This window comes from Denticeps clupeoides, chromosome 5, assembly GCF_900700375.1.
Source record: "Denticeps clupeoides chromosome 5, fDenClu1.1, whole genome shotgun sequence".
NCBI classification, from domain to species: domain Eukaryota; kingdom Metazoa; phylum Chordata; class Actinopteri; order Clupeiformes; family Denticipitidae; genus Denticeps; species Denticeps clupeoides.
Window position 1 is genome coordinate 27,198,294 of NC_041711.1, and position 60,948 is coordinate 27,259,241.

Here is a 60,948-nt window from a genome sequence, read left to right on the forward strand (position 1 = left end):
CACACATGTCGAGCTGTTTCGGTGTGTGTAGCTTTAAATGCTAATGAGGAGGAGAGAGACGGGATGATGAATAGAGCGGCCTATAGAAATGAGTGGGGATTTACGAAAATAACACCATCGACACCATTCACCAACCACAATGTTTGGTGTAAACAGGAAGTTGTGTCTGCATATTTACAGAAAGAAATAAAATTAACCACCTGGTTCTTCCGAGTCTCACCTGACGGATTATTTTTACATTCAATCACCGAGCAACTGCAATGTTTCGCACATTTGGAAGCCATGGCGGTCGATATAGATAAAGTTTTAAGGGAGGGGTGGGAAATTCTCTTGGTGGACAAAGCACGAGAAAGGCGAGGTAACCTTTCCCCTTATGACGACATAAGGGGACACATTCCAGATCTGACCGTCTGACCTGCTGCTCTCTGAGCGGCGAAGCAGAATGGCCAAAGCACTGTTTATAGACATTGCCATTTCTAGCCACTGCAGGACAATAGACAGACTAGAAGAACTAATGATAATGTTAAATAATCTCACAAAGTAAAAAAAAAAACATAATAGGGGAAGTTTATTGAGCTCCAGAGGAGCATGATGGTTCCTCCTTATAATATGTCTTTTGCTTCCATTCTATTAACCATTATTTTAGGTATTCTCTCTCCATTGGCAAAACGTAAATTCCTAACAGCTCTGCCAAGATGAATCCTTGTCCTCTTAAAACAATATGGAGCACACTGACACACACACACACATAAATACACATAATCAGCATATATATATACACACACACACACATATATATATGTATATATATATATGAGGAACAGTAACTTAAATTCTTGATATGATTTGTGTGAACTAACATAACCAATAATAAACCAACTGAACAATGATCAAATGTGCCAACTGGCAAGGTCACATTGGTAGGTTCTGCCCCCCTTCATGTGTAGCTGACCCCGTGGGCTGGGTCGTGCTCCGTATTATTCAGCCTTGTCGGTCACATTTTTATGGTTCAAGCAGGTTAGCCTACAGGATTACTGCAAAAGAAATTGAGGTTTATTTCATGAAGTCGCTCCGCAAAGTCGAATTAAAAAAGGTCTGCGCTTTGATCGAGCTCTGTCTGACTTCTACCTGACCATATGATCCAAAAGCCACGAGTGGAGCTGCTCGGCGAGACAGCCTTTTTATTTTTTATCCACCCATCTGGAGTTTTACCTAAATCCGGAGATTTGGCTGACCCGCGCACATTCGCTCGTCGTTCCTTCTGAACACATTCCCGCCACGGTAATGCGTCCTGGACGCGCTCCAGCGCGCAGTTTACCCGCCACGCCGCTCCCGCGGGACGTTCACCCACCTTTTCCACGGGCCGGGCGGGTATCGGGTGGCGACGGAAATCGAGGCGAAGTGACGAGGAGACGACGAGGAGGAGGAAGGAGCGACCTCGTTTAAAGCCGCACCCGGCGCCCCAGAGGAGGGAACTAATGAGGGGGAATAATGAGCAGGACCGCGGCGGCGGTCTCCAGACAGGCACCTGCGAGTCGTCCGAGGCGCGGAGCCAGTGCGCCGGGGTAACGGGGACGGGAGCGGCGCCGCGGGTGAGTTCCAACTTTGCTCAATAATTCACGCCTCTCGACGTGCCCTTTACCTCCGAGAACTTTCTAACGCGAACCCGGTAAAAAAAAATGTTTTTTTTATTTTTATTTTTTTATTTGGAGCGGGTGGCGCGCCGCGTCGCCGAACACGCGCGTCTGTAGCTGTGCATTATTAATCCCGACGCGCCTTAATTATTCAGCAGCTTGTTGCTTATTGGTGATATGAGATTGTGGCGATAACGGGAACCTCTCGGCGCCCCCGACGTCGCGGGACGGCCGCCCTCCTCCCGCCGACGCCATCGCCTGATGAACTGAAGCACCGTGGAGGTTGCGCGGAGTTGTCTGAGCGCCTCCAGTAGATCGCTGCAGGGAGATCGGAAGATGGCCGTGCCAGTCCCGTCTGCGGCGATACGACTTCTTTTTTTTTTTTCAGAAGTTTCGGTTCTGAATCGATAGGGAAGGCTCGTTTGATAATGCACAACTCAGCACATCCTGCGCCCCAGCACTGAGGCCTGGTCCGGGGCCAAGTGTTCAATTTAATCAGTGCCGGTTTTATGCACATCCCCTGTCTTCCAGTCACCTTTCCCAGGGAATGATTTATCTGCACTTCCCCAATTAAGGCCCGGCTCACACCAGGCACTGGCCGAGGAGGAGGCCATCATCTTCACTGGAGATGTTGTTTTGCTGGGTCATTGTGTGGGGTGGATCATAGAAAAGGTTTTAAATTCCAGGCTGGTGTTGGAAGGCTGAAGGAGCGCCCCAGGACGCGCTCTCAAGTGGGGAGCTCTGTGTAAATAAAGCAGAAAACGATGTGTAAGAGTGGAATTTGTAAGCTTACCACGGTCACCAGAATGTCAAATAGATCTTTACCTAATATAAACAACAAGGTTCTCAAAATTCATTTTATGACAAGAAGATTCTCAAAATATTTCTCCTTCACATGGTGAAATTTTCCTGTTGTTCTAGGATTTGGTTGTAAGAGATGAGCAAGATCTATTTTCAGTCAGTTCGTATGCGCAGGATCGAGTTTATTTAGTATTCTGCTGGCGTCAGCAGTCCACAAGCATCTTGTGTGAACCCTGATGCTGGGCGGTCAAGGTTTTATAGGACTAGATGTGCAGCACACCGTCCTGGGGGAATACGCTTCATTTTGCTGAGGTCTCATTTTCACCCAAAGGATAATTGAGGTTAGAAAGCAAACTTTTTCATTTAAACTGTTGTAGACCGCAGTCTGGACTCGGCCGTGTTAACGTGAGCATTTTAAAGATATCCTAAAAGAATATTGTTGAATTTGAGAGTCCGTAATGGCATCAGAATAAAGAAAATGACTTGATCGTTCTGCGTGGCTGGCGGTTCTGTGCGAATGAATAGTGCGTCGGTGAGCGATGGTGCCGCGTTTGACGCTACGTTAGCTTTCCAGCCAGATCGGAAGGGAAATGGGGGGATTATGTAAATTCAGTAAAATCACTTCTTTGCGATGGCTGCAGCGTGCAGGGAATCAGTCTTGGCTGCACTATATTAGACGGAGGAGAGCGCGAGCAGAGACGCTTGTAAACCCCGTGCTGACCTGTTACCACGTTTGCCGTAAACAGATATGTGGAACATTTAGAGCTCGGTGCTCCGTGCTTTCTTTCCACGTCTGCATTCTCCGCCCCTTGGCAAGCGGGAAGGGAAAAAAACAAAACCGAAACCCTCGTTCTCGGCCTACGGCAGTCGACCGTCAACTCCAAATTCTCCCCACACCTGCTCTGCCTCTTAATACCCGCTCTGAGCCCATCGCGGCATTTCTCCAGCTGTCCTGTCAAGCGGCAATAAAGGGGGCTTACATTTACATTTACAGCATTTATCAGACGCCCTTATCCAGAGCGACTTACAATCAGTAGTTACAGGGACAGTCCCCCCCCTGGAGCAACTTAGGGTTAAGTGTCTTGCTCGGGGACACAATGGTAGTAAGGGGGATTCGAACCCGGGTCTTCTGGTTCATAGGCGAGTGTGTTACACGACGGCGCCCGTTCCATTCCGGCCACCTTAATTGAGGATCTGCGCTGAGCCGCCCTCGTCATTCTCGCCCTTTCTGTCTATGAATAGGGCGTCTGTCGCACTCGGAAAAGAATACCTTGGCTCGCACGTTTTGTGTGCGAGTCGACAGGGGAGGCAAGACATCATTCCCAGCTTTGGTGCCTGCATTCCGAACCGGGACCAAAGGAGAAACACCAACTGTTCCTCTCGCGCTCTCGCCTCTGCCGGTGTTAACGTGCGTGTAAGAGCATATGCAGCCAATCATAGTTTAATAAAGAAATGTCGAACGGGGTGACGGCTCCATAGCACGCGGCCCCCTTTTTCTTTCTGGGGCAGCTATTGTTGCTCGGCCGTGAAGACGGGAAAAGAAGCAACGTTTCCATATTCCTCTGCCAGTGGTGAAAAGTAAAGAGTGCAGCTTATGCTTGGTTAAGTAACGGGAACACAGGCCGCTGCAGGGCTGGCTTTTATCACTCGGGGAGAGCCGCCAGTGATCCACACACTTCACGGAGGAGGCTGAGGAGATGCGATGAGGGTTTTACTCCGATTTGCTGCACTGAATGCACTGAGCTTGGTGGAATTAACACAATTACACTTAGATAGCAACGCGCTCAGAGGGGGTGTTGCGTCAGGTTGGCTCCGATATTGGTTTGTGTTTGGCATTGTGTGCTTTGTTAGATAAGATATTGGCCAAATTGGCTGATATTCGGATGGAAGGACCTTGGTGTTATGCAAAAGGTTTAGTGGACCATCATTTTGGTCAATCAGGCACTGCGCCATCTATTAGTTCCGGAGACTGAATGAACGAATGAATGCATGAATAAATAAATGAACTAATCAAACAAATGAACAAGAACAAACGGTAACATCAACAGGATGGAATTACAGTGATAATTACATTTGTTGTGCTCATGAGCGAGCTGCGCGGATGAGTATTATTTGGCTTAGTAGTGTTGCGTGGAGAAGGGCGGTGCTGTGTGGTGTCTGAAATCTGATCCTCCTCTGTCCCGCCGAGGCTGTAAGCCGTGCCACATTTTGACAAGCGCCAGTGGCGATCTTGTGCACCTGCCAGTCTCGGTCTCCGCAAAGCCACCATAGACGGATCATCACATAGCTTCATGTTACAGAGAAAGTAAATATTGTGTTAAAATGTCACGGCCGGTGCCAGAGACGGATGCCAGCGGTGGATCATGGGTCAGCGACTGGTTGCGGTATAAGGCCTTTTTGCGTGAATAGAGGAGGATGAGAGAATCAGGACTTGGTCCCTGCTGAGCCGCAGTCGGGATCAGGGGATCAGGACTGCAAAAGACGTCTGACATGAGATAGATACGGTCTTATATACCTGCTGCTGTGTAAGTCATGGGGTTATTACTGTTGTCTTTCTGCTTTGAAGTGCATTGTGTTCTTATCTCTCATCTAAAATGATTAACGTAGTGACTGTTGCCTGAATGAGGGATTCTAGGAAATCCTTGTTACCTTAAATGAAATTCAGAGATGCACAGTGAAGAACCGAAACCGATAATTGTTTGACACAACGGGACCGAATGTGTTCAGTTTGGTATACTTTAGTTTTCACAGTCTGCTTGACCCGACCGACGTGGACGTCATTGTTGTCCTGTATCTGCCGTGGGTCTCAGTTTTCAGGCTGCTGTGCAGTGAGGTCGGTGGTTGCATGCCAGCTCGCTGTGATGTTCCTACCCTATGTCCAGCTGCCCTGTCTGCCTTGAGGTTAAGCCCTCGTGGTTTGAATGTGTTAACAGCACCTGTCCTCCCAAATCACTGACCCTTGAACAATTCGGGGCTGCAGATGACTGGCCGCGAGGTGTGCTCATTACTAAACAGCAAGCCTGTGGTTTTTACGAAATCAGTCGGCAGCCCCCGTGATCTTCTCTTAATTAGATTTTTAGGGCATGTTGAGGTGGTGTAGAGTCGTGTCCATAATTACAGTGGTCCGGACCATCCACTGCGATGACCTGAACTTACAAATCATGCATACAAAGGGATGTGCAGATTTCCATAATGAAGTACGGATGCATGTTGCCTTTAACATCATTAAAAGCACGAATGTGAATGACACCGGGATTCAGTTGAGAAGACTGTTCAGTCCAAGTTGAATGATCCAGAAACGCTCAGTTAAGCTGATGTTCTCTCCAAAAACTGTACATCCATCCATGCTGTTGTACAGAATGCCGCGTTCTCACAAAAGGCTTCAGTTTATCCCAGGGCAAAAGAGACATGTTAAATCTTCCATGGTCACATTTTTTTTTTCTATCTGCAATTTAGGTCATCTGTCTGCATGTTGGTTAGCATGCGTTGATGCTTTTTCAGATGAGAAAAAGACATAGCCGTGCGATAGATTTGGATATTTGGACGTTCTTTTTTATTGTAATGCGCTTTGTGCCTGAATTCAGTGTTTACACTAAAGTTCGCAAAACGAAAATTAATTTCTTTGGAAATAAATTCACAGTAAATTTAGTAATAAATAAATTTAGTGGGAATGTTTAGTGGGAACCTGTTCATAAAACTGTCATGAAGGTGTAATGTGGTGCGCTGTAATATTCATAAAACATGAGCTGTGTTCGCTCTCATGAGAGTGACGTTCATCAGTGCCTGAATTCTTAATCACCTCATAAATCTTGCACATATACTTGTCTCTCTGACCTGACCACACTAGCAGATGACACCGAGCAATATCTTAATGATGATGATTCAGGTAGCTCGTCTGTTGAAGAGCTTATTTAAAGTCCTAGGACTGTAACCATGCACACACACTCATGAATAATGTTGTAATGTTTATGAAATTTTTATTCTTTCATAGGCCCTTTAGAGGAACCAACCAGATTTTGAAGAAGACTAAGCTCAAGTCAAACCCATCTCTAAGATATCTGGTTATGAAAACCTGCATCATCACAGTGAATTGGTAGGCATTCAGTTTCTTCATGTATTATACACGCCTTATGCAAAGCAGCAATTAACAACGGCTAATGCTGATTTGTGCTCTGTTTTGTTCTGCCCTGCAGGCTGGAGGTAAGATGTTCACCGAGCGTGTTGCTCAGCTGGGGGCGTGGGGTGTTCTGCTCCTGTGGGCCACATGTGTGTCAGCTGCAAATCCCCCCTGGCCCTGCCCGAAGGTGTGCGAGTGCCGTCAGGCGACCCTGCAAGTGAATTGCTCTGGAAAATATCTGACTGCCGTGCCAGAGGGCTTCTCCCGTGACTCCAAGTGCCTGGATTTATCCCATAATCGCCTGAAGACACTGAGCCGGAGGCAGTTTTATGGTCTGACAAAGCTGGTGGAACTGGACTTGAGTGATAATAGCGTCTCCATGATTGAAGTGGAGGCCTTCCAGGGACTGCAGAATCTACGCATTCTGAAAATAAAGCGCAACCGTTTAAAGATCATACCAGTGGGAGTCTTTGCTGGACTGTCCAACCTACGGTATCTTGACATGAGTGAGAATGAGATCCTGGTCTTCCTAGACTACGCATTCCGTGAGATGGTCAACCTTCTACAGCTGAATGCTGGAGAAAATGACTTAGTGTTCATCTCTCAGCGTGCTTTTGTGGGACTTCAGAATCTTCAAGAACTTAACATGGACCGCAGCAACTTGACCTCCATACCGACCGAAGCTTTGTCTCAGCTGCAGAGTCTCACAAGGCTATGTCTGCAGCGCCTCAGCATCAGCATGCTGCCCAACAATGCTTTCAGGCGTCTTCAGCATCTGCGCAGCCTAAAGATCATGCACTGGCCTTCTCTCCAAACCCTTAGTAGCAACACTCTCACTGGCCTCAACCTGACCAGTCTTGTCATAACCAACTGCAACCTCACAACCATTCCATATGCAACTTTACGCCACCTGGCCTATTTGAGGTATCTGGACCTCTCCTTCAACCCTATTACATCCATTCAAGGGAACATGCTCAGTGATCTTCTACGTCTACAGGAGCTTCACTTGTCAGGCGGCAACCTGCTCAGAATTGAGCCCGGAGCCTTCCGAGGGCTTGTGCACTTTCGTCTGCTAAATGTGTCCTCAAATCAGCTCACCAGCCTGGAGGAGAGTGCCTTTCACTCGGTAGGAAACCTGCAGATCCTGCGGCTTGATGGCAACCCGTTGGCCTGTGACTGCCGGCTGCTGTGGGTCATGCGCAGACGTGTGCGCCTGAACTTTGACAGCCATCAGCCAACCTGCTCCACTCCACTCATAGTGAGAAAGAGAAAGTTTCAGGACTTCACAGAGGCGGAGCTGCCCGGCATCTTCATGTGTAGGCAGGCGCGTATCTTGGACCGCAAGTCTCAAGACGCGCAGATACAGGAGGGTGCAACCATACTGTTTGACTGCAAAGCCGATGGCTACCCCTCGCCCTACGTAACGTGGCTGTCCACCCAGCAAACGCTCCTCACCTCCAGTGGGAGAATTCGCGTGCTGGTCAATGGGTCTCTGGAGGTGCGGTACGCACAGGTACAAGACAGCGGCACCTACATGTGCTTGGCAACCAATGCTGCCGGCAACGACAGCATTTTTGTGAAACTGCAAGTCCAGGGCATTCCCCGCAATCGCACAATGTCCTCTGGTGAAGTGTGGAGCGAGACGCCATACTCTCCATCGGACAACTCTTCGACACAAGGGACAAACCCGTACCCATTCGATGCCAAGACACTTGTCATCGCTACCACCATGGGCTTCCTCTCCTTCCTCAGTTCTGTGGCCATTTGCTTTGTGTTCATGTTTGTCTGGAGTCAGAGTCAAGGCCAGATCAAACACACGGCCACCATTGACTTTGTCCCTCGTAGCTCTGTGGGCGGCGGTGGTGTTGGGGGAGACACAGGAAGGTTTACGATGAAGCTCATTTAAAAGGAGAGAAGTAGCAAAAATCTTTTTCAGACTTTGCAAGCAGAACAGCTCTTTATCTATAACTGGATAAGCTTGAACTCTGTGTCGTTCTGTAAATAGCAGCAACATATTTTATCTAAAGTAATTCTAAGGTATTTTGTCATTTGTCTTTAAAAATATTTCACAAATTTCATACTGTTAGTTACAATATGCTGTTACTGCCAAATATGGTTTAAGTTGAAGAGAGTAAAAAAAATCCTCTCATTAACTTTCATTAAATTACAAACAAAACCATTACCATTCTTTTGCATAAGAAAATAAGGTCCTATAACACTAACCTAAAATTATTATGTATTCTGGTATATAGATCAGTATATATTTTTATGAGGAAGTTATTTTTATTATTTATTGCATTTATTTAATCCATGGTTAACAAGATGCTGTTACTAAAGCATAAAGAGGAGCTGTCTGTCTGTCTGTGGTGCTGATTTTGGGAAGGTTTTTAGTCCTATTGCGTGGTTGGTGACAATCCCAGCAAGCCCTGGACAGCCGCCAGTTCCTGGTAGGCAAACATCAATTTCATGAATCATGAATAGAATACATCATAAAGTAATAATGTTGAATATTGAATTAATTTTGACAGTCCTCATTGCTCTGAACATCAACATCATTCATAATGTCAAGATTACAAAATGTCCTAAATATTATTTGATAAATATTTAATGCCATTCATTAACAGATTTTAAATCAGAGGGCTTTACCAGCAGCAGTTTCTTCTGGTCTTTTACTGTCTATCCTGATACTGTTTATTCACATAGATGATCCAGTTAGGTTTTTAATTAATCAAGTGAGATGTTCTAACTGCACACAATCTTTGAGATGTTGACAAGTGAGGTTCATATGTAATTTAGGTGTCAATGCATTGGGCAGTGTTTAATTATATGTGTAAATTTTAATGTTTAGACATATAATACTAACCATTGAGAAGTTAAAGTCTCAGTTAAAGTAGTTCCATTGTGTAATTAAAGAAAATAAGGAAAAGAACAGAATTTGTAAATATTTTTTGCAACTCTCTTTGTAAAAATGTCATTTTTAAATGATTAAAACTATTTGCCTGTTGTTACACTGACTACTGTATATATTATATACTGTGTTACTGTGTAAACTGAATTCTGTATATCTTTAGAAATGCTGTGTAGTCATTTTAGCTGTAAAGACTCATCATATTTGTATGTCTATTGTGAAGAAAATTTGCAAGAAGGTTAAACAGACCTACAGAACTTAGATCAAAATCTGTAGAATAGTTGTACTGGAATATTTAAATACTGTGTATATACATTATAAAACATATTTAGTGTGGCCGGTGCTTTTAGTTTGACTAAACTAATGTAATAGAGAAAAACATTGAAATTGCTGTCCCCTTTGTAAAATATTTGAATCGGTGTAGTCTCTGTGCCCACAGTCATTTTCCTGTCCAGACAGTTCTAAAGCTCACACAGCTTTAGGTGGATTCTGTGGAGAGTGAATCCTCCACTAATGTTGCCCAGAATAACCCAGAAAAAAAAGATGATAATCACGTGTATGACCAGAGATTTAAACCCTTTTGGATTACCTCTGCCAGTCACAATCTGTTATATAGGTCTGTCTGGCGCCTGTTATGATTACACCATAGAAGGACAGCCATGTAGCATTTTTCCTTGTCTAAACATTAAAAAACCCAATTTGTTTACTTAGATTTAAAACGTTAAAAGGAAAATCGAATTGAGCAAAATGGATTTATATTCATATAACATTTTTCTTAATAATTTGAAGGACACCGATTTTATGAACATATGTGTGCAGTGAAAGGAAGTATCCATACAATACTACATTAAGTTACATGAACATTCAATAATTTCTGACTGCCTTTTGTGATTACAAAACAGATGTGTCTTTTTTTTCAGGCTGCCTCAAGATGGAGACAAATTCCAACATTTACTGGGAGATGACGGTCTCATGGTTATTATTTGAAAAATAAAACACAATAAATGTAGTGTTTTTTCAACTATGTACAGAAATTTTCAGACAATTTTGCTTAGTGGACCTTCAGTCTTTCTATTCAAACACAGTAGCAGTATTGAGCAACACAATGATAGAAACTTTGAAACTGTCAATTGCGGCAAATTGCAAACTGAACATATTACCCTCAGAATGTCACAGAGGAGGTGCTTTGTGAATCTGCTGCTGAGAAGAATTTGTTTGTAAGTAACATTAGGCTTAAATCCTATTTTGAGCAGCACACAAGACATCTGAGCAAGATACTTAAAGTTGCAACTATATTGATAGCAAGGCACTCTTATAGAAGAAAGTGGAAAGTGAGTTAATTTGCTTTCTGTGACCAGCTAACTAGAGTACACGTATCCCCTTCTACAGCCAGCTCAGCGGTCAACATCTGGAGAGGCTGTGCCTATTAGTGGATGTGCCTAGTGCCTCAAAAAATGGTTTGTGAATAAAATCTGCACGCATTCAAACTTAAGATGCCCTGATTAACTGTACACATTATAATACACAGGGAGCCATGGCTTTAAGCAGTTCGAGGTTAAAGTTGTTTCTGCGATCTGGAGCAACCCCCACTTGGTTGCCAACCCAGCAGAGACGGCTCTTTAGTGTGCGGTCGCTAATTAGATAAAATAGCTTCGGGTGGGCTGAGTTGCTTTTAGTAGACAAATCCCATTAAGAATATGCCTAACAAAAATTGAAAATAGAGCAATACAAAGCCAGAGGAGACTTACCCTGCAGTCAAGCAATAACGGTGCTGGCTTTGTAACATTAGGTTATTAGTAGCCTTTAGATGGATAAATGTGAAACGTGATTTTTACCACATATTGTGTGGGTAGAACTTTTAGCATTTTCACAGGATTGATCTGTAATGACACAGCTTGAAAATGAGATGTAATTTTGGTTGGTGAAAAGCATGAAAATCATGTCATCTGTCAGTGACTGGCAAACAGCAGATAGATAGATAGATAGATAGATAGATAGATAGATAGATAGATAGATAGATAGATAGATAGATAGATAGATAGATAGATAGATAGATAGATAGATAGATAGATAGATAGATAGATAGATAGATAGATAGATAGATAGATAGATAGATAGATAGATAGATAGATAGATAAGGAACATGTTGTACCCCATCGTGAGAAACTTTACTGAGCTGTCCATGGTACTGAAACATTATCAGTACAATGTTAGGTTGTCTTCATGTTGCGATCATTTCTGCTACACAAGGACGGCCACAATGTACTCGGTTTTCTTACATGTGTCATAATATAAGAAAGCGTTTACAAGTTATTCTAAGTATGAATGAACGAATGGCTTCCTGTGAGCAGGACTGGAGCGTCAGAGAAGGGCAGTGCGAGGTATAATAAGGGCTGTGAGGTAGGATGGTGCCATCTCGTGTTTGGCTTTGTAGGTCAGCTTCAGCATTTTGAATCTGATGTGGGCAGCTACTGGACGTCAGTGGAGTGAGGGTAGCAGTGGGGTGGTGTGAGAGAGTTTGGGAAGGTGCTGCTGCATTCTGTATTAGGCCGTATGGCACTCAGAGGTAGACCTGTTTTAGTTTCCTTCTTTCTGTCATGTGTGCAAATGTTGCGAATGAAATACTAAAGGCGAGTTCCAGAACGGTCCTCTCACATGCAGAATATCACAAATACAATTACACATCTTTCTGAGCACATAAAATACCATCTGTAATGACCACTGTGAAGTAACTGTTTCTGTGCAGTGCAGCACAGTCGTGATCTTGACCTCATTCTCACTGTACACAACAGGCTAAAAGCTGTGAGGAAATCCCAGGGTCCATCGCAGGGACCATGGGGGGATTAGGCAGACGCCAGACAAGTGTGGGCACAGGTCAAAAGAACATTATGCTTCGTATTTGCTGGCCCTCGGTTGGCCGTAAGAACATGAAGATGTTTTCATATCAGCTGGCATGATAAACCTTCAGCCAAGACCAGGACCCGAGTAAAAAATGTTGTCAGGATTTCAACCCATGATGGATTTCTGTCTGTCACAGTAGATTAGTTCATCCATTCCCGCCAGCATTTACCACCCGGCATGTTCCTGTTATGTAGCACATAGGTTGAATTATTGGATGAGCAGCTGAATTGAACAAAGGTAAAATACTCTGTTTATTTAAAGGACACACTGTGCATTCTACTGTCCAGGTTTTGCACAGTACTGCTGTTACGCTGTAATGTATTTATTTTCTAGATTTGATTTAAAAAAAAAATCCCTTTCGGTCCACTGTAATGTGTTTATGTTGCATTCCAGGCTTTTTGAGGTGGAGCCTCGTCGTTACCCCGACTTCGTGGCGGGTACTGTAGGAGACTCGGGGGTTATTCCACAACAGCCGCGTTCTGTATAAGGAAGCCGCGCGTCCTTCCGACGGATCCACGTCGCCTGTCCACAGACGCGCCAGGCTACATCCTGACAGCAGCTGCACAAGATGAATCGGATCTTACTGGTGGCCGTTTTCGCGTTGGCTTCTGCTGAAAAGGCGCCGCGGCTCAAATTTGTTGTCCAAGGTGGGTTTTTATTACGTCGCGGGGGTACATGTGGTGTGTCGAACTGGAAGAAGCGACCGGCGTGTAACGTCCATATGCGGTTAACGGAACGAACGAACGAACGAAATAATGAATGAATGAATGAATGAAAGGTTCGCATGAACTCGAGGTGATGTAACATGTAAGCTACAGGTCTGTGATCAGGGGACATGGGGGAATATCCTTTAATGCCAGGTTACTGCGTTGCCGCAGATAAATTTGTCATTATATGGTGTATTAAATATATACGCCAGAGCATTACTCTAAAGAAAAATGAGGGACACTTACAGGAATAAATGGGATGATTGAGATAAAAAAATGCGGTTAGAAAGGAATACACAAAAAGAGGTGTGTGTGTTTGTGTGTGTGTGTGTGTGTAAGCTGAAGACGCGCAGATTCTGTTTAGTTCGTGGGTTTTTAACAGACGCCGGACGCTGCGTGGAACGGTGTTCATGAAAATGCGCACAGCCCTGCGCCGTTCGAGTTGCGATGCAGTCGTGCAGTTCCGGTCCTGGCCGAGTGGCGGCGCTGCGTTACCGGAGGCGTGCGAGAGCGCAGACGCGACCTCGGCCGGTCCCTCACACGCACACGAAGCAGGCAGGCAACGGAAAGAGGCTGGAAAATTCCACTGGTCCAGTTCACGATTATGCATTCGGAGCACGCCTCGGTCGCGCGCGTTGCATATTTTCATACGAGCGGCGGATAATAAAAAGAAGTGAGATCATCATTATAAACGCGCTATGAATCAAAACAGCGGCCGGTCGGAAATCCCCCAGAGAATTTACGCAGCTTCACCCTTAACGGAGAACAGCCTGGCCTCTTATTCTCATTTCAATAAGACGAATAAAATTAGCAATAATAAAAAAAAAAGAAACGATGAGTTTTGTCCTGTAGGTTAACATTTTTTTAACAAGCACAACTAATGTGTAATAGCTAATATTGCTGTGTGTGTGTGTTATTGGGTTAAAATGTGTTTTAAGAGGACAGCTTTGCTTCCTGTTGGACTTTTTGTAAACACTGCTGGTGTTTATACCTCTGGGTTTACGAAAGTGCATGCAGACCATCTTCGGTAAGGGGGATGTGGACCGTTACATGACTTTTTGTGTCCCTGAATCAGCTAACACAATCTGCACAAAAGCAATAGCCACGAATGAAATATTTGTATGATTATTTTTTACAGTAGGCTGACGGCAGAATCAATTTTGGAAGAGATATATCAAGAGGGTGGTAGTACCTGGCTATTAATCAGACAATCACAAAGTCAAAGGTTCAAACCCCACTGTTTTTTTTACTACCATTGTGTCCCTGAGCAAGACAGGGGGACTGTCCTTGTAACTACTGATTATAACACAATCTGGATCAGGAGTGTCTGATAAATGCTGTAAATGTAACAATCATATCAAATTAGTCCATAAACACCAAAAATATTAGGTTAATATGTTTGAATTCTCTGTTTCGTAGAACCCCCAAGGTTTCATTTTGCGAAACCTGAAAACTACATGACGCTCTACCACCAGAAAGGAACAGATGTCCTATATGTCGGTGGGCAGGCAGTTATCTATGCACTGGCGTTTACAGACAAAGGCGTCAAAGACATCAAGGTAAATCTGAACCGTGGTCCAGTTCAGACCAGCTTTTTATGACCTTAACTTTCCTCTCATTTACTGACAAGATGGATGAAAACATGGTGTTCTTTATCTGCTCATTGTTCATCCTCAGCCTTCCAGGCCTAATCAATAGCTTCTGCTTAAGTGAACTGGTGAGGTTTACTGCTTAAATTACCTGTCGTTACAGATGCATGATATAGCCCGTATTTTAGAGCTACAAAGTCAACATGCAGCTGAAACTTAGTTAAGACACAAATTTACAAATGATCAGTTATGGGGCTTCTTTGTCAGAACAACAATATGCCATTCCTGTCATCTAGAGCTGTGTTTCTTTCCCTGCACTCCCATCTGGACAGACCTTCTCTGAACGTATGTGCTTTATTGCTGCTCTTTGTGATGGATCCACAGATCCTTGTGTGTTTTGTACAGCCGGCCCAGGCTCCAGCCTGCTGTCTCCCTGATCGATGAGGATGAAGATGCAGCAGTGAATGATTGCTCAGTTTATGTGTTCTACTAAAGTCCTTCATTTTGACTGCAGATTGCGGTAGCTCTGGATCAGAATACTAAAGACGCGTGTGTGACCAGATTTTCCTGGGCTAAGGTATGATATGTTGAATTATGTAGCAAGAGATAATTAATTCATGTGAACTCCAATTGGAATGTTTAGGTTATTTCAACACCTGAACAAGTCCTTTAATTTCATTAATGTTCATTGTAACTTCATTCACATAATGAAAATTCTAGTTTGTGCAAAATCCAGAATTGTGCATATTAAAATGATTTAAAGATGCAGTTAATTATTTTAATTTTTGTCCAAACTACAAAAGGCCGTTTAATGAGCATATTATTTTAAAATGGGTACAGATTTATTACATTTGTGTGAAAGTGAAGTGATTGTCATTGTAAGACACTGCAGCACAGCTCATGGTGCCACAACAAATTGTGTCCTCTGCTTTTAACCATAACCCTTGGTGAGCAGTGGGCAGCCATGACAGGCAACCTGCAAACTTCCGATTACGGGTCCACTTGCTTACCTGCTAGGTCACAACTGCCCCAGTGTGATGCTCTTATGTATGATCTGTAAAATGGAATGATTGTGGACACTAATATTAGTTCTTCTTCTGCTACAGCCGATGTGTGACAATTTTATCACGGTCATTGAAAAGGTCAATGACACATTTGTGGTTTGTGGGACGAATGCAGGGACTCCAAAATGCTGGCTCTTGGTAAGCTCACTTTTTTATGGTCTTCCTGGTCTTGCCAGTCCTTTCTTTAAGCACAATGCTCCGAACACATCCTCAGTAAGATGTGGGAAGGATCAAAATTTGTTTTAATGGACCTCAGTCCATTTCATCTGTTCCAGCTTTCAGCAAATGTTAATGATTTGTGCATTTGGAATTATACTAATTTGGGCTTTCCTCTTGTGTGTGACTTGATTTCACCAGAACAATACTGTGGTCAGTGATGTGCCTAATGGGCGAATGACCTCAGCCTCAGACATCTCACCACCCTTTCCCTCCCAGCGGTCAATCAGCCTCTCAGCAGGTAGAGAAATGGCTCATCACACATACCCTGCAGACACTGTCCTGGTTATGTTACTAAAGTCAAAGCTAAATTGTAAATAGGAATATGAATTAAAGGAGCAACTCACATAAACGAGTTCAAGTAAATAACCGTTCAGTTCATGCCTGGAATACATAGATAATGTTCAGTTTGAATTCAAATATGACCTATATCAGGCTTAAATTTGGGGGGGTTTGTCTTTTGGTGTAGATTTCTCGCTATGAATACATGTTTACTCTTTTTCACCATGAATCATGGCTTCTTCATGAATAATTCAGTACAGTCAGAACCTGGAAATTTGGAGAGCAGGGCCCAAAGCAGAGCTCTCTGTTGCCGGAGACAGATGACTGTTTGGGCATGTTTGGCCTTCAGTTCCAGTCCTCTGATGATGATAGTATAAGACAGCTCTTTCAATTTCCTTGAACACACAAAAAAAGCCAAAAAGCATGATTCACTTCTAACTTTGTGGAAGCCATAATAATTAATTCAAGCAGATGGTGTATGAAGCATCATAATGACTAATCACGACACTTCTGACATGAACTACTGTTCTGACACTACTATGTAATACTGCTAAGCGCAAGACCTTGAGCTCTCTGTGTTCTCCCTTTTAGAAGGCAAAATGTCAATTTATCACACAGCCTTTCAACTCTGTCTTCATTCATTACACACAGGCTTACATCACAGCCATAAAATCAAAGGGACGTGCCTTCATTTTGTGGGGAAAAATCTTTTGTGGGGTAAAAGAGAGATATGGTTCAAATGATGAATGACAAAGATTATACATCTGTTATTTTCATGAAATAAAATGTACTGAAAAGGTTGTCTTGTTAAAATCATCAGATGGCAACCTGTACTCTGCTTTGTCGGCCGTGGGAGGACAGCAAGGCTCAATTCGCCGCACCTACGGATCCAGCAAGCTTCTACGAACAGAGAGCAAATGGCTGCTGAGTAAGTAGGGTAGGAATTGGATTGAACAGCTGAAAAGATGAAGACCACACTGATGAAAGTGGGAGCTCACTATTAGATTAGGGATAGATGGAGGGGGATGGATACAATGATATAAGACAATAAATTGCATTTTGTGAAAAAAAGTATCCTTTTGATACAGATCCTCAGTTTGCTGGAGCAGCAGTCATTCCTGCAGCACAGAAATACAAGGAGGAGATCTACTTCTTCTTCAGTGAAATCAATAAGACGACCAGTGTGGATGAGCAGCCCTACAGGGCCCGCATTGGGCGGATCTGCATGGTATGAATGATCATGTTTACATTCTGTTATGCATAAGGGTAGGAACGGTAGCAAATCCCATTTAATATTGCTGTTTTCCCCTGTAATGGGTTATGTACTGAATTTAATGGAGATTGAAATATTTGTGCTTAGGATGACATAATAAATGGGAACTAAATCCAAAACAACATAGAACTCATTAAATGGTAAAACTTAATAAACAGTATTTTATGTCTGATATATGGCCCAGACATATATGACCCATCTTTAGAACCAGCCCTAAAGTTTCTGCAAGGATGGTTCTCTTTGTTACAACCACGATAAATTTATAAATTAATTTACAATTTTATTTTTTATAAAACAATCAAGAAAAAAACAATACTGATGTTAATGTTAGTTCCCTCCATTTGTTATGATGCAGTAACACTGAACCTGTATTGACACTGTCATCAAAGGAACTTTCACAATATAATGCTGTAACTTTTTGTGATTGTGAAATTAAATTTCTTAAAAGTGTCACTAAATTAAGTCTTGATCAAAATGTTGTCGATGTGCAGCTTAATATACAGAATCAATATAGTCTTATATTCTCATTAACATGTGTTTCCCAGAGTGATGAGGGGGGTTTGAGGAATCTTCTGGCTGATTCGTGGAGCACTTTTCTGAAGGCTCGGGTGATGTGTGGGAGTGGCAACACACCACAGCAGTACAACAACATCAAGCAAGCTTCTGTACTGACTGCAATGGAGAAGAGGACTGGCATTATCTACGGTCTCTTCTCCAATGCGTGGTGCGCAAACTTCAGAAGATAGTTGCCATGTGACTCAACCATTGAATCTCAGGTGTGATCTAGTTATCTATTGAATATTATTGACTTTGTGTTTCCTTCTCACCAGGGACACAACTGTAGTGTGTGCTTACTCCATTGAGGACATTGATCAGGCCTTTTCAACATCTAGACTGAAAGGCTACAGCATCCCGTTGTCTGTGCACCGCCCTGGAACAGTAAAGATTATGTTACATTCAGTTACATTAATATTAATTGTGCTCATAAGTAAACATGCTTTTATTATTATTATTATTATTCACAATTACAGCAGAATAAAGAAACAAATATTTGCATAATAATTTTGAACTGTGCAAATGCATTCTTCCTCTAGAGCTCTGCATTGTCATCCGAATTAACAACTTGTTTCATTCTTTATGTACCAGTGCAGGAATTCAACAACATCCCAGCATGCAGACACCCTTAAAATAATTAAAGATCACCCAGAGATTGAGGATGTGATACGGCCAATTGGTGAGGAACCTTTAGGCTTGCCCACTGAGGACCACTTCACCCACATTGTGGCAGATGCTGTGCTGGCTGTAAATGAGGAGCATTACAGTGTTCTGTACATTGGAACAGGTATGAAGGGAACTGTCAGGAACTGTTGCAATGCCTTCTCTTATCTGGATGCTAATCATGTTTTCCATGTGTCTCAGAGCAGGGAAAAGTCCTGAAGGTTCTGCACACCAATGAAGAAGCATTTATTATATCTCAGTTTTCACTCTTCCATAACGAGGGCCCAGTATTAAGCATGGTTATCGATTCTCAGAAGGTAAAACAATAATCTGTTGTGTACCAAGTACCAAACTGGCCAAGCGGAAAAAAAAAAAAATACTGATAGAATACTGATTTTGTGAAGTATTTTGATTATTCGATCATCCTTGAAGCCAATAAACTGAAGCTGCTTTTACACTATGGATTCTGTAAGCTGTATAACACAGTTATTGTTTAACCAGTAAGCTACTTATCATGTCAGGGACACTTGTACGTGGGCACTGCAATGGAAGTACAGCGATTGCCTCTAGCAGACTGCAGTCGCTATGGAGACAGCTGCCCTGACTGCATCCTGTCAAGAGACCCTTACTGTGGATGGGACAGCACTAGGAGGAAGTGCGTTGCTGTTCCAGTAGGATACAACATCACCACTGGGTATTACATCAGTGATATTTAAATATTGCTTTAACCAGCTCCAGTAAACCATGGAGCCTGACTGTTTCATTGTCAATTTGCTTGAAAAGCAGTGCCCTTCTCCAGAGCCTGGATCGATCTAACGCTTCAATCTGTGGTGATGTGACAGGTGAGTATGGCACCGGGGAGAGAAGAGCAGCACAATACACAAAACGCATTCATTATGTGTCACTTTACCACAAACTATTGAGTAATAAAGCTGTCATTATTCAGCGTATGACTTAACAGATATTAACAGATGATGTTGGATCTCTTTAGCCATGAAGGTCCACAGCACCGTGCCAAAAAATGTGGTCATCAACTCCAACGGGCCCGTCTTCCTTCCATGCCCTGTCAGATCCTACCATGCCACCTACCGATGGGAGAAGGACCACAGCGGACAAAAGCACTATCCCTGCAGCATCTCTGGGTCATCCTGTGTTCTGGCCCCTACGCCTGACCTCCCCTTAAAAGAGGGTGTTTTTCGTTGTATGACCCTGGAAAATGGCCTTAAGCGGGAAGTTGTGTCTTATCGTTTAGTGTTCAACAGCGCCATTCTTCCCACCTCCTCTTCTTTTCTGGGCCCCTCTCTTCTTTTTGCTGCAGCTACCCGCTGGATCCTGTAGTCCTTGTTATGCTTGTCAATGTTTGTGAAAATGTCAGCTATTTAAGGGTAGATTCACAGAGCATAGCACAGTGGCTCTGGGCAATATGATGGTGGAAATTTGGTCAGTTCCTGTGTATCCTGAGAAGCCTTTTTGTCCTAACACTCATGGTTATGTCTTGTCTTACATGTACACATAAGAGGCATTCATGTATATTTGTATCTAAACCAAGTTGCTTTGTGAACCTACCCTCACCTTTGCAGCCAGGGGAACAAACACTCTTCTCTTTCATTTTGAAACACAGAACTGAAATGAAAAGCCTTAACATATATGGGACATATCCCTAAGCACAATTCATAGTCAAACGGAAACTGCAGAATCTGAAATGGCGTTGTGCATGGCATGGAGCTCTATGTTTGATGTATGGAAACATAATACAGGGCCTAGAGAAAATGTAGGCGGTTAACCCATATATGTCCGTTTGCTTAAGAATCTTGTTTGCAATCATAATATTGTGAACATAATTTTCGTGCGCTTCAACATTTACTGTAAACCGTTAACATGACATTAGTTCAAGGCCAGATAAGCTTGAATAGATGAAACGTGCAGTTTGGATTTTGTAGTTGCTGTGAAAAAAATGCTTGTGGTTATATATTAATACTTAATTCTTACATAATACTATTGCTTTGCAAATGCCTACTTCCACCATTGCTGCCTATATAAATGTAAACTGACATTTTATATCGTAGTCATAAAAAGACAAACTTTGCGTTTATCTCTTACCAAATGACAGAAGGTTTGTAGTAAAAAGAATGGTTCTTTCAGATATCTGAACAGATGGTGTTACACGGGCCAGGCCTTGCCAGACTAGCCAAGAGTTAAAACAGAGCATCAGATCGAGCCACTGCCTGGAGAGACAGGCCACAAGTGTGCTAATAATTTGTGATGTAAAAGTGGAGCAAGTCTGCTCTTTTTTCTGTGTCTCTCATAGCAACTGACCCAGTGATATATTTATCTTCCTGTTAGTTACCCCAACAGAATCATTTCACACTGCATTCAAAGTTTTCTGATGAACGTAATGGACACTTTACTGCTTTTTTGTCACTTTATCAAATACCAAATCACAGTTTAAAGTGGCGGCCTTCAGAATCTCTTATCAGTGTCTGTGAAAAATAGCATCTTTGGAATCAGATGAAGAGTGAGTGAGACGGGTAGTTCTGCAGTGGGCAGTATTAATGGTAAAAAGGTGTAGATTGTAGGGCCACTGAACACTGACTGAACCTCTTGTGAACAGGTCTGTGGATCTGCTTATTGCATTGCACTAAATCAGACAAGCGATCGTGTTTGTTTCATCATTTTGTCTGGCAACTTACTGTAATTGTTGACTGTGTTTGTCTGCGTTAGAGTGCCAAATCTATCTCTATTATCTACTTTTTTGCTTTTGCGATTGAATTTTCATTGCAAACAGGACAGTATTTGGGAATTTAAATACCATAAGCAGTTGTTTTTTTTTTTTTTAGAATTATTTAACATTGGCCATAAATTTCCAAATATAGATGCCAATTTGTGTTGTCTCCTATCAGAGTTTGTGGTTAAATCTATTAAACAACAGAAATCCATTTGTAGACCTTTCAGACAAGGGCAGCAAAAACAGACTAACCGAACTAACACCATGCTTTTCTTTTTCCCTGTTCCCTGTCTTACCATTTATAACAACAGTGGGCTGCACTACAGTTTGACCGGAGCAAACGCGTTTCCATGGAATTCATTCCAAATGTACTGGTTGGTGAATATTTGAAATGTGAACATGTATTCAGAAGCGTCCTGTAAACCACGTTACTGAACAATTAAAGACAATTCCCCGTTTTCGCGCCCTCGTCCGTTTCTGGTAACGCGGCAGCTGTTGCAGGTGGCGCGACGACGTCATGGCTGCGCGCCGCGGGCGCATTCTGGAAGCAGGACGTGTCGCTTCGTTCACGCTCGGCACGCAAAGGGAAGTCGACGTACGCCGACGCGGAGCCGGCGTGCGAAAAAAAAAAACAAAAAAACAACCTAGTCGTTTAACATAGACAATGGAAGTCTTAACTGTTTGCATTAAAAATAAGAGCTGCCATTACAGCGCAACTAGTTTGCAGTTTTGACCCGCATCAACACAACCCACATTCCTGAAGCGTCCTCAGCGGAACGCAGGTGACGTCACAGCATTACCGGTCAGTACCGATGCCAGTCAGTACCGCCACACGAACGCAACGCGTTTTTTTTTTTTTTTTTTTTTTACTTTTTTATATGCACATTTAAAATGTATGTTCATGGCAGACCGAGGAATCTGGCGTATGCTTATTCGACATCCAGAATTTAATATTTAATACAAGTGAGAAACAAAAGTCTGTGTGAACGACAGAAAAAGAGAAGGAGGAGGCAGAAGTCAGCTGAATCTCTGCCCCATCGTTCCTGGTTAATGGCTGACTGAGATTTCTATCCCGAGCTGGGTTGGCCGAAGCCCCCACCCGCCCCCCTCCGCCCGAAAAGACACGAAACTCGCAGGAATTTGCGTGCCAGTGGCTGTGTGACGTTACACTGTGGCACGACTCTCCGTGAAAAGCACACTTTCTTCAGCAAAGTGATCCAGTCACTGGTAAGTGCCCAGGAGCTCTGGGAGATTCTCGATGGTCACAGCTATTGATTATTTTGAACGAAATGGAAAAAAAAAAAAAAGCGAGGCTGCTAATAGAATTCTTTGTATACTGTAGTTCATTACAAACAGATGTATGGCAAATATGGAGCACATTAGTATTTTTTTTTTTACAGTTTTACTAATTACTCATTGTAACCTAAATGATATTTCTTTAATTATATGTACAGTTTTGATGAACTTACATTGAGGCTGTGGCACGCTATTTTCTGTTAAGTTGTCTATTATTATAAGAACATAGCTGTGAAAGATTAAAAACGTTTTTTCTTCTCTGTTTCAATCAAAATTAAACTAACTTTGAAATCTCACACCAACAGGTGCCATGCAAAGTTGTATAGACAGGGGCCTGGTAGGGGCGCTGTAGAGCACATTTCTTTCTCACACACGTTTCATACACAAAATTTAGCCTTTACTTCAAGCAAAACAATTGTGTTGTGTTAATTAATTAACACAACATTATATTGTTTGATCAAGTAGAAATTTGCTGTCTATTTAGTGTAATATTGCCATTAATATGCCATAACTGTCAAATCACCAGGCATTTAATAACAATTTATCCAGAGCAACTTACAATCAGTAGTTACAGAGACAGTCTCCCTTGAGCAACTTAGGGTTAGGTGTCTTGCTCAGGGACACAATGGTAGTAAGTGGGATTCGAACCCGGATCTTCTGGTTCATAGGCGAGTGTGTTACTCACTAGGCTACTACCACCCAGTGACTTACATTTACAGCATTTATCAGACGCCCTTATCCAGAGCAACTTACAAGTAGTAGTTACAGGGACAGTCCCCCTGGAGACACACAGGGTTAAGTATTTTGCTCAGGGACCCAGTGGTACTAAGTGGGGTTTGAACCTGTGAGATTTCTGGTCTTCTAGTTTATGGGCAAGTGTGTTGTACACTAGGCTTCTACCACCAAAAATGTATTTTATATCACTTTTGGATCACGTTAACTTCAAAGTAATTAAGCATCTTGTACATTTAAAATGTACAAACTGAGTTTGAACGGCTGCAATAATTACTTGGTGCTGTGTTTGGAACTAGAATTGTAGAAACATTTAGACAGTATTAGTATTACGCAAGGCAGGATATACACGATAGGTTGTTTTATTTGTGAAGAACTGGTTTTGACTGGTGCTGGATTTCTTTACCAGACTCATGGTTTTGAAAATAACAAATAATTTATACGGGAAAGCACTTTATGCAGAAGTATTACATAGGCGCCAGTTTGCTACGTTATTCTGATCGACAATTTGTTCCACAAATTGCAGAACTGACATGGAAAAGAACAGTTGTGAAATTGAGAAACTGAATGTATCTTGTGGAAGGTTTGCTAGAGTCATCATGGAACAAAAAGCTTGGAGGGTGCTGTAGTGTGGCTTCAGCAGGAAAATGGCATCAGCAGGCACCACTTCCCTGTAATCCGCAAATTCAGCAGCTTTTTAAAAAGTTTTTTTTAGCATCACATATTTCTGAGGTTTCTTCACAAAAGTTAACTGAGGACTATGTTGAACAGGATAATAATTGTTATCTTTCTTCATGTACATTTTAGAATGTGAATTAAAATTATTTTGGGGCACCCCTGTCAGGCACTGCTTCATATTCACTTCAGAGAAATCAGTTCCAGTCTGAAAATGTGGTGATTCAGATTAGTTTGTTCAGACCACGCTACTCTGATTGACGTTGCTTATCTTTTTTTTTTTTTTTTATCTTTCCTCAGATACTCATGGGGGAGCTGAAATGGCCTCGGGCTGTTTTTATCAGCCTTTTATTTTGTGCGTATCACTCTCTGACCTTTGCAAAGACTGAGACGAATTATTCTTGCGTTGTAAGTACTGACCAACGCAGAGCCGATTGCAGTGGGCGACACCTCGATCATGTCCCCAAAGCTGAGCTTCCATCATTTGTCGAAGAGGTTGACCTCTCCCACAACATTCTGCAGGCGATCAGCAGCGGGGATTTCTCTCATCTGCCCAGGTTACGCGTGCTCCAGCTCCAGTACAACAGCATCACTCTTATTGAGGATGACGCTTTTAGCTCCAACCCTCTCCTTGAGAACCTGAACATCTTCAACAACTCTTTGGATGCCGTTCCTAACAAGGCACTGAGTAACCTCACCGGGCTTCGGAACTTGGACATGTCGAATAATTTTTACAGTGAAATTACTCTAGATGATGTCTTCTCTACGTTCACTAGGCTTCAGTACCTGTCTTTGGGTGGTCCTTTTGTCAAGCGCCTGCAGAGAAAGGATGTCCTGGCCTTGAGAAACCTCTCCTTAGAGAGATTTTCCTTTAAAAGTGGTCCTAGTCTGCAAGTTTATGAGCCTGGTTGTTTAAGCATAATTCAGACCAAGAACATGTGGTTTGATGTAGCTATAGACAATATACCCCATGTATTGCCAAACATACTGCAAGATCTTGCAAAGAAGACATTAAATGTTCTCCGTTTCCGCAACATTTTTGAGTTCACTTACTACACAAAGGATGATGACATTTGTCAAGGTTTACAAAACATTAATGCACAAAAGCTGGTTTTCTATCGTGGCAAATTCAATGAAAAGTTCATGAGAATGGTGCTTATAAATTTACAGGTCAGTCCAATTAAGGCACTAGAACTCCTGTTCATTGATTTTGCTCGCTCTCCCAGCTTTGTGGACAGTGGCGCAGGCTCCAGTGTGACCAATCTTGCTCTGGACAGCTTGGTTCTTTCGTAAGTGTTCCTTTGCAACTTATTTTTTACTCAAGACTATGTCAGTCATGTCCAGGATTGTACTCTTCTTTTTCATTTGCATTTTTGTTTCTTTCTTCACAGGGATATCAGTAATCCAGACATTTTACGGTTTGACTGGCGTTTCACATGGTTCAGCAAGATCCGTTCTCTGTTCATTTTGAATGTGAACTTTAATTTTGTTCCCTGTGATGCTTGGTCAGAAATGGGAAGCGTGGAAGTTCTGGATATCTCCAAAAACCAGTTAAAAGACCAAAACATCTACAATAAGAGATGTGACACTAAAGGAACCATGCCTGCCTTGCATACCTTCAACATTAGCTCCAATCAGTTGACCAGTCTCAGTAACATGGCAGACCTTGTTGGAGGATTTAAGCACATTCAGATTCTAGACATCAGCAACAACCAACTGAACACAGAAAACAGTATCAGCTGCACATGGAATCAGAACATCTCTACACTTATTGCTCACCACAACAGCCTGGACGTCACTTGCTTCAAGTGTCTCCCCACCACAGTCCATTCATTAGACCTTTCTTACTGCAACCTGGACCAGCTGGACATGAATTACTTCCAAAAAGCCATCAGCCTGAGGCAACTTTTCCTCAATGATAACAAAATCAAGTTCATCCCCTCCGGCTGGGAGAACCCCAACTTGCAGTCTTTGACTTTAGACGGGAACTCCTTTGGCCTAATGAGCTTGGGCTCTTTCAAGGACATGCCAAGCCTGTCCAAACTAAAGGCAGGCAACAACCCATACCACTGCAGCTGTGACCTCTACACGTTCATTCAGGAGACTACAACTAAAGGGAAAGTTAACATCACTGACTGGCCGGGGAACTATAAGTGTTACCATCCGGAGGAGCTGCTAAATACGATGGTGTCTGAATTCTTTCCTGGTCACGTCACTTGTGACATTAGGCTTGTCATTCTTATCTCAGTTGTGTCCACAGCAGGACTGGTGTTTGGAATGCTGCTTATGTGCTATTTATTTGACATCCCCTGGTACACCAAAGCAACGTATCAGATTTTGAGAGCCAAGTATAGGGCGCACAAGGAAGGGGCCGGACTGTCACGGGACTATGCTTACCATGCCTTCATATCCTACAGCCACTCTGATGCTGAATGGGTAAAGGAACAGTTGCTGCCTTGCTTGGAAAACTGCAAGCCACCTTATCAGCTCTGTATTCACGAGAGGGATTTTATGCCAGGGAAGTGGATAATTGACAACATCATTGACAACATTGAGAACAGCCGGAAGGTACAGCAGCCGTGCAACACAGATCAAGTGTGACTATATTCACTTATTGCTTGCTAATTATATGCATTGTCTTTGTTTTCAGGTCATCTTTGTGCTCTCCAAACACTTCGTAAACAGTGAGTGGTGCAACTATGAATTATATTTTGCTCAGCAGCGAGCTATCGGCAAGACTTTCACTGATGTCATTCTTGTACTGAAAGAGCCAATCAGTCCAGAGTCCTTACCTAGCAAGTATTGCAAACTGAAGAAAATGCTGAGCACAAAGACCTACTTGCAGTGGCCTCAACAAATCAAGCAACAAACATTCTTCTGGGCTCAGCTTAAAAGTGTTCTTGGCAAACCCACTCATAAACAGGACAGGCCTTGCAATAGTCCAGGAGAAGCACAGGAGCATGAAAGGCCATCAGATGTAGTGGCTATGGAAGTGAGTACTTCAGTAACAAGTGAATAGGCAGTAGCCAAATACATGATGGCACCAAGCTTTGTGTAAATGAAATGCATCTCACCTTTAAACATGGAGTGGTTTTGTAGGTATGATGCCAAGGAGAGCCTGCCACTTTAGTTTGATCATAAACTATGTGATCCACCTAGTCCCTAATGCCCTCTGTCATCAATGGAATTGGAAACAATGGTGCCCTCTGCCCTGAAAGTCTAAGACAGTCATCAGAGAGCTTACATGTGTTGAAAGGCCACAAGCTCAATAGCAAAAGAAGGATCTCATGTCTCAGTTGGAATAAGAGCTGAGATGTTAGAGTGATCTGCACACATGAAGATGGCTAGAGTTTCAAAATCCCTTTCATATCTAAAAATAAAAAACATTAATCTGCATTAATTTGTTATATTTTGGCCACGGGCTGACCTGCCTGTTTACAACAATATACACTGCTCAGAAAATAAAGGCTTCCTAGATCTGAATGAATGAAATATGTATTAAATACTTAAATACTTTCTTCTTAACATAGTTGAATGTGCTGTCAAAAATCACAGAAAATAAATTAGATTTCTGTTGTTAATTATCAACCCATAGAGGTCTGGATTTGGAGTCACACTCAAAATTAAAGTGGAATTAAAAGTTCCAACGTTGATGTAATGTCCTTAAGTGTCAAAATGAGGTTCAGTAGTGTGTGTTGCCTCCATGTGCCTGTATGACTTCTCTACAACGCCTGGGCATGCTCCTGATGAGGTGGCGGATGGTCTCCTAAAGGGATCTCTTCCCAATGCTGGACTAAAGCATCTGCCAACTCCTGGACAGTCTGTGGCGCAACACAGCGTTGGTAAATGGAGTGATTGAGCCCCAGATGTGGTCAATTGCATTTAGGTCTGCAGATCGGGCGGGCCAGTCCATAGCATCAATGCCTGTGCCTTGCAGGAACTGCTGACACACTCCAGCCATAGGTCTAGCATTGTCTTGCATTAGGACACATCTCTCATTGATATGCCATCCTGGAGGAGCTGCACTACCTGAGCCACTTGTGTGGGTTGTAAACTCCGTCTCATGCTACCACTAGAGTGAAAGCACTGCTGGCATTCAGAAGTGCCCAAAACATCAGCCCAAAAGCTTTGGAACTGAGAAGTGGTCTGTGGTCACCACCTGCAGAACCACGGCCTTATTGGGGATGTCTTGCTAATTGCCTACAATTTCCACCTGTTGTCTTAATCCATTTGCACAATAGCAAAGGGAAACTGATTGTCAGTCAGTGTTTCTTCCTAAGTGGACAATTTGACTTCACAGAAGTGTGATTGACTTGGGGATACATTTGTGTTGTTTAAGTGTTCCGTTCATTTTTTTGAGCAGTCTACTAAATTATAAAATTATAAAGTCATTTGCAGAATGTATTAAAATGTGTACAACATGTGCCATAAAGGGACTCGAGCATATGCCTTTAAGTCTGTCTACATTGTGAAAGAATACAATGTAATATCCCTTATCATTTATTTACCTGTTGACTTACAATAGTCTGTTAAAAAAAAGTCTTCATGCTTTGTAACAATGTGATTGTTCAGTAGGTAAATATTTAAAAACAGATAAGTTTTTACATTGCTTTCAGTGGAAAATGTTGGAATGAAGTTTTAAGACTAGATAAAGACGAGTCTCCACCTGCACCTGCCAGTTCTGCAAGTCGTAATGCTGATATTAAGATCAACATTTAAGGATGAAGGTTCAGCGTTTTGAATTTTGATAGTGTGATATGTAGCAATGGTGCCAGTATTCTGTACTGATGGAATGAAACTACTCAGGAAGCTGAACTATAATCAGAAGGTTGCCGGTTCAAATCCCAAACTGCCAAGGTGCCACTGAGCAAAGCACCGTCCCCACACACTGCTCCCCGGGCACCTGTCATGGCTGCCCGCTCCTCACTATGGGTGATGTTTAAAAGGACACATTTCATTGTGTCACAGTGTGCTGTGCTACAGTGTTTCACAATGACAATCACTTCACTTTCACTTTTTTAATTTCCCTACATTTTGTAGAATTCTTTTTATAATTCATAAATGATCCGTGTATCAATCTCTATTATTTTTTATTTTATTTTTCTTTAGGTTCTCGTGTTAATGCAGTGATGTACAAAATGTTTTGTTTTCTCTATTTGTCAGTTTTACTTTGTTTTTGTATCCAATAGTTTCTATTAGTAAAATAGATTTTAACTGTTCTTTTACTTAAGTACCAATTATTTTTTAATATTTAGTTTTACTCCATTTTGCTCATGTTCATTCAAAGTAGATTTGTAAAATGTGAAAAGACCAAAATAGTTGCATATATACAGGAATGTATTGTCATACTTGGTACTGATTTTAATCGCTGCTTGGGTGTTTATTGGAAGCATGAGTTTGCTGACTGTATAACAAGCAAAATTCTGATGGGATATTAGCCTTTTTAATATCTTACACCATGGAACTTTCTGCTTAAACGAATTCCACAAATAATTTGATTCATTGCCTCATTCAGTTGTATAGCTGTAGTCAACAGGAAAAATAGCATACAAAACACAATATATACTGGTCAGCAGGAAACCCAGTAAAGCAGCTGGTGGATTTGTGCAGTTGCCAGCAGGATGTATCTTTGTTGTATATGCATCGCTTGAAAAGGGTTGAACCAAATGGACCAATGCTCAGAAAAACACGTCGAAAAACACGTGTAACAACTTCCTGTTGTCCAGCTTCGCCATTTGTAGGTGCCCAACCAACATACTGCCAATTAAATCCCATCCATTGGGGTGTCAGTGTAACAAGACCAAGTTATTCACCTAACGTTTCTTTTTTTTTTTCAGGTTCTACTTGAGGTCTTTCTGTGTGTGAATGTACATATTGTTCATTCTCAATATTTCCACTAATTTCAACATTTATTGATACGTGTAAAAAGTCATGCAAATATATTTCAATAAACTGCAGAATTTGTATTTATTTGCTGAAATTGAAAAACATTCTAATAATAAATTCACCAAAAAATATACATTGGTCTCTGCTCTGATGATGTTTCCTTCTTTGTCCTCATCCCTATCATTTGTCTAAGACCATTTAGCATTATATTCCATTAAATGTTTTTAATTAAAAGTATTTGTTATGTGATAAATACTACAATAAAGTCCACAGACCAGGCTGAACATGGTTTAGCTTACTGCTCGCCATTCGTGTGTCGGACCGAATCAGTTTGCAACACCAGGTGCCTGAGCTCGACGTGAGCTTGTCTCGTGCAGTAATTAGAGATGGCAGGTTAAGTTTCTGATACAAGTAAAAGCAGGGTGCTGGGTCACTGGAGTCGAACACTGAAATGGAGACGACCGCTGCAGCCCCTGCAGGGGACACTTTCATTTTGCTGGATGCTGCTGAGAAAAGATAAAGGCACATCAACACGAATGGCAGGGATCTTCAATGCATGGCCTTCAAGGTCAGGTACTGCTGATTTCCCAGAATTCATCGAGCTGCCAATCAGGCAGCTGTAACAAATCAGAAACAGTAACTAACTGGGAGAAGTAAAAACAATGTCCAAATAATAATTATGCCTTATGAAAACCTAGGTCCAGTTATGTATGTATGTTAATTAGACTACCTGAGACATTTTTTCGATTGAAGACTTATTGCTCAACCTAAATCTATAACTGAACTTGACTTTGGACGTTAGCTTTCATGACCGAGGCCAACATCGTCATTCTGCGGCGGCGACAGGTGATAATGACTTCGCGCGTAACCCGGCTGTGGCGGGTGATGAGGACGGTGCGCGTAACCCGACGGCGCGCATAACCAGATTGGGTCAGGTGATGAGGATGGTGCGCGTAACCCGACGGTGCGCGTAACCCGGCTGTGGCAGGTGATGAGGACGGCGCGCGTAACCGGCGGAGGCAGGTGATGAGGACGGTGCGCGTAACCCGACGGCGCGCGTTACCCGATTGTGGCAGGTGATGATGACGCGTAAACCGGCTGTGGCAGGTGATGAGGACGGCGCGCGTAACCCGGCTGCGGCATGAACGGCGCGCGTAACCCGGCTGTGGCAGGTGATGAGAACGGCGCGCGTAACCGGCGGCGGCAGGTGATGATGACGGCGCGCGTAACCGGCTGTGGCAGGTGATGAGGACTGTGCGCGTAACCGGCGGAGGCAGGTGATGATGACGGCGCGCGTAACCGGCGGCGGCAGGTGATGATGACGGCGCGCGTAACCGGCTGTGGCAGGTGATGAGGACTGTGCGCGTAACCGGCGGAGGCAGGTGATGATGACGGCGCGCGTAACCGGCGGCGGCCGGTGATGTGGACTGTGCGCGTAACCGGCTGTGGCAGGTGATGAGTACTGTGCGCGTAACCGGCTGTGGCAGGTGATGAGTACTGTGCGCGTAACCGGCTGTGGCAGGTGATGAGGCCGGTGCGCGTAACCGACGGCGGCGGCGGCTGATGATGACGGCGCGCAGCTGTTCTTAACGGGGAGGAGGCGGCGCTTCGTTTTGATTGATTCCTGCAGGAGAAAAGCGTCTCATCCAGAGAAACGCATAATCGTCCTGAGGTTTCTTAACGCGCCGAGGTGAGTAGCGGGTCTTTATCTGCATATTGTGTCAGTGGCACAATATGAGTCTATGCTAATGTGTTGTAATCAGCTTAACTGGTGTGTTTACCAAGACTGATCTTGGATGGGTCGCCAACATTTTATTTAACGTTTAATATGACTCCCCTCTTCCTTATTAAATAGTAAATAAAATGTTGGTGACACATCTGCTTAACCAGCAGCTTCTTTGGAAAGTGTGGGTTTGGTTAAGAGAATTAAATGAGTGTCTGTTAGGTAATGTATTTTTAACTTGCCCCACCTGAACAAAAGACCACTTGGATAATTAATGAAGATCTGTCTGTCCATCGTAGATGAAAATGAACAGGGTGAATTGTTGCACCAGATATAGCCTCGGGTCATTAGATCCCCTAGAATGACTGGCTAAAGGACACAGGTCCATGTCGAAGTGCAGACCAGGTTTGAGGCAGGAGCTTGACTTCTACAGCCGCCAAGTAAGGCGTAAACTTATTTTGCTGTGTTCTGCCAAGGTTTGCTTGCATCCAAATGGCATCCAAGTTGGAGAGTGCAATGGAAGGACTTATCAAGGTGTTCCACACTTACTCTTCAAAGGAGGGGGACAAATACAAGCTGAGCAAAGTGGAGATGAAGAGTCTGTTACAGGAAGAGCTCAGTGACTTCTTAGCAGTAAGTCTTGTTCAAAATGGCTTCAAGGCATTTCAGACGTCTTTCAGAGAAGACGTCCTCTTAAAACATGTCTTTTTTTTTTTTTTTTTTTTTTTCAGGCCAGTAAAGACCCAATGGTTGTGGAAAAGATCATGCATGACCTGGATGAGAATCACGATGGAGAAGTTGACTTTCAAGAATTTGTTGTTTTGGTAGCGGCCCTTACTGTGGCTTGCAATGAGTTCTTTGTAGAGAGCATGAAGAACTGAGTCACTTCACAATCTGTAGCACTTTTTACTTAATTTCTTTTTCTCAAATAAAAACATTTGACAGTGGAGTCACCAAAGTGTTGTCTCACCCTCTATAACCAGCTAAAGTCGATGAACTAATTTTATTTGATTGGTTTCACAATTTAACGAATAAGCCTTCGCGTCTAATATTAAATGTGACCTCTGGGTTGATGGCACGACCTCAGTCCCTTGCTTAGTAAGAAGGCATATTTATCATATCAAAACTCTTCCTATAATTGCTCCAATTGACAAAGTAAAAATTCAGCTGGTTTTCACATACAGTAAAACCATAACGTCCCCAAGAATTCTGCAGATCCAGAAATCATAAGTTTGACTAGAAAGCTTCATGCAGTGGATTCAAAGACCCGTTGAAATGACAACGATATTAAATGAAACTTCTGTCTTTGGATGATCGTATTTGTATATTTCTAGTTCAGTCTTATTAATATTATTGAAGCTTCACTGCTACAAGCACAAGGTTCCGAGGGGAGAATGCAGGATCAAACAGGGGCACCAGCTGGCTTTTCAGACCTGTTTACAACAAAGTAGAGAGATTACTTTTAGCATTTGTGATTTTATATACATATGTTTGACTGCGATTAGTAGAACGTGTCACCTTTCTCCTGCAAGAAAATAATTCTGTCCAGAAGAACCAACGTCTCAACCACGGGTGCTAACAGCAGTGACAGGCTGTAGAATGCAACCACGCGCCCTTGCTGCTTTAGCATGTCCTCCACCGCTCGGTCATCCAAGGGTAGGTCAGCAGGTAATCCCAGGCGAGACAGTCCCAAACGGGCATACCTGCAATGGCAGGGTCAGCTTTTACCACAGATGAAGTCATTGAAGTCATTGTTTTGATTTATCTTTACTGAGACCATTGATTTGACCTGCTTACTGTATGAATCTTCAATTGAGTTTTAATCTGAAAGTGCTAACCAGTCATGCATTTAAAATGACATACAGCCTATAAATAGAACTACTGCAAACAGATACATTATTGTAATCATCTTTTATATTAAGCAGAAGTGTAATTACGTTATCTGTAATTTATTAGAGAAAAATCTAAATGAAGACACATCTTTTTCATTGAAAAGTTGGGTAACTCACTCTGAGAATGGCAGAGAGTGGGCTTTTTTGATTGTCTGCACACCGGCCCTACGCAAGTCCGGCCGTTCTGCTCGAATGATGGTCTCCAGGACCGCTCGGTAGCAGTGTGTCTTCACCTGCTCATTCTCCTCCCGCAGCCTCTCCAGGTAGTTCTCCATGGCGTGACATGCTCCTTCGCGTGCCTTGTAGGACAGCTCGTGTCCAGGTAAACCACCCACCCAGTCACTCATTGGGTAACCAAACTGACAATGGCGAGTCTCTTCAGTGTTACTTTGACAGGGAGAAGCAATAATCCCGGGAGGATTGGGGCTTTCTTTCGTGGTGATTTTCATATAGCAGCAAGCTACAGAAGTGATCCCCTGAACATAGGGACAGCTGACAAAATGGCGCAGGAGTGTGGCACTGAGATCTCCACAAGCATGAAGGCCAGTAAGAATAAAACCTTGTTCCAAGTGCCCTCTTTTCTCAGAACACAAATCTGAGCCTGTGTTACAACAGTGGTATGGTCTTTTCTCACATTTGCAGAGACACTGGGACAAAACTGCCACATTTGATTGTAAATCTATTGCTGCTTCAGCACTCTGAGGAGGCTGACTGGCTGTAGAAAGAGGATCTGTGCAATTAGCCTTCTTGTGTTGTAAGAGGCCGTGCTCCGATTTGGCAGAACTGGAAGGGTTACACTCAGATGGGCACAATGACAGGTCTTCACAAGTCAACCGCTGACCTGGGGTTGACATGGATATCCACTGTCTCTTTTTACAAGTTCCTCCTGAGCTTGTAAGCCTCTCACTTTCACTCACTCTCTTGTTCAACTGTTCAAAGAAGGCTTCCCATGAGGCCTTAGGATTGACCCAGCCAACCACATGACAAGGTGGCAGACCAGAGGGTGCAGACGTAGAAGCCTGAAAGTGCAGTTGTTATTATAGACACATTGACTAAAATATCAAAAGGAATTAGATGATACCAATATTATCCAAATGGATAAGACTTGCGTTCTTTCGAGTCTCCTTTTCTAGAGTAGCACGGAGTTGACCATCAAACTTAGAGGCCATGGTCACCAGATGTGGATCTGCTTCAATTGCTGTGACCGACAAGCCCATCCCAAAAGACAGGAAACGTGTCAAATGCCCCTGACAATCAGACATATAGACATGTCGGGCATGTTAATTAATTTTGTTTAAGGATTGCGTTCTCAAAAAACAAAAAAAACAAAGGTTACCTGTCCAGATCCTACATCAATTACATTGTTGCAACTTGTCAGGTCACAAAGCTTTTTCACCATCTGTTAGATGAGGGGGAGACAGAGAATAGTTTTTTTTTTTTAATATCACCACAAAAGAAAGCTTTCTTCTGCCTGTCCTGTCGGAACCGGTTGCTTGGAAATTCTCTCAAACATTAATCAGTCTAAAATTCATACCATGCCCAGCATGCGGATCTCATGCTGCTTCTTGGGTTTCACGTGTTTCCTGAATATGTGTCCTAGCAGTGAACTCTGACTATGATTTGCATGGAATTCTTCTGGCTTCATGACTCCAACATGTTGTACCCGTTGGTCCGGTGGTATTCTCGGAAATATCAGTGTATGGGCACAAGCACGGAAAGCAAGCAGCGAAAGTGGCCAGACACTAGGATAACTGTATCAGGGAGAGAATGAGAGTAATTAAAAAAAAAAAAAGTTTTCACGTGTTAATGCACACAAAACTGTTGAAGACTATGGAAAAAAAACTCACTTCTTGTTAACACAGTTTTTGTCCAGCAAGAGATCAGCTATTTGAGGGGGTGATAGTTTATCTAGGGTTTCTTGCCATCCGATAGGTAATGTTGCCCAAAGATTTTCACAAAAGAACTCCTACGGAAATAAGGTTGTGGTTAACATTCTGTGGTTTCAATGCATACTATAATGAGTAGTTGTACACCTAACAATACCAATTCTAAAAAAAAGAATAATACGTACAATAATATAGGAGTCAGAAATGTGCTTGTACTGGGACAAAAAATAAGTCAGATTCCTGGCCAGTTCTCTTTGCTGTTGATCTGTAAGTGTTGGCGAGAGCATCTTTCTCCCAAACAGGCTGGTAATCAGAAAAGGGAAGATGGGTTAGCATGACAAATACAGGGAGGGACCAGATCAAATTAAAGCGTTTAAAGTTTTTCAATTTTATTTTGTTCTCCAAACCGGTATTCGTCACGGATGCCATGCTTCTATGGTCGTACATTAGCAAGCAATTAAACGAACCAAATAACAATGGACTTAACCCTAACTGTCTCCAGGGGGGGACTGTCCCTGTAACTACTGACTGTAAGTCGCTCTGGATAAGGGCGTCTGATAAATGCTGTAAATGTAAACGCGTGCGTCTGGGAGACCCACCGCGAAGCGCTCTCTTCCGAACGAACGACACGGTTATTTTCCTTCCGGGTTCTTTTCAAAATAAAAGTCAATGATTTAGCGCCGAGACGCGACGCACTTAACTTTCATTTGCGCGCGTTAGTTAAATTAGGCCGGACACGTTTAGACTAAACGAAATCAATTGAATTAAAGATGTTTAATTCAGACCATTAAATGATCTTTTGCTGGATGGGAAAATATCTGCTTTGTCTCTTAGTCATCGAGTAAAAGGACCCGGAAGTTATTTTTTTCATGCTGTCGGAGTTTTTGCGAAACAGAAACAAGTAAACGTGGTTCAAAAGAAATTCACGTCAGCAGCAATTTGCCGCACCGATCGCGGTTTACTTGGCCTTCAAAGACATACGCGCTTGAGCAATACGTGTATGGTAAGCAGCCTACTCTCGCATCATACAATTAAAGTGCTGTTTCATGACAACGAGCTGCATGCGTGCTAGCTGTGCTACAAGCTAACTCTGTTATACCGAGCGGGACGTTCCTTGCCTGCCTAAAAAGAACGAATAACCTCACACCTATCTGTGTCAAGTGTTCAACGCATCCTCTATGCTGGACCTTCTACACAGTAGTTTCACATGCTAATTTGTCAATGGAGAGGAGACTTTCAGTTATCATACCCTGTCTTGTTTTTATGTGCGTGTTCGTGTGTAAAGTCATGTTTAACTTAATGTGGATCGCTGTTTTGTTCTTCTCAATTAAGTTGTCCCAGAAGCACATCTGCCAAGGATATAATCCCTTGTGGTGCTGTTATGCAAAGACTCGTGTTTCTTTGTATTTAAGTCTGCATCTTGAGTTTGGAGCCGACAACATCAGAGGAAGGACTTTGAAAGATACCAGCAGTAGACTTCATTGTAGAGGTACCATAAAAGATGTCAGACCTGCAATTGAACTTGGACCTGACCTGCAGTGATGCAGCTGATGTGCGGAGAAATGGCTTGACCGGAAATGGTAAACACAAGAGTTTTCTAAAAAAGCGAAAAAACCTTGAGAGAAGGGGCTTCCTAAATGACAAGCAAAATAAGATTAAACACAGACCTAAACCAGCCCAAAACAACAAAGTCTCTTCTGAGAAAAGTAAACCTTCCGTGAAGAAGGTTATCCCTAAACATGGCAAGAACATTGGTGATCACTCATCCACAGCAACGTCATCTCAGAAACAGTTGGCCAGTGTCACAGCTACTGCCCCGAGTCACAGTCAGAAGGACCTTGGGTGCGCTACTCCCATTGGGAACCCACAAAAATACTTGGCCATTGACTGTGAAATGGTAGGCACGGGACCAAAGGGCAGAAAGAATGAGCTGGCCCGCTGCAGCATTGTCTCCTATGATGGGGATGTCATATATGATAAATACATCAAACCCACCAATCCAGTCACTGATCTGAGAACTCGCTGGAGTGGAATCAGGTGGCATCATCTACACAACGCCAGTCCTTTTTTGCAGGCTAAGAAAGAGGTGAGAATATGCAATCAAAACTATGTTCCTATTGTAACTGGATGATCTAGATGTGAATCTAGATCTAAATGAATATTTATGTGCATGGTAAGGATGGAACTATGTCTGAATATTGTGGATTTTGTTTTGTTCATTAAGGAACTATGCAGCCTGCCTGTGTAAAATATAGGAAAACATGGTACTTTTCTCGGTCACAGTTTTGTGTAATTTATTTTTGGTCAGACAATGGGAGTGTAATGACCAGCAGTGACAAAAATATATGGTTCTATGACCATTGGAAAATACACAGGTGGTTTTATATGTATTCTTGCACTTAATTTTATTTTTTTTTTTTGGCATCACAGAGAACGTTGGGTCTAATTTCCTCATCAATCCAATAATTTTAAGAGCCATATTTTGAAAATGTTATAATTTAAGTTGTGTGGGACTTGTTCGGTAGTGCAAGGTTATAGGCATCCTCAGGATTTACATAAATAAACAAATTAAAACAAGAATGGCTTTCTAGTTGTCTGTATCTTGACGGAAAAATTAACTTTCATATTTTCTAGTTATTATTTCGTTCATACCATGGCCTTTAGTGTGTGTTTAACATTGGAGGATTGCATTGCGATCGTTGACAGCTCTCAAGCACACTACTTTCTAATTCTGGAATCCTGGGCCTTGTGCAAAGTAGTGCCAATAATGTTCCCACAACAATCTAAATATGCAGAAATTGTTAAATACGTATTTAACTGCTGTGACTACTTGAAAGAGATTCGGATTCTTTGGTTCCTATTCTTGACAAGCATCATTTCAACAAGCCTAGCATTAGACAAAAACAACACGGAGAAAAACTATTTGACATTTAATTTGAATTGAAATAATTTTGCTGTCTCTGCTTATGTTTTCTAATTTGACGTCTTCATTGCAGATTGTCAAGATTCTATCAGGCAAGGTGCTAGTGGGACACGCCCTCCACAATGACTTAACTGTCCTGAGTTACACCCATCCTGCCAGTTTAACACGTGATACCTCACGCATTCCACTACTGAACAAGAAAGCTGGCTTTCCGGAGACTCAGGCGGCTTCTCTTAAAAGACTCACAAAAGCCATTTTTGGCAAGGATATCCAAGTGAGCCTATTTTTATAGTACTAATTATATTAAGTAACATGCGTTTGTGCATATTTATCTAAATTTCAATCAGTGTTTCAAACGATTCACCATTTGTTTTCAGACAGGCAGGGCTGGCCACTCCTCTGTGGAAGATGCCAAGGCCAGCATGGATTTATATAAAGTTGTTGAAGTAGAATGGGAGAAGGAATTGGCATCTAAATCCCAGGCCAACTGAAGTGAACACAACAATGCTGATGTTTTTACATATTGAGATGCACTTTTGTGTGTCATGAACACTTTTAGATCTTCCAGAATCACCATTTGTTGCCAATATTTTGTTGCCGTTTAGGGTTCAGTCAGACTTTATCAATACTGTTTGGCGAGAGGAGTTTGAACCAATCTTTAACGATTTTAATGTGTTCTTGGTGCTCTGCATGTGCAGTTAAAGTTAACGTAAGTGAGTTTTCTTATATAAACATATGAATAACTCAGGACTTTTCTCATTCTCTTCACTTTACATTGAATGTGTAAAGGGTGCTTTTTTTTAAAATAAAAATTCTTAATAGTGAATGAAAAAATGTTAAATCCATGGTGTGTATTTGTGGTAACCACACTGAGAATGCATTCTTTGCATAAAGTAATCTTTGGTTGTATTATAGAAACTGTTCTAATCATTAAATTCAAAGTCCCCTTTATTGTCATCTCACTATATACAAGTACACAGACAGATGAGATTGCAAAAAGCTTTGGAGATTCACATAGTGCAATGGCATAACACACAACACAAAAACACAACAAGGGACTGACCCATAAAATAGTGCAGGTCGAGACGAACTAGGCAGACAAGTAGCAGAAATGTAAATGAGTGTATGTGGTATATGATATTCTATGGCAATAATGGTAGCGGTAGTGATATGAAATTATATGATGACCATAACATGGCAGAATAGTGAGGTAGTAAGAGAATAAAGATTAAAGTGCAATTTGGTCCATAATCTATTGAGACGTGTCTGAAAGTGAATTGATTGTCATTATGAAACACAGCACATGGCACGCATAACGAAACATGTCCTCTGCTTTTAACCATCATTAATGTTACGTCCCTGGACGTACGCTCCCACGTGTTCTGTGTGTCTGGCTGTGTTATTGTGTCCCTGTCTCTTTTAGGTTGACTTTGTGGGAGGAGTTGAAGCCAACCAGCTCCACCTACCATCTGCCTATTGGTCACCTCCACCTAAATAAAGTCTGCTTTAAAGTCTGCTCACTGTAAATAAAAGCACTAATTGTATGCTTTGTGTGTGTAACAGTTGACGTCCTCGTCTCCACACCCGTGTCATGTTTCTTATACCCCTAGACTAAGAAACGTGACAATAAAAGATTAGGATTATTTATTTTTTTAATTATGCATTAAAATAAATTATCGTTGCTGCTTTTTATTTAATTCATTTGTGTGGTCTGATCTAAATGCATTTAGGATGTGTCTTTTTGAATGGAAATCAGACATGACCAGATGAAAAATTTAAACCCACAGTAACATTTAATGTGGTTTACAGTGTTCCTGGTTGCTCCACAACCTTTAGGGGGATTTTAACTAAAGAATTGCCAGAGTGAGATAAAAAAACAAGACAATCTGCATACAAGTGTTTTATTTCCAGTATTCTTTATTTTGTGATTTGAATTTATACTGCTCACAAAAGGGGCCAATTGCACCAGCATATAGTCTCACAAGGGGTCTGAGGACCTCATCTCAGTACCTAATGGCAGTCTGGCAAGCATATGGAGGGCTGTGCGGCCCCCCCAAAAAACCCACACCTTTACTGACCCGCTGCCAAACCGGTCTGGCAAGTCGATGTTGCAGGCAGCAGAACGTTCTCCATGGTGTCTCCAGACTCTGTCACATGCTCAGTGTGAACCTGCTTTCATCTGAGAAGAGCACAGGGCACCAGTGGCAAATTTGCCAATCTTGGTGTTCTCTGGCAAACGTGCAGCACGGTATTGGGCTGTGAGCGCATGGAGTCTGTTTCTAACCGTTTGAGCAGATACATGCATGTTGAGGTCATTTTGTGCTCCTCCTGCTCCTCCTTGCACAATGGCAGAGTTAGTGGTCCTGCTGCTGGGTTGTAGCCCTCCTACGGCCTCCTCAACGTCTCCTGATGTACTGGCCTGTCTCCTGGTAGAGCCTCCATGCTGTGAAGCCTCCATTAAGTTGTCTAAGTGTTCCCTTTAGCAGTGTATTAAGAATATAAGAAATCTTGAAAATTACTTTGCATTCTTTTGGTAGAATTGCTCAAGTTCTGATTAAAAGCAGGAATTTTAGTACTTTAACACCTCCAGCCTAAAATGTTTTCCCACTAGTTTGTACTATTGCACTAATGTTTTCCCACTTTTGCAAATTTAGCTTATTGGATGCAAAGACTTTGGGATTCATACATACATTCCAGAGAAGAGGACTGAATACAATCAGTTTTACCATCCTTCCCCTAGATAGAGCAGGGCAGACTCAAATGTTCCTCTGATGTCAGGGACATCCACAGGTTGTCTGAGAGAAAGGCAAGAGATCACACTGTTCTCCTTCTTAAAACCTTGGCAAGGACATTTAAACAAACATCTAGCGTCAGCGTTATTCCTCTGCTGTGAATTCAGCACCACAACATTAATTATTCCACTTCCCTTCTCCTGGCCGTCCCCACAGCTGCAGCGATGCAACCGATCAAAGAAAGACTATTCTCAAAAACCCACTGCCTTCAGCCCAGACTCTCCTGAAAGAAATCAATCAGCCTCTTTAAGCCTACATGATTAAATTTAAAAGAAAAGGAACACAATACTAACAAATTATACATTTGAGTGAGCAATTTCAGAAATTATATGAAATTATACTACCCTTCGTTCAAACTGAATAAAAAAGTGGACAGAGTAGTAGTTCTTTTCTGATTTAAAGATTTAAATTTAATGACTCGTGGCATGTGTGCCATGAATTTCAAGGCAGTCCATTCCATGTTATTAATTTGATGTGCTTGGTTTAAGATAAAATGTACCTTCTATCAAACCACAGGGACATTTTGGATAAATTGTTATAAATCTGCTTTTTGGCAGAATGCTTAATTGAGTGGAAAATCCCCTATTCATTCCACACCTTTTGCAGATTGATAGATGTTATACTGTATTCACAGTATACAACAACTTAAAATAACTACAGTTAAGAAATACAATTAGCTAACACTTTTGTTAGATTTGTATCTATGACACAATGACTAGCACCAATATAATCCTTTCTAAAGTCCAAACCATTGCATTTCCTGACATTTCTTAACAGCAATGTAACAGAAGCATCCCTCCAGCAGTGCCTTGTTCCCCAAGTATTCTTGAAATTTGGTATCAGAGGCCCAATACTAAAACATTACACCCACTTGCCACTGCAAAATGGTTAGCCACAACGGGGCAGTGGTGGCTTAGCGGTTAAGGAAGCGGCCCCGTAATCAGAAGGTTGCCGGTTCGAATCCCGACCCGCCAAGGTACCACTGAGGTGCCACTGAGCAAAGCACCGTCCCCACACACTGCTCCCCGGGCGCCGGTCATGGCTGCCCACTGCTCACTCAGGGTGATGGGATAAATGCAGAGGACAAATTTCACTGTGTGCACCGTGTGCTGTGCTGCTGTGTATCACATGTGACAATCACTTCACTTTAGAGCTGGCCTTGTGTTGATTTGAATTCTCTGTTTTAGCTCTGCCAACCATTTATTGGCTCAGCACCAATCTCTGAACACTTAACTACTTATTCTGATGTTAGAAAGCGACTAACCTTATTTAGTAAATCTACAGTAGATTGGTTATAGGGGCAGTGGTGGCAAAGGAAACACACCTGGAATTTGAAAGTTGCAGGTTCGAATCCAAAACTGCCAAGGTGCCACTGAGCAAAGTACCACACAGTGGTAACTGGCTCAAGGGGACCTCAGTGGCACCTTGGTGGTTTGGGATTTTAACCTGGTCACGAGTCTGCTTCCTTAGCCACTAGTCTGACACTGCCCCATTGTTTAGAACAATTGTTGTAATATATTGTACTTCAAATAAACTGACCATGTGGTGTAAAGTGACCCCTGCCATGGAGCTGGACATAGTAGACAAAAATATCACAGCTTACTCTATATCACAGCATACTGAGTTGTGAGTTTAGAGTCCAAGATGACTCTGGTTTGTATAATGTTTTTGTATCATCTTTTAGATCGTGTGGTTGATAGGTGAGTGTCTTTCACCTAAAGATCAGATAGTTTCAAAAGAGGACAGGTGGAGAGGGTATGATACGCTGAACAGAGTTCTGCTGGGAAGCTTTGCTTCCTGCATTCATGTTGATGTTACTTTGACACTTACAGCTTACCATAAAACACAACAGCAGTAATAGTACGATGTAATCTCAAAAATAACCATAATAAAGAATACATGATAAATTACTATTGCAGCTGTAGTAAAGTGACATTAAGTGATTATGATATAGTGTTAGCCACACTGAAGAAAACCCCACGACATGAGGAAGATGTTGAAGGCGTGGGCATTAACTTTATCATGTTTACAAAATAAATGTGATGTGACATGTGGGGTTGTGGGTATGAACCAGGGGCTGCCTGTGAACCAGAAGACCACAAAATCACATGTTCAAACCCCACCTACTACCATTGTGTCCCAAAGCAAGACACTCAGATAAGGGTGTCTGCTAAATGCTGTAAATGGTAATGATATTTAAGAAGGCCTGCTGAAGCGCAGATGTTGCTTGGTCTGTTAAATTTCACTAAGTGGAATTCCCTTAAGGAATATTGAAATGTATTTTACAAGTGTGGTTCCCTGGAATAAACCCCTTAGTGTCTCCAGCTGTCTTGCCTGCAGTGTTGACCCGCTTGTCTGTGCCTATATGCTAAATTCCTCTGAGGCCTGACACCTAGTCTTGGTTGTCAGCGTTTGTCGGATGTGTACAAAGGAGTATTCACTCTCCCTATTCAGCTCTGCACGTTACTCATCATATTTCACATATTTGCTCAGCATCACTACTAGAGGTGGTGCTCTCCATCTTGGTTTCAGAGAGTTCAAAGAAATGCACACTTGAAAAGGCTTGCCACTCCTTTTCAATACAGGGTAGTGCTTTTGTTTTTTGACCACTTTAATAATGTTTGGTCTGACTGCTCAATGCTGTATGCAGTTTATTCATCTAATTTATTATCCTGCAACATGGTTGACCAGGTTTATGTGAATTGTGAAAAATTATTCTCTTGGCAGCAACATAACTAGTGCCTTACGAGTTTATAATGTTGCTATGGTTTCAGGAATAGCATCTCTATTTCTGCAGATTAACTCAATATTTATTCACAAATCGATTTGTTAAATGTTACAGAGATTCAGTTACATTTACGCCCTTATCCAGAGAAACTCACAATCAGTATTTACAGAGAAAGTCCCCCCTGGAGACACTCAGGGTTAAGTGTCTTGCTCAGGGCAATAAGTGGGGGTTTCAACCTATTAATTTGTTGCCATGTGGCTTATAGGCGAGCGTCTTATCCACCAGGCTACCATCACCCAATTACATTCATGATGAAGGTTTTCTCTTTTAATCGTCCTGCATGCGACCGGAGGATTTGGCGCCTCGGCAGCATCAGCATCTTCGGGAGGTGATGCTGCGTTCATCTCTCCGCTTTCTCCATTGGATCATTCCAGCACCGAACCTGCCACCTTTCCTGAAGCACCTTTATTCATATATTTTTTAACACATCGGGATCGGAACTGCGTCTTTCAGAGTCTGCCTTCGGCCCCGTCTGCACCCCAGCCCCCACGCCAGGGCCACACACACACACACACACACACACACACACACACACACACACACACACACATCTTGAAGGAGCAAGCAGGAAAGTGCTTTTGTCGTAGTAGGAAAGGGGGTTGTTCCTCGCTGCTGGATGGAGCTTCACCGCGGGATGTTCACCGCCTAACAAGTCCCGAGATCCGCCGTGACATCATTTGGCTTTGAGCGTCTACCTGCAGACCCGGGATCAGAGGAACAAACCCCGCAGACCGGTAAGTGGGGCGCAAACATGTCGACATGCTGCAAAATCCAAATCAGTAGCAGCAAAGTCGCCGGGGGAGGAAAAATAGACTCGAACGACTTGAATTCATTGATTCGCATCGTTTCTTTTTCTTGAGAATTATCCAGTTTATTCCTTCGAGAGAAGAAGTCTGTCTTCATCTCGGGCCGCATAGTGTTGTGTAGTTCGCTTTAATTTTGGTTGCCAGATTGTGGCTGTGATTGCCCTGAATCACAGAGCACAATTTTTTTTTTCTCTGATTCACAAGCTTCGGTTATTTTTACTTAATTATATATTTCCTAGCATGGCCTTCTTCTCCCAGTCTGAATCGGCGAAATCAGACATGCTAAACGTATGTGGATCTGTCATAAGTCATTATACTGTCTTACCGTTCTTTTTTTTTGACAAACTTAATGAATGTAACTGTGTGGGTCACATTTCATCACATGGTTTGATTATTTATAAAAATTGTAAATAGGTGTTGTTATAATAATATGACTATAATATGTATTTGCCATATACACACACACACACACACACACTGGCAGTGTTGGATAGTTCTATGAAACGGTCAGTAATTTGTTATAGTTGATGCAGTGTACTGTCTCACATTCTGTCCAGGGTACATATGATTTCACCCAAGGGACAGATGTCGACTTACTACTGTCGCTCTGACCCAGTTTTAAAAAGGAGAGGTCACGACCAGTGTCTTAAGCATGTTCATATGTGCAGGGGTAAAATAAAGTAGAGTAAAATTAAGAGGACAGATTTGGCTTTCATCCAACGGAGAAGCTTTGCCGTTACGGCAAATTAATGACACTGACCTGTTTTTTTTCTTCCTTTCTAAAGTAGAAAATAGGATTTATTGAAAAAGAGGATATTGGAGGGTAATGAATGAGGAATGGAAACGTCTGGCAGTCTGCATGTATTGTCGGTAATACAGGCCATGTCTGGCCAAGTGAAGCAAATATAACATTTTATTAACCCATGAATGCTTCAGTTGCATTGAACCCATTTCAAAGGATAAAGTTTACTTTTATACCACTCCTCAGAAACACATAGTGCAGCACTCTTCACTAACCATCTAGTGCAGTGATAATTGTATGTTTTCTTCCCGAATGGGCAAAGTCTTCCCCGGGCAGCTGAATCGGTGTGAGACTTACCACAACTTTCCCAATTACAGCCATTTTTAAACTTTCTAAAGAGCATTTCTGCTTAATCAGCCTGTGGTACAACACCCAGGTCACACTGCTGGAAGCTCTATGGGCTGAAGTGATGCCTCACCAGTAACTTTTTTAATGACCCCTGGGCTACAGGCGTAGCTGCTGAATCCCTTTCATGACAGCTTCCTCAGTCCTGGTGATCACTCCCCGCTCCCCCCTCCTAATGGTTTCCGGTCGGCCTGTGCTTGTGAAGGGCTGCTGGTTACCCTTGGAGATGGGCATACAGTGTTGTTCGAGGTTAGAGAAGAGGGACTGGGGGGGGGGTTGGGGCCTTGCAGACTTTGCAGAGCAGTGAGATGGTGCTGGCTTCATCCAGAGGTCTGGACAGTAGTCAGGAAAGAAGAGAAAGTGAGAAAGAGGGGGGGAAGGAGACAGAAAAAGGTGGGTGTTCGGCTGGAGGAAAGAGTGTCTGCCTGGTCATGCTCTGGGTATTTGTTCTGCTCTATTTTTTTAAATTAACACAGAAAAGGAGAAGTGAGTTGTGGCACTGCTTTAGGAAAGGATACCTCCTCCTCCCACCTCCCAGCCCCAAATGACCTTTACCTAGCATCCATGCAGACAGACATTCTTCTCTGTGATTTCTCAAGGTGAAGCCATCTGTTATTCCACACACCGGTCCTCTGTGATGGTGCTGGTCTAAGCGTTTTTAAGGTTTCTGGTCAAAGTCCTCCCGACTCTGCTTTTCTCACTGGCTTATGGAAATCTGGTCATGGCCAGAGGCCACGCGTGGAGCCCTGCAGAACACAAGTCTTTCAGGGTAATGCCGACCAAACCTGTCTGTCTAGATAAAGGCACAATTAGCTCACGCAGTTTGGCATAAATTATCGAAGGGGAAAGGCAAAAAAAAAAAAAAAGATGTTAATTCATTGAAAAATTGGATACTTGGAAAGCTGGCAGCTTGATTGCCGGTTTCCTTCATCCATGCTGGGCTCTCCCTCAATTTTGACTTTTTGGTTTTTTTTTTTCCACTGAGACATTATGGAGACTGCCACCATGAATTACAAGAGGCTCTCTAATTTCCTCTTGAAAGTCGCCCAGAACCGTTTGAATTCAGTGGCACAGTACAAAGAACGGCCACAACACACCCAGTGATTTTCTGCTTGGCTCGGTATGTAGACAGACAAGCGTGCTCTGCCTCACAGTGCCTATGCAAGTACGGTTTTAAGCCCGTCTTTGTACGACCCATACCATCCATGAAATCACATGTTTGATGTCCTCTGTTTCATCGTCTTACTTCTTTAGCATGGTACTGTATTTTTTATTCTGTGCATGTTAAACCATATCAGTTCTGTAATTAGCGTTTGTTGTACTGTACCTCCTTCTACAGACTTTAAGTATCTGACATACCCTGCTGCATCTTCAGTTTAACTGGATCGTAAAGAAGGTTAAAAATCTGAATGATAAATATCTATTAAAATACAGAAATAATACACTTAACGTGCAATTGTCATAGAGAACAAATTTTTACCTAACTGTCCATGTGATCATTCATACTTAACTCTTGCTTTTAGTGATAGCATGACTGTGCAGTTCTTTCTCTCCTCACAAATGGCATTCTAACGGTCCAGTGGGGGTGTTCGCTTTTTTTTTTCAGTCTTGTTCCATGGAGACTGAAGGCTTCTCTGACAAGAGAGCTTCTTGTTTTCCCTATCAATGTAAATCTTCTCAGCAGGCTTTGCTACATGGAGAAGGGGTGACGGTGGGAATGTTCTGCCATGGTGGGGTTAAACATGGTGGTGTAGGGGTGATGAGAAGTGGGCTTGTTAATAATGCAGCTTAATGAACCTCTCAGAATTCTGCTCACACAGCTGAACTTGGAAAACCTTACTCATGCCAGCTGGATAACACACATGGATGGAAGGCACACACACATTTTCACTCAATAAACACAGATACATGCACCATCTGGCTTAGTTAAAGGTGCTACAACGTGTTTCTTATTTATGTGAAAAACGCCGAAAATGAATATCTTACAGTATATGCTGGCTCTGTGGGGGGCGCAGTTGTTTCTTAAGGTTTCTTAACGTAACCGAAGACTACTGATGTATCTTTCAGTGCTCTTTGTGGTAGTTGTGATGATTAATGCTTCTGACCTCTGCCTCACAGTTTGATAAATTGTGTTTCTTTAATTTTACTTCTTGTTGTGCCGGTCCATCTGCTTAAGCATTCTTTGCGTTTGTACATTTATGGCTGTGACGCCTGTCCACTTCTTGAATTATTTATATGGACAGTGACTTGCAGTTTTTCCTGTTCCAGTTTAGAAATGTTTCAATCTCTACTGCTGAGCTCCATCTGTCTGCTTGTTTCACTGTCCACTGCCACTGCTGACCATGCCTCAGGTAGGTCACTTTTCCAGCTGATACTGAAATAAGTAGAATTTGCAATTATGGTGTGTGGGTGATTTTTAAAGCACAAATTTAAATGACATTGACAAGTGGCAAAATAGGATCAAGGAATTTGTAATTTGTGCTTTAAAAATGCACATAATGTCAATTATAGCAGTAGATTAGTGAATAAGACACTTGCTTATGAACCAGAAGACCACAAAGTCACAGATTCCAACCCCACTTACTACCATTGTGTCTCTGAACATTGTGACACTACTGCCATTGGGACACTTAACCCTGAGTTGCTCCAGGGGGACTGTCCCTGTAACTACTGATTGTGAGTAGCTCTGGATAATGGCGTCTGATAAATGCTGTAAATGTAAATTGGTGGTAGATTCCAGAAGTGTCTTGTCAAGGTGCAATTTGAATAGGCACATTCAACCAAATGTTAACTGCCTTGTATGTGTATGCCTGACCCTGTATGTATATAAACGTGAAACTAAATCACATATTATGCTGGCAGTAAAGTCATGTCATGATAGAACTTTGAGACAATTAGGTGATAAGTGGTTACTCATAAATTTGCTCATTAAACTGTTTATTTTTTTCCTCTCAGAAGACACAAGGCTACTTCAAGTGATCATCCACAAAACACCACCACCATCAGCCATATTGGGTGGCTCCCTTACACTTCCATGTCTGGTCTCTCACCCACTTCCAACAACCTCTACACTTGGCCGGCATGCTGTGCTTTCCATGCCACGAGTGAAATGGAGTGTTTTGTCCTCAAAGAGGGAGACTGAGATCCTTGTGGCTCGTGGTGAGCGGGTGAAGGTCAATGAAGCATACAAAAATCGGGCCCGCCTTCTTAACTATGCATCATCTCCCACTGATCTTACTCTACAACTGGATGACCTGAACCACAACGATACTGGCTTCTATCGCTGTGAGGTACAGCATGGTCTGGAGGATGCCCACGACCTTGTGCATATTAAGGTTAAAGGTAATCTTAACTAGAAGGTGTGAGAGTCTGTGGAACAGGGCCCTTATTTTGCTAAATATATGGTCTGCTATTATATTACACCATTGAATGTATGAAAAGTAACCCCAGTGATGTACCATAATGTGCATATAGAAAGACCAAAAAAATAGCACAGTCCAAAACAAATTGTTGAACAGTACACCATCATGAAAATTCAGATGACATCTTTTTGATTACAGGTGTTGTCTTTCACTATCGCCATGCTTCCAGTCGCTATGCCTTTACCTTTGATCAGGCCCAGGATGCTTGTGAAGACATTGGAGCACAAATAGCCACGCCAGAGCAGCTGCTGGCTGAATACAACAGTGGTTATGAGCAATGTGATGCAGGCTGGCTTGCAGATGGTTCAGTCAGGTAAATGCACACAGGCTACAATGTCCAGATATTTGATTGCAACAACGCATTTTATTCAGTAGTTTCAATTTGTCTGGCATTTTAAAAGGAATCCATTTTATATGTGGGTTTAACCGTGCATAATAACTTTGTGAATATTTATCTGAATGTTATTATAGATATCCCATCCAAATGCCACGTGAAGGTTGCTTTGGAGACATGGATGGGATGCCTGGAGTCAGAAATTATGGCATGCTGGACCCATATGAGCTTTATGATGTCTACTGCTATGTAGAGAATATCAAAGGTAAAATGATCATAATGTTGGTGCCTCTAACTATGAGAAAAACAGACACACATATCCTTCTACTTTATTGAATTTTGATTTCTATTACCTTTGTGAAGGGGAGGTTATCCATGGTCCTATCCCACAGCGTCTGACTTTGGCAGAGGCCAAGGCTTTCTGTGAGTCCAAAGATGCAGAGTTGGCAACAACTGGACAACTTTATGCTGCCTGGAATGATGGGCTAAATCACTGCAGCCCTGGATGGCTGGCAGACGGCAGTGTGCGGTACCCCATTGTTATACCCCGTGAGCGGTGTGGTGGGTCAGAACCTGGTGTGAAGACAGTCTATCGTTATAACAACCAGACTGGCTTTCCCGAGCCTCACACTCATCATGATGTCTATTGTTTCAGGGGTAAAGTTAAAACACATTTGAATTATGTGCATTGTTACATTTTTCTAATGTTAACTTTTCTAATGGTTCTAAATTTGTTTGTCTGTCTTCACAGCTAGTAAGAACTCACAAACTGATATTCCAATGGATTACCGAGCAACAGAACCAGATCATTTGGGTGAGGACATTGTTACGATGACTGACCCACAAGAGGAATTCAGCTTTGGTCAGGTAACACAACAAGCAGAGAATGAAGCACTGGGTGCAGTTGAATTCATTCCACTGTCCAGCATCTCAGATGTAGGAACAGAAGCAGACCAGCTACCCACTCAGATTTATCCTAAGGATCATACGCTCCCAGACTCCCAGACTGCCGACTTTATATCTATGATCCCAGAATCGACACAAGGCCCATGGCAAGTGTCCACTAATCAAGTAAGCCTTGAATCTGTACCTCAGACCTATTGGAAGGCCAGAGATACAGATCGATCTGAGGACGACTATACATACCAACATCCAGAAGATAGCAAAGGTTCAAAAGGTCACAATGACAATGGGGGCGACCTAAAAATATACCTACCAACAATGCAAATCAATCTTGAAGCCGACACCTTGGAGAACAGCAATCAGACAACCACAAATCTTCCATACACATTGGAAACACCAATGCCACCAATAGTAGAAGAAGAGGTGGTGTTCCAATCTTTTCATCCTGTGCTAGAAACCATTTTGAAATCAGATAACCTCTCAAAATCTCAGGTCAATGTCTCAGAGGAAAATCATCAGGACACAGACTATGCACCGGAGACAACTTTAACAAATGGTGGGGTTCGCCCAAGCCAGAATTATGACACTTTATTATTAAATGCATCCACAAATCCTCTGGATGATTTTACTGAAGAAAATATTGTGGAACAGAACATTACAGACACTGGGTCAGATTACCAAAATACTTCCTATATCTCAGGTAGTGAATCTCTAAAACCAGATCAGCCACTGGCATTGGGACCTGAGGAGACCTTCGTCTTAGCAACTTCTCATTATGAGGATGAAAATACTAACCACTCAGATTACACTACCCTTTCTCATATTTGGGAAAATAGTACCAACTCTGCTACCACAGAGGCATCTGGAGAAGTGAGCAATGATCTGATGCAAACTGAGCTTCCCACCCCTGTGGATTTAGAGGACAATGGTATCACAACAACGATTCAGTCAGAAGAACTGGCCACCCTAATCTCTCAGGAATCAGACCCTTTCACCCTACTTGACAACATCCATACAACTCAAGGTAAGCTCTTGCACAAGACCAACAAACTGAATACAGCAAAGACACAAACTGTAATTTTGTACTAAACTGTAATTGTTCATTGTTAGGTTTTGACTCCACCCAAGAACTGGAGACAGGAGGCACATCTTTGGAATTACTAGAGGTTTCTCATGAATCCGCTGATCATGATCTTAATTCTAAATTAAGCCTTGTCCCGACCACTTCTATGAGCAGTTTAATCATGAGGGAATCTGCAGAAGGTTCAGGGATTCATGATGATGACATCCCAGCTTCACCTTCCTCTGGACCCACGGCCACACATTTGGCTAGGGATCTGGAAATCCACATCTTGGAAAGTACTACCCCAGGCTTCAGAGTAATTGAGGGAGGGTTGGAAAGGGTGGAGCAGGAAGGGCTTGGTGAGAACATTAACATGCTTTACACTACCACCACACAAGTCCCAGACACAATAACAGACCTTCAAGGGAATGACCAAGATGAAGGAGAGTCTGAAGACTCTTCTGGAGTTGGCCATGACTCCACCGAATTCTCAAACACAACTGCTGCCACTCATTTCAGTCTCCCAGATGACCTAGATGTTAATGCTGTTGACAGTTATAACGTTACGAATACCACTGGAATACTTTATGCTGATTTGAACATTACATTTGTCCCTGATACAACTCACACACCAAGCTGGGACACAACCTCATCTCCCACGCTTCAGGAGTCCCGTTCAGACCTTGAGTACAGTGGAGATGCCCCTGTTACTGTAGAGGTATATCCAGATTCTTCATCTGAACAAATCATCACCATGACAGCCACGCCTGCCTTGATTACTCCTGAGCCGGATGACGTTCGAAGCCCATCTACAACATTAGCAGCAGTGAAGCCAGACATCTACACCAATCTGTCCCCAACAACAGCAGCCCCAGATCTAGAGGATATCAATAAAGATGATGCCACCCCTACCGGCCTGGTGACATATAAACCTCTACCGTCACAAAGAGCAGTGATTGTAAGGACGGGGAACATTTCAGGTAATATCAAACCAACGCCATCCAAAGTGACCTGTCTGTCCACAGTTTTGTTTCTTCTCAATGTACAAATTCACTAAGACTTCCTCCTTCCTGTTCTCGTCTCCTTTTCTGCACTTAACAAACCACTCAGCACTTTCACCCCTTGTCTTCTATGTGTGACCATTCCCCATTTCCCTCCACTGGCTGCAAATAGTAGACCAGAACTTATACTAACACACAACAAAGTAAGGAGTAACCTTTGGCCTACATGCAGAGTCAACAGTCCTGCCTGAAATCCCTCTACCGGTGTCTTTATTTATTTTTTGGTAATGCTTGTAACCCATTTTGAGAGAATTAGCTAATGGCAAATTTGCATCATATACCCTCTCTGAATTCAACATAACCTATATGACTCCATTACTTGTGGTTAATGGACTGGAACTACAACACTGTAAAGATGGACTGACTGTGGCTGCAGCTCAGTAATGTTTAATGGGATTATTCTGCAAATTTGAAATCACTGGTCTGTAAAGTGGTCTTAATGAAATTATTTGTATATGACTGTTATTTCTTGACTACGTGTGAATTCCTCATTGTGAATGTAGTTCAAGTCCTGACCTAATTTGTGAACTAATTTGTGAATTTAACAGGGTGTCAAAATAATATCACATTTTCAAACATTCACTTAAAAGTTAAGGTCAGAGCTCATAAAGTCCCAGCCATTCAGGTAATATACATTGACAAATGTAACCATTCTAAAAGTCATCATTAAGCCTGGCCTTGATTCTTAAGAGAATGACTACTCCTAATCACTCCTAACCACGGACAACCACATGACATAGCGGTTAAGGAAGCGGCCCCGTAATCAGAAGGTTGCGGGTTCGAATCCCGGTCCGCCAAGGTGCCACTGAGGTGCCGCTGAGCACACACTGCTACCCGGGTGCCTTTGACGGCTGCCCACTGCTCACCAAGGGTGATGGGTTAAAGGACACAGCAGAGGACACATTTAGTTGTGTGCACCGTGTCCTGTGCTGCAGTGTATCACAATGACTATCACTTCACTTTTGTTTTATATGCCCTTTATAATTTAACCTTCTGTTTTTTATTTTTGTCACCTTTCAATTTTGGTTGTAGGACACAAACAACATTTACTACAGAAACATATACAATGTTGAGTTTGCTACCAGTAAAGACATCAAATTATTTTGAGACTGAGTTGAATTACTTTTTAACTCATTTGGAATAAAATATGTAATCCCTTTGGTTTTTCTACTGGCCTTTTTAAAGAAAGCAGGTGCACCATCTAGTGGATGGTTACAGCTACAGATGCCACAGCCTTGTTCCCTCTAGACCGGAATCCATGAATGTTGTTTTACTTTTCTAGTTGGTTACAGGCACTTAGATTCAAAAGAATGTTTATGATTCAGATGCCTGCATGGAGAACCCATGTGCCAATGGGGGCACATGTGTAGAGAATGGCTCCACCCCCAGGTGTCTCTGTCTACCAACATATGGAGGAGACTTCTGTCAAGTAGGTCAGTATCCATTCACATACAGCATGTCATGCAACCAAGAGCAGCAGACAGTGACTATCATTACTATTTGGGTAAAGATTCAGATATTTATCATGTTAAATAATTCATGCACTAATGTCTCTTTTTCTCCATCTTGGGTTTTTGTGTGCTGTTCTTTTTTTTATTACTGTAACGGTCCATTTAGACCTAGAGCACTGTGAGCCAGGGTGGGAAAAGTTCCAAGGATCTTGCTACAGGCACTTCACCAAGAGGCAAAGCTGGGAGGTGGCAGAGAAGCACTGTCGCATGTGTGGGGGACACCTGGTGTCACTCATGACCCCCGAGGAGCAGGAATTTATTAATGGTATTGCAATTTGTCTGATTTATCTGTGCTTAAAACCAAGTTACACACATTTGATTCTACTAGGGCATTGAAATGTTTTGTCTTCTTCATCTCCCAGTTGTTATTTTACAAAATTCAATAAAATGTTCAGAGGGGCATGACATAATTTAATCAGAGTAAAGTTTATTGTTTTTGCGTTCTGTAAACCACTTTTTTTTTAGTGCCAGTGCCTCAGTTTCATGTTGAGTCTCTATCTATAGACAAGTACAGAGAGTACCAGTGGACAGGACTCAATGACAGAACCATTGAGGGGGACTTCCGCTGGTCTGATGGAAACCCACTGGTAAAAATGCACCTATCAGACAGCATGTTATTGGAATGCTATAAAATTCAAGTTTAATAAACAAACTTTCTTCACAGCTGTATGAGAACTGGTACCGTGGACAACCTGATAGCTACTTTTTGTCAGGAGAAAACTGTGTAGTGATGGTGTGGCATGATGATGGTCACTGGAGTGATGTGCCTTGTAACTACCATCTATCCTATACTTGCAAGAAGGGCATTTGTAAGTATAACAGATCCAGCAAATTAGCTAAATATTGATGCTGGTTATGTCAAATCCTACAGATGCTCATTCTCTTGCAATTTGTAAGTCAACATCATGAGCTCATTACTCTTTACTCCTCAGTCATTATAATCTTTAAAAAAAAAACTTACATTTTTAGTCATATCAATTCTGATGCACCTACCCATGGCACACAGGATACAGCATGACCAGTCCACAGCAGTGTTGATGCACTGTGTGTTCAGACATCTCTCTGTCATGCAGCATAACCAGCATTTAGGTTTTTTTAAGTTCACTTAAAGTTGAGTGTCATTGGTGTATTCACATTTATTTGAAATCCCTCTATATTTGCAAATAAATGCATGGGAAATATTAATATATAAAATGTGATTTTGAAGTAGTCCATTAAAATTGACAAGTTTTTGTTCAATATTTAATTTTTTATTCAAACCCCTTCTTCAAAGTTTTTCAATGTAATCTGCAGCTTTTATAACCTTTACTACTTGTGTGCTCCACCAGCCTTTTGTGGGAAGCCCCCTACTGTCCTACATGGCAAAACATTTGGTCGGCGCCGCCTTCGCTATGAGACCAACTCAAAAGTGCGTTACTACTGTCAGGGTGGCTTTGTGCAAAGACAGAATCCTGTCATTAAATGCCTACCCACTGGCAAATGGGAAAAGCCTCTGGTCACCTGCACACCAGGTAATGCAATATAAAATAATGATTAATAATGTTTTAGTCTTAATGTCAATTTTTTGTGCAATTCACAGGACTTTAGGAAAAAGTCTCAGGGCTTTTCCATGGTATCATTTATCTGGCTAATTTAGAATAGTAAAATAGTTGTTTAATTGGACAGCAATGCACATGTTTCAAAGATAATTAATTGAGTGAACAATTGCTGTACCTTTTGAAGATGTTGATGGAGTGAGCTGATTTGCAAATGTCTGTCCATGCTGTTCTCCATTAGTGAATCCTGCAGAGGGTGAGCCAGTGGGATTGGTCCCAGCTTTCAGTGACGACCAGATCATTGATGACACAACCACAGAAAAAACTCCAGAGTTCTGGGATATAAAATGGAACAACTAAACACACCAGTATCTCCATCACTCCATCATTGCTTACCTTTCTTCTCAGCAACCATGGACCACTTGTTTTACAAAGAAACGTTCATTCCTTTTCCATCACCAGCAACATTCAGACTTCATTTGTATATAGAATGTGTCTACGTTGCACCGACACAGAATTACAGATTTAGTAATTCTACGGACTCTGTAGCTGCTGATAGTGTAAAAAAAAATTCCCTTTTCAGAATGGGGTTCACAATAACAGAGCACAATGCTCTCCTTTCAGAGGATTTGCCAGAGTAGAGCATCAGGAAAAGCTTGAATATCAGCTGGTCTGACAGGAGCTAAAGCCACTTATACCACCAGTCATCGTTCAACAACCCGGTTTTCAGGGTTTCGCGTTAAGTCCACATAAAAGCTCTTGTACCCGTACAATCACCAACCTCTTTCTATCTGGTGCTGTATTTCAGATCTGTAAAATACTGTACTTCAGTGAGTTAACAAATCTGAAAGTTTCTGAAAGATTCTGGTGTTAAGTAATGTCATTAACAAACTTTTCAGGGCATCAAAATTTGCATTACAGTGGGACTATGTGTTTATTTTCTAAATCCACATGATTAAAAAAACATGCCCTAAAATATTTTTAAAAATATCTGAAATATTTTTCCTAAGCAGAGGTTTAGATTGATTCACTGGGTGGATTCAAAATTACACTTTACGTGGGTAATAATGTTTGTAACCCATTTGGCTTACATGAACTGCATCTAAGCACAAAGCAACAGAAAATGTAAAGAAATGTATGCCTAATGATTTTTTGCTGAAATAATTTTTAATATCATTTTATTTGGATCCAAATGTGTCTAAAACACTAACCAACTTCACCAATTTAATTCATTTCAATAAAATGTGTACTGATTATGTATCTTTATGGCTTGGTCTACAGGAAACTGTGATTCAGGAATACTACACAAATTGTTTAATACTGCAATGCCAGTAATAATCTGTAAAAAAAAAAAAAAAAAATGGTAATATGGAGCAGTGCTCCTGTTCCATCTGAATACTTTATAAAATGCTTCAGATGAATTAAGATAAAGCCATAAGGTGCCCTCTGGTATATGGTGCCCACTATTTTCACCACGCAGGTTTGTTCAAGAATATAAACACAATAAACATCTGTACTCACAGCATTAAATTCTTGTTTTTTATATATATTGAACCTGAGCTGGACAATTAGAATATGAATATACAGCGATGGAATGTTCTGAATGTTCCACCAGCATTCCGGTTTCTTATGCTTGTTAACAGTATCATATAAAAGACTCAATGGCTTAACACAACAGTCTCTATTAAAATTCACAAACAATAGAAGTCAGTGTCACGTGCTATATTCATAAAATATTTCTTTAAAATAGTAATGACTTCATACTCTTGCTGTCACCATTCTTTGGTTTTATTTATCAGGGATAGTGTGTTATATACCACCAAAACACACATTTTGAAAATTCTGTACAATGCTTGCTAACTGCTGTACAATAAGAAAAGATAAAGGTACTGCTGCAGTACTGGTGATCAACTTAAACATTTGCAGACAAGGAACAGCATGCATGTATTAGTGCATATCATGGACCAGAAGCTTATATAAACTGATCAGGGATTCTTTGCCTTCTGAAAGTGCAGTTATCTGAAACAGTAGGCACCATACAGACGCTTGGATTTGTTGGTGAAGCCAAAGCTACGCACACCTGGCTCAGGCAGACCTCCACAGCCTTCCCTAGGGATGGTGATGGGGAAGCGCACGCTGCCATCCTTCAACCAGCCTCCATCACAGCGGTCCAGACCCGCAAAGCGCCAGGCTGAGTAGAGCTGTCCAACCTGTGCCAGCTCTGCTCCTTCCTGCCTGCAACCCTGCTCAGCTTCAGCAAAGGTGAAAGGTCCCGCTAGGAAGAATACAGACCCTGGGGCAGTCGGGATATACACATGGATATCAGTGATATAAGTTCAGTTTTGGTCATCACATGTATGTGTAAAATGTGTTTAATAGCTAGCAAATCCAGAACAATTATTATTGAATATCCAGTACAGGATATTGTCTGCTGTCAGTGACAGCTTAGCTTCTGTATTACCAACCATGTTGCAATACCTAACCTTAGATACATGCTTATCCAAGTGTTGTTACATTTTATGATTGTTTTATATTATTATTATTATTATTAAATCAGTGCTGTGGGTGGTGGAGCTTTAAATAACCACAAATTAATATTGGTCACTCTCTGACTGGTAGGGAATTTTTTACACTGACATTTCCATTTGCGTGTACACGGTGGGTGTTTGAATGTCATGCCAGGGTCCTCCTTTCCCACAGATGTCATTGTCTGTCTTACCCTCCAGTTTACCAGAAGCTGGATGTTTTTACTCTTGTCTCGCTCAAAAACATAAACCAGTTATTGTTCAGTTGGTGCAGGAAGCATACCTGCGTAGCTAAATAACACCTTAGCTAAAATGACCATCAGAATGTTAGATTTGTATTGATATGATGTACCATTCACAAACCATTGCATTTCACATGGTTTACTGACCTGAGCTGGTAGACGTAAAGCAGAAGGCATCAAAGTGATCTTTGCTCTTGTGTTTGGGTCCGTAGCTGCGAATGCCAGGCAAAAGGTCCTGCCCACAGGCAGGGCGTGGATGCAGGATTGGGTAATGGACTGTCCCATCACTGAGCCATCCAGCATTGCACCAGTCCAGCCCTTCAGTCCAAGCTGCGACAAGGAAAAATGTAAAAATAGATTATTTTACACAAAACGTTCTGAGGTGAATCCTGTCCGCTCTAAATGACTCTTAATGAGCTAGTTTCCTCAGTTTCCACCACTGCACTCCACCGCCAGGAGTGTGTACAGAAAAAATGAAAATCACCTTGGTAAAGCTGCTTGAATGTTGCCAGTGTGGCATCTTGTTCAGCACATGCATCCTTAGCCTGCGTAAAGGTTAACTTGTATCGACCGTGTCTGCTCTGATAAGGAAATACAACCCCTAAAATACAAGGCACAAGACCTGTCACCTTTATGCATCAAAATGCCAAACAAATGAAAATGAATAATCACAGTCTCCAGATATCTTGACAATAAGAAAATCTGATTCCACTTACTAGCAGTTAATGAATTATGAAGTTAATCAGTAGAACTGTCTAGTAGAACAAGAAAAAAAAAATCGCCATGAAAAGAATACCTTCAATTCTCAAAGTAATGGTGACGCTCTCATCGTCAAGTCCATTGATCAGCTCACAGCGGTAAGTGCCATCATCCTCAAGGCCTAAACCGGTGAGCTGAAGTGATGCATCCAGACTGTGGGCCTTACGTAAGGAGGCTCTGGGACCTACAGCTCCATAGTGTTTCTGATCTCGACCATTTGTGATGAGCACAATGTTTTCCACCCCTTGCTGATTAGGCTGAACTTTTGTCCATTTGACTTTATAATGTGGGGGTTTAGACTGCATCACACATGGCAGTGTGGCATTGCCTTCACGGCGGCCCAATACCTCTGCATAGACCGGTGGCTCTATAAGGTACTGTAGATTTCTGTGCCCTAAGAAAGTCAGTATCACAGAACTGTCACAGTTAATTCCATTGCAGTTTAGAATGTATTTAAACAATGTCTCCTAAATTTAAGTTGAAACACATTTTCACTACCTTTTTTATCATGATACATAGCAGTTGTCCATGTGAAGCAGCTCGCAGCCAGACCCAAGACAGTTGTCCAAATCATCATGAAACCCAGCCTGTCGTGTAACACAGCACAGCTGCTAAGCAGTCCACCTGCTTTATAGTACAACCAGTTTTAAACTATGTTAGTTCATCGGGACTTAATCACAAAACATGCATAAAAAACTTTTAGCTTTTTCTGTGTAAGCATTTTATCAAATTGAAGCAGCTTCAAAGCTAGTGACCACTATTTAAAACAATTAGAATTTAATTGTTGGTGTAAAAGTACTGTAGATTTGTGTCACTGTAGATTGTATCTCTATCGTGATCAGACATTGTATTAAAGCAGACGAAAAACCTTGTAAGTTGTAAAACTGAAACAAACCAGTATCATACTTTTTATTGTTTGTATGTCTACTCATTCCTTCACACTTGCAGCAAAAAGAAGATCCTTTTCACACCAGAACTTATTATGTTAAAAGCTTATTATGAAACACTTCACACTCCCCTCCAAATCCAAAACCCAAAGTGTACGTTGATCTGCAATATCCTGATAAATTACCCTGGTACTAAACAGTAGAAACAGTGTTTCAACTGTGTAGTAGACAAATAAGAAAAACAATCTAACCTGATAAAAGTTGTCGTTTTACAGACCGTCATCAGAAGTTCATCCAAACATTGATATGAGTCCAGATCATTTCGTGCATCGGGTTTTTGCCCAAAGTGTGATATCCTTATTCTTTGCCTCTCTGTCTCTTCCTCCGGCTCTGGTCAGCTGTCATACGTCCCCGTCAGTGGACAGTGTAAACAGCCTTTTCCTGCCCCTTCTGCCAGATGTTAATTAGGACAGTACAATTTCCCATTGTGTTCCACAGTGCGTATCTGTTACAGCACAACATGGATACAGACGATCAGGGGAGTAAAAAAATTTTTTACATTTTCAAAAGAAGGGAAATAATTCAACACATTTATCCGGAGTTCATGCCAGAGCCGGTCCTGCCGTCAGTTCTTATGAAGGAAGTTCAGTAAAGATCAGTAAAGTGCATTTCTGGTGCTTCAACAATAAGAAAAACATCTCATCCAGAAAGAAAATAGTGAAGGT

The 60,948-nt window shown here is 42.1% G+C and overlaps 8 protein-coding genes across 12 annotated transcripts; 6 read left to right on the forward strand and 2 right to left on the reverse strand.

The window, feature by feature from the left end:
• Positions 1-1,056: 1,056 nt before the first annotated feature.
• Positions 1,057-9,560, forward strand: lingo4b (leucine rich repeat and Ig domain containing 4b). Of its 2 annotated transcripts, none has more exons than XM_028981311.1 (3): positions 1,057-1,592; positions 6,427-6,528; positions 6,629-9,560. In XM_028981311.1, the coding sequence occupies exon 3, from the start codon at positions 6,641-6,643 to the stop codon at positions 8,456-8,458; it is 1,818 nt and encodes a 605-aa protein (XP_028837144.1). In that variant the 5' UTR covers positions 1,057-1,592; positions 6,427-6,528; positions 6,629-6,640; the 3' UTR covers positions 8,459-9,560. The 2 variants fall into 2 exon arrangements, with proteins under 2 accessions (XP_028837144.1, XP_028837145.1); XM_028981312.1 differs by lacking the exon at positions 1,057-1,592 and adding an exon at positions 4,692-4,960.
• Positions 9,561-12,457: 2,897 nt separating this feature from the next.
• Positions 12,458-21,893, forward strand: LOC114790891 (semaphorin-7A). 2 transcript variants are annotated; one of them, XM_028981308.1, is made up of 15 exons: positions 12,458-12,598; positions 12,755-13,008; positions 14,488-14,627; positions 15,172-15,234; positions 15,764-15,859; positions 16,079-16,178; positions 17,040-17,147; positions 17,308-17,447; positions 18,038-18,216; positions 18,323-18,431; positions 18,639-18,834; positions 18,912-19,027; positions 19,232-19,404; positions 19,494-19,552; positions 19,702-21,893. In XM_028981308.1, the coding sequence occupies exons 2-15, from the start codon at positions 12,930-12,932 to the stop codon at positions 20,046-20,048; spliced, it is 1,905 nt and encodes a 634-aa protein (XP_028837141.1). In that variant the 5' UTR covers positions 12,458-12,598; positions 12,755-12,929; the 3' UTR covers positions 20,049-21,893. The 2 variants fall into 2 exon arrangements, with proteins under 2 accessions (XP_028837141.1, XP_028837143.1); XM_028981310.1 differs by having other exon boundaries at positions 19,497-19,552.
• Positions 21,894-22,427: 534 nt separating this feature from the next.
• On the forward strand, positions 22,428-27,719 carry tlr18 (toll-like receptor 18). Its single transcript, XM_028981307.1, has 4 exons — positions 22,428-22,662; positions 24,439-25,427; positions 25,530-26,706; positions 26,789-27,719. The coding sequence occupies exons 2-4, from the start codon at positions 24,445-24,447 to the stop codon at positions 27,155-27,157; spliced, it is 2,529 nt and encodes an 842-aa protein (XP_028837140.1). The 5' UTR covers positions 22,428-22,662; positions 24,439-24,444; the 3' UTR covers positions 27,158-27,719.
• Positions 27,720-31,595: 3,876 nt separating this feature from the next.
• s100a1 (S100 calcium binding protein A1) lies at positions 31,596-32,628 on the forward strand. The gene is made up of 3 exons (XM_028980448.1): positions 31,596-31,714; positions 32,224-32,380; positions 32,479-32,628. Exons 2-3 carry the CDS (start codon positions 32,240-32,242, stop codon positions 32,626-32,628), a joined length of 291 nt encoding a protein of 96 aa, XP_028836281.1. The 5' UTR covers positions 31,596-31,714; positions 32,224-32,239.
• Positions 32,629-32,652: 24 nt separating this feature from the next.
• Positions 32,653-36,167, reverse strand: mettl25b (methyltransferase like 25B). The gene is made up of 9 exons (XM_028980017.1): positions 36,125-36,167; positions 35,711-35,828; positions 35,487-35,605; positions 35,174-35,390; positions 34,976-35,038; positions 34,749-34,886; positions 33,757-34,658; positions 33,266-33,450; positions 32,653-33,180 (listed from the first exon to the last, which is right to left on the reverse strand). Exons 2-9 carry the CDS (start codon positions 35,810-35,812, stop codon positions 33,098-33,100), a joined length of 1,809 nt encoding a protein of 602 aa, XP_028835850.1. The 5' UTR covers positions 35,813-35,828; positions 36,125-36,167; the 3' UTR covers positions 32,653-33,097.
• A 64-nt stretch (positions 36,168-36,231) lies between these two features.
• On the forward strand, positions 36,232-39,837 carry isg20l2 (interferon stimulated exonuclease gene 20-like 2). The gene is made up of 4 exons (XM_028980018.1): positions 36,232-36,528; positions 36,858-37,611; positions 38,522-38,722; positions 38,826-39,837. Exons 2-4 carry the CDS (start codon positions 37,027-37,029, stop codon positions 38,937-38,939), a joined length of 900 nt encoding a protein of 299 aa, XP_028835851.1. The 5' UTR covers positions 36,232-36,528; positions 36,858-37,026; the 3' UTR covers positions 38,940-39,837.
• Positions 39,838-44,585: 4,748 nt separating this feature from the next.
• Positions 44,586-57,340, forward strand: bcan (brevican). The gene is made up of 14 exons (XM_028981857.1): positions 44,586-44,762; positions 48,250-48,332; positions 48,937-49,323; positions 49,542-49,716; positions 49,875-50,002; positions 50,101-50,394; positions 50,489-51,664; positions 51,751-52,683; positions 54,090-54,197; positions 54,382-54,540; positions 54,780-54,862; positions 54,940-55,084; positions 55,604-55,786; positions 56,052-57,340. Exons 2-14 carry the CDS (start codon positions 48,257-48,259, stop codon positions 56,168-56,170), a joined length of 3,966 nt encoding a protein of 1,321 aa, XP_028837690.1. The 5' UTR covers positions 44,586-44,762; positions 48,250-48,256; the 3' UTR covers positions 56,171-57,340.
• Positions 57,341-57,825: 485 nt separating this feature from the next.
• On the reverse strand, positions 57,826-60,627 carry hapln2 (hyaluronan and proteoglycan link protein 2). Of its 3 annotated transcripts, none has more exons than XM_028981060.1 (6): positions 60,475-60,627; positions 59,835-59,923; positions 59,374-59,730; positions 59,062-59,178; positions 58,725-58,907; positions 57,826-58,103 (listed from the first exon to the last, which is right to left on the reverse strand). In XM_028981060.1, the coding sequence occupies exons 1-6, from the start codon at positions 60,504-60,506 to the stop codon at positions 57,826-57,828; spliced, it is 1,056 nt and encodes a 351-aa protein (XP_028836893.1). In that variant the 5' UTR covers positions 60,507-60,627. The 3 variants fall into 3 exon arrangements, with proteins under 3 accessions (XP_028836893.1, XP_028836894.1, XP_028836895.1); XM_028981061.1 differs by having other exon boundaries at positions 59,835-59,963; positions 60,475-60,612; XM_028981062.1 differs by having other exon boundaries at positions 59,835-59,960; positions 60,475-60,598.
• Between the last annotated feature and the right edge of the window lie 321 nt (positions 60,628-60,948).

What these genes read in the sequence shown, in the direction of transcription:
- lingo4b (XM_028981311.1), top strand. Translation starts at nt 6,641, where the DNA reads ATGTTCACCGAGCGTGTTGCTCAGCTGGGGGCGTGGGGTGTTCTGCTC.
- LOC114790891 (XM_028981308.1), top strand. Translation starts at nt 12,930, where the DNA reads ATGAATCGGATCTTACTGGTGGCCGTTTTCGCGTTGGCTTCTGCTGAA. An exon ending in AAGGCGTCAAAGACATCAAG is followed by an intron (nt 14,628 to 15,171) that starts GTAAATCTGAAC and finishes TTTTGACTGCAG; the next exon opens with ATTGCGGTAGCTCTGGATCA. An exon ending in CTCCAAAATGCTGGCTCTTG is followed by an intron (nt 15,860 to 16,078) that starts GTAAGCTCACTT and finishes TGATTTCACCAG; the next exon opens with AACAATACTGTGGTCAGTGA.
- tlr18 (XM_028981307.1), top strand. Translation starts at nt 24,445, where the DNA reads ATGGGGGAGCTGAAATGGCCTCGGGCTGTTTTTATCAGCCTTTTATTT. An exon ending in CTGGACAGCTTGGTTCTTTC is followed by an intron (nt 25,428 to 25,529) that starts GTAAGTGTTCCT and finishes CTTTCTTCACAG; the next exon opens with GGATATCAGTAATCCAGACA. An exon ending in ACATTGAGAACAGCCGGAAG is followed by an intron (nt 26,707 to 26,788) that starts GTACAGCAGCCG and finishes CTTTGTTTTCAG; the next exon opens with GTCATCTTTGTGCTCTCCAA.
- s100a1 (XM_028980448.1), top strand. Translation starts at nt 32,240, where the DNA reads ATGGCATCCAAGTTGGAGAGTGCAATGGAAGGACTTATCAAGGTGTTC. An exon ending in AGCTCAGTGACTTCTTAGCA is followed by an intron (nt 32,381 to 32,478) that starts GTAAGTCTTGTT and finishes TTTTTTTTTCAG; the next exon opens with GCCAGTAAAGACCCAATGGT.
- mettl25b (XM_028980017.1), bottom strand. Translation starts at nt 35,812, where the DNA reads ATGCTCTCGCCAACACTTACAGATCAACAGCAAAGAGAACTGGCCAGG. An exon ending in TTTCTGACTCCTATATTATT is followed by an intron (nt 35,606 to 35,710) that starts GTACGTATTATT and finishes TTATTTCCGTAG; the next exon opens with GAGTTCTTTTGTGAAAATCT. An exon ending in TTGATGTAGGATCTGGACAG is followed by an intron (nt 34,887 to 34,975) that starts GTAACCTTTGTT and finishes TCTGATTGTCAG; the next exon opens with GGGCATTTGACACGTTTCCT.
- isg20l2 (XM_028980018.1), top strand. Translation starts at nt 37,027, where the DNA reads ATGTCAGACCTGCAATTGAACTTGGACCTGACCTGCAGTGATGCAGCT. An exon ending in TTTTGCAGGCTAAGAAAGAG is followed by an intron (nt 37,612 to 38,521) that starts GTGAGAATATGC and finishes TCTTCATTGCAG; the next exon opens with ATTGTCAAGATTCTATCAGG. An exon ending in TTTTTGGCAAGGATATCCAA is followed by an intron (nt 38,723 to 38,825) that starts GTGAGCCTATTT and finishes ATTTGTTTTCAG; the next exon opens with ACAGGCAGGGCTGGCCACTC.
- bcan (XM_028981857.1), top strand. Translation starts at nt 48,257, where the DNA reads ATGTTTCAATCTCTACTGCTGAGCTCCATCTGTCTGCTTGTTTCACTG. An exon ending in CAACATCCATACAACTCAAG is followed by an intron (nt 51,665 to 51,750) that starts GTAAGCTCTTGC and finishes GTTCATTGTTAG; the next exon opens with GTTTTGACTCCACCCAAGAA. An exon ending in TACTTGCAAGAAGGGCATTT is followed by an intron (nt 55,085 to 55,603) that starts GTAAGTATAACA and finishes GTGCTCCACCAG; the next exon opens with CCTTTTGTGGGAAGCCCCCT.
- hapln2 (XM_028981060.1), bottom strand. Translation starts at nt 60,506, where the DNA reads ATGACGGTCTGTAAAACGACAACTTTTATCAG. An exon ending in ATTCAAGCAGCTTTACCAAG is followed by an intron (nt 58,908 to 59,061) that starts GTGATTTTCATT and finishes TCCTTGTCGCAG; the next exon opens with CTTGGACTGAAGGGCTGGAC. An exon ending in CTTTACGTCTACCAGCTCAG is followed by an intron (nt 58,104 to 58,724) that starts GTCAGTAAACCA and finishes CGACTGCCCCAG; the next exon opens with GGTCTGTATTCTTCCTAGCG.